General features: G+C 48.8%; 4 protein-coding genes across 8 annotated transcripts in view; 2 read left to right on the top strand and 2 right to left on the bottom strand.

Annotated features, from left to right (window-relative positions):
* The window catches only part of RTN3 (reticulon 3), a 40,544-nt gene extending 28,289 nt beyond the window's left edge, over window positions 1-12,255 (top strand). The window contains exons 3-8 of the mRNA XM_081967902.1: window positions 2,016-2,223; window positions 3,692-3,830; window positions 4,964-5,033; window positions 7,170-7,216; window positions 8,707-8,765; window positions 10,061-12,255. Coding sequence (XP_081824028.1) covers window positions 2,016-2,223; window positions 3,692-3,830; window positions 4,964-5,033; window positions 7,170-7,216; window positions 8,707-8,765; window positions 10,061-10,106 — 569 coding nt within the window. The 3' untranslated portion in view covers window positions 10,107-12,255. The remainder of the gene's footprint in view (window positions 1-2,015; window positions 2,224-3,691; window positions 3,831-4,963; window positions 5,034-7,169; window positions 7,217-8,706; window positions 8,766-10,060) is intronic.
* Window positions 12,256-18,164: 5,909 nt separating this feature from the next.
* On the bottom strand, window positions 18,165-26,994 carry ZFTA (zinc finger translocation associated). The gene is made up of 5 exons (XM_081968180.1): window positions 26,895-26,994; window positions 23,844-24,326; window positions 21,415-21,789; window positions 20,098-20,523; window positions 18,165-18,946 (listed from the first exon to the last, which is right to left on the bottom strand). Exons 1-5 carry the CDS (start codon window positions 26,938-26,940, stop codon window positions 18,420-18,422), a joined length of 1,857 nt encoding a protein of 618 aa, XP_081824306.1. The 5' UTR covers window positions 26,941-26,994; the 3' UTR covers window positions 18,165-18,419.
* Window positions 26,995-29,095: 2,101 nt separating this feature from the next.
* SPINDOC (spindlin interactor and repressor of chromatin binding) lies at window positions 29,096-47,656 on the top strand. Of its 4 annotated transcripts, none has more exons than XM_081968228.1 (9): window positions 29,096-29,369; window positions 30,691-30,757; window positions 35,027-35,212; window positions 36,977-37,246; window positions 37,371-37,472; window positions 40,717-40,812; window positions 42,886-43,005; window positions 44,226-44,276; window positions 46,385-47,656. In XM_081968228.1, the coding sequence occupies exons 1-9, from the start codon at window positions 29,307-29,309 to the stop codon at window positions 46,816-46,818; spliced, it is 1,389 nt and encodes a 462-aa protein (XP_081824354.1). In that variant the 5' UTR covers window positions 29,096-29,306; the 3' UTR covers window positions 46,819-47,656. The 4 variants fall into 4 exon arrangements, with proteins under 4 accessions (XP_081824354.1, XP_081824355.1, XP_081824357.1 ...); XM_081968231.1 differs by lacking the exon at window positions 29,096-29,369 and adding an exon at window positions 29,533-30,061; XM_081968229.1 differs by lacking the exon at window positions 37,371-37,472 and having other exon boundaries at window positions 29,098-29,369.
* Window positions 47,657-52,019: 4,363 nt separating this feature from the next.
* Window positions 52,020-62,470, bottom strand: LOC309399728 (dual specificity protein phosphatase 10-like). Of its 2 annotated transcripts, none has more exons than XM_081967801.1 (4): window positions 62,281-62,470; window positions 55,059-56,275; window positions 54,286-54,585; window positions 52,020-52,823 (listed from the first exon to the last, which is right to left on the bottom strand). In XM_081967801.1, the coding sequence occupies exons 2-4, from the start codon at window positions 56,260-56,262 to the stop codon at window positions 52,558-52,560; spliced, it is 1,770 nt and encodes a 589-aa protein (XP_081823927.1). In that variant the 5' UTR covers window positions 56,263-56,275; window positions 62,281-62,470; the 3' UTR covers window positions 52,020-52,557. The 2 variants fall into 2 exon arrangements, with proteins under 2 accessions (XP_081823927.1, XP_081823928.1); XM_081967802.1 differs by lacking the exon at window positions 62,281-62,470 and adding an exon at window positions 58,583-58,728.
* Between the last annotated feature and the right edge of the window lie 6,024 nt (window positions 62,471-68,494).

Genomic DNA, 68,494 nt, shown 5'->3' with positions numbered 1-68,494 from the left:
TCTGCTATTTCTTCCTTCCTTCCCTCCTTCCTTCCTTTCTTTCTTACCAGTGGAGCTTTTCAAGAAGAGACTGGATAGCAATTTGTCTCAAATGGGACAGGGTTTCCTGCTTGAGCAGAGGGTTGGACTAGAAGACCTCTAAAGTCCCTTCCAACTATTTTATTCTGCTATTCCTTCCTTCCTTCCTTCCTTCCCTCCCTCCTTCCTTTCTTCCTTATCAGTGGAGGTTTTCAAGAAGAGACCTGACAACTATTTGCCTGAAATGGTATAAAGACTCCTGCCTCAAGCAGGGGAGGGTTGGACTAGAAGACCTCCAAGGGCCCTTCCAGCCCTACAATTCTATGTGTTCTTTTTTTTTTTTGCGGGGTGTGTGGGTGTCCCACCAAGTATTCCGAAGATGCTGCTATACATTTGTGGTTTAGACCAGAATGTGATTTGGACGTGAAAGGCTATAAAAGATAAAAAGATTTGTTTTTTGATATCCAGAAGAAAACGTGGGGAAGGCTGCGGTCTCAATTTCGAGAGATGGACATAACAAGAGATAAAAGGGGCTGACACTCCCCCCCCCCTCCTCTCTTCCCTATTCCTTTTTAATTCAGGGAGCCCACCCACCCCTCCAAAAGATGGGCTTTTATAAACTTTTATTCTTGGCCAGCTGCCCGTGGCCTATGGAACCCCTCAAGGGGGTGTGGATTCCCCCACTACTCAAAACAGAGGAAGCCTTGTGTTGAGTTGTAAATGCTTTTTCTGTGCGGCTCAGACGAGTCTCGGTTCTTTTGGGCGGGGGGGGGGGCGCTTGTCTGGATCCAGCCCCCCCCCCCCCCCCCGCTTTTCAATTTTAGTCGGTCATAATTTTTTTTTTTACGCTTCTGTGTTGCTTTTCGAGAGTCTTAAATGAATTGGGATTTTCAATTCCCAATTGTTGTGACTAGAGGCTGATTTTATGCAACTACGACTACACATCTGTGTCAATCACCTTTTTTAAAAAAATTATAATAATAATGAGGTTTTTTTTTTATTCCGTTCCTGTATTTTGAAACCAATTCAGATGGGGGGGGGGGCTTCCCTTTAGTTAAGAATGAGAATCCTTGACTTACCGCAAATGAGGTCAAACTTTCTTAAGTCGCTAAGCGAGCTTTGCCCCATCTTATGGCCTTTCTTGCCACCGGTGGCTAAGCGGATCCTAGCAGTTGTCACGTTAATCACACTGCCGCTAAGTGAATCGGGCTTCCCCATTGATTTTGCTTGTCAGGAGGTCACCAAAGCAGATCACATGGCCACACAAACACACAGGGCCACTGCAACCGTCGTAAAGACAAACCAGTTGCTAAGCATATGAATTTTTAAATCACATGACCCTGGGGGGATGTTGCGACAGTCATAAGTGTGAAAAACAGTCCTGAGTCGGTTTTGTAACTTCGGACGGCCACTAAACGAACTCTTGTAAGTCGAGGACTACCTGTATTGTAAAATAGGAGTATTTTGAAATATAGGGGAAACTTTACTTTACTTTACTTTTATTTAGATTTTTATACCGCCCCCTCTCCCCAAAGGTAGGCTGGTGGCTAAATAAATATATTTAGTTCACCCAGTGGACGGTGGTATGTCGAGGACTCCCTGTAGTTGTTATTTATTTTTATTTATTTATTTTAGTTTCAAATTTAGACAGCGCCCATCCAGCTGAGCCAGTTTAGAGTTACAAGCTTCCCCTGCAGGGATCATGCGCTCAATTTTACAGTGGTTAGAAGAGCCCTTAGACTTATATACTGCTTCACAGTGCTTTACGGCCCTCTCTAAGCAGTTTACAGAGTCAGCCTTTTTCCCCTCAACAATCTGGGTCCTCATTTTACCCACCTCGGAAGGACGGAAGGCTGAGTCAACCTTGAGCCTGGTGAGATTCAAACTGCCAAATTGCAGGCAGTCAGCAGAAGTAGCCTGCAGTACTCCCATCTCACCACTGCGCCACCACCACGGCTCCCCTTCTCTGACGTCTCCTCTTCTCCCTTTCTGCACAGTGCGAGACCTGGTTTTCTGGAGGGATGTGAAGAAGTCCGGGGCCATCTTCAGCACCACCCTGATCCTGCTGCTCTCCCTGGCCGCCTTTAGCGTCATCAGCGTCGTCTCGTACCTCATCCTGGCCCTGCTGTCTGTCACCATCTGCTTCCGGGTCTACAAGTCCGTCATCCAAGCCGTGCAGAAATCCGAAGAAGGCCATCCCTTCAAGTGAGCGGGCTTCGAGCCCACCTTGGGTCTTCTCCCCTCGGTTGTCCCTTTTGTGAAATGGGCAGATCTCTCTAACTGAGTGGTTTGGGATCCCCATGGGCTTGAGTCTTGAGTCCCCGGCAAGAGCGTATTAAATGTATATTTACGGGTCGCGTTAAAAAATACCCCCTTGCTCACTGTTGTGCGGTGTTTCTCCTGTGCGCTGCTTGGAGAGTCCAAGCATGGGTTAACACAGTCTAACTGCCCTAGGACTGAGTGAGTTTTTTCTGTTGACCACGCCTCCCTTTGCCTCGCACAAGTCAGTTTAAAAACTCAGTCCGCCCGTTTGGACTACATCTGGGGGGCTCCTCAGTCCTAGAGCAGTTTGCTTGGGCTCCCCAACAAGCAACAGAAGAATTCACCTTGAATTACCGACACAAGGCTCTTAGAGCTAGACTAGTCAGCTCGGGCCGTTCCTTCCAGGCTGTTCCGAGTCACTGGCTGTCCAACCGACGGTACCCGCTCTCCAGCTGATTCCCAGCGGCGCGAGCGGGCTAATTGGCTCGTCCGGCGGCTGCCGGTGAGCGGAACAGCGGCGGGAGGCTTTCCGACCACCGCAATCCTTAAGGCGTGTGTCCCAAAGGTGCTTTTAGAAGGAAAGAAAGGAAAAAAGAAAGGCAAAAGCAATAGGACTTAGACTTATATACCACTTCACAGTGCTTTCCAGCCCGCCCCAAGCGGTTTACAAAGTCAGCCACTTGTCCCCAACAATCTGAATCCTCATTTTAGGTAGGTAGGTATGTAGGTGGGAGGGAGGGTGGAAGGAACGAGAAAATGGAGGGAGAGAAGGAAGGAAGGAAGGAAGGGCAATAGTACTTAGACTTATATACCACTTCACGATGCTTTCCAGCCCTCTCTAAGCGGTTTACAGAGTCAGCCTCTTGCCCCCAATAATATTGGTCCTCGTTTTATCCACCTCAGAAGGAAGGAAGGCTGAGTCAACCTTGAGCTGGTCAGGATCGAACTGCTGACAGTGGGCAGTGTTAGCATGCAATACAGCATTCTAACCACCAGGGAGGAAGGAAGGAGTACTGCATTCTAATCACTGCGCCACCACTGTTCTTCAACCACCAATCCGATTTTATGACATTTTTGGGGGGTGTTGAAGTGAGTCACACAGTTTATTCGGTGACTTTGTTTGCTGCAGGAAGTAAAAAACTGCTTTTCAGCCAAAAAAAGGTCAATTGTCCCAGGATCATGCCGCAAAACGCCGTAAATATAGGCTGGTTGCCGAGTGCCCAAAATGTGGTCAGATGACCACAGAGGGGGCCGCCATCGGAAGTTCAGATCTAGGTTGTAAGCACCTTTTGGGCGGTGTGTGTGTGTGTGTGTCTGTCGTAGCTTTGAACGGTCACTAAGGGATCGGTCGTAAGCCGAAGACCCGCTACGTGTTTCCTTCGCTGTGACACTCTGCCCTTTCCCTCCACAGAGCCTACCTAAACATGGACGTCAACCTCTCCTCTGAGACCTTCCATCACTACGTCAGCTCTGCCCTGGTCCACGTCAACCACATCCTGAAAGCCATCCTGCGCCTCTTCCTGGTGGAAGATTTAGTCGATTCACTGAAGGTCAGCACGAGGCCTGACCCAGGAATTTGGGCCCAGGGTCAGAGGTGGTAGTCAGCCAGATTCAGAACAGTTCGCCCGAACCAGTAGCGGAAAAGGCGGGTTGCCACCCACTTGTCCTGGCCCTATGGCAGTGATGGTGAACTTTTTTTTCCTCTGGTGCCAAAAGCGCCGACACCCATAATCCCATGCCCCCCGCAATCCCCACCCCCCACGCATACAGGCGCGACCCCCTCATGCCCCCTGCTTCCTGCGCATGCGACCCTTGTTTTGCTGCTAGAGGCCCCCCTGCACCCTCCTGGGACCAAAACAGTGGTGGGTTACAACCGGTATGCCCTGGTACCGGCGTACCGGTATCTACCAGGAGCACCAGATACCGGTATGTTGCTCCGGAGGGCCCGCTCGCCCACCCGCGCTCCTTACCGGTATTTGAAATTTTCGGGGCTTACATGCACAGAGCGTACGGCAGTTGGAGTCTCGCGGGTGGTAAGTACGCATGCGCGCAATTCCGTGTGAGCGCCCGGCCCGGTTGCAACAGGATCCGGAACCCACACTAGACCAAAAATGGGGGGGGGGCGCCACATCCCCTCACCCTAATCCCCCCCCCACGCATGTACATGTGACCCCATCCACGGGCATGTGCACGCATCTCCCAGCAGAGACCCGAAAACCATTTGGCTGGCACATGCGCAGTGAAGCTGACCTGGGTGACCCTAAACGAAAGCCCTAACGATTGCGGAGCCGACCGGTGACAGGGAGCTGCAGCAGAGGGATGAAAAGGCCACATGCGGCTCCGGAGCCGCAGGTTGCCAACCCCTGCCCTAGCAGTTCGAAAGCATACAAGTAGATAAACAGGTACCACTTTGGCGGGAAAGGTCACAGCGTTCGGTGCGCCTTTGGCATATAGTCATGCTGGCCACATGGACACGGGAGCGTCTTCGGACGACTCTGGCCCCCTCGGTTAAGAACGGAGGCGAGCAACCCTCCCTAGAGTCGGACAGCACAGCAGGCAGGGGAAAACATGACCTCTATCGTAAGGGATTTAGCTGCCCGCGTTTCACCGTTCGATGCCTCCGGGCGCACCTTCCTGCCCTCCCATTCTTGCTAACTTGTGCCCTCTCCTGTCTGGTCTGCAGCTCGCGGTCGTCATGTGGCTGATGACGTACGTCGGGGCTATTTTTAATGGGATCACCCTCCTCATCCTAGGTAAGTTGCAAACAGAGATAGAGATGAAAGCATGGATAGTTCCTCAGTGATCAGGTAGGCAGGTGGCCGAGATCTCCCCCCCCTCCCCCGGCTTCCTCCATTTGCTTCCTCCTCCGTTCTTTACTGTTCTTTACTCTTCGTTTAGGTATTCGATTTATATCCCATGCTTCATTGGGGATTTATATATTTGGTATTTGGGCATACCAGGGGTTGTAACACGAATACATAACCTATTTCCCTGGCTCAGCTGATAAGGAGGAGAGCCTGTGGCTTAGTGGCTAATACATCTGCCTAATATGTAATACAGCCCAGGTTCAAATCCCAGTAAGGGTATGGCTAGCTGATGAGAGCTAAATAGCTTGGAATAGATCTATACTAGTCTCCCTTTATTTATTTATCAGCACAAATACAACACAAATATAAAAAAGGCAACATTAAAAATAAAAATATGGTTTTCTGCCTGGATGGTCCTCTGTAATGAGCCGAAGGACAGAAAGGGGGAGTAGTGAGCTCCCTCCCATATTTGGGCATACCAGGGGTTGTAACACAAATACATAGATACATACACACACACACACACACACACACACACATATATATATATATATATATATTTCATATTTTATTTTATTATTTGCTTGCCACTTGTCTCTCTACCAAGTTTTATTTTTGTTTTATTTTAATTTTATTGTTTTATTTTTGTTTTATTTTAATTTTATTATTTTAATTTTATTTTATATTTCATTTCATTTCTTATTTTATTTTATTATTATTGGTATGCCACCTGTCTCTTTACCAAGCGACTCCAGGCGGCGTTGATTGATGCTTAAATTTGCTCTCAAAAGTACGAAGCCGGTAAGGAAGAGACATCAGGAAGGAGAAGGTTTAGAAAAAAAGGGGAAAAAAATCTAAGGCACCTATTTGAATAAAAATTGGCAGTTCTTATACCCGTGCAGAGTGAAAATGGTCCCGGTAGCATGATAAGAAAATTATTCCCATTGCATTTTAAATCTTATATTATTCCAATTCCATTTTAGATTTGCTTTTTTATCAGATTTTAGTAATAATTTCTTTCTGGAACTCTGCACTTCGATATAGCCAAAGAGCTAATCAAAAAATAAATATTGAAAGATAAGAAAAGGGACATCAGCAGTAGGGCATTTCTCTTTGCTGGACTGCCTGATAAAACAGCCCAAGAGAAGGTATAAATGTCCCTACACCAACACCTTCTTTCCTCCCACCCCTAAACCTTCCTCTTTCTGAGTGTCTATAGACAATGGTTCTTGCCTAATCTGTTCAAAAATCCCAGCTTCCTCCTCCTGAGACAACGAGCATCTACTGTAGAGAGGCCTCCTTTCAATCCTGAAACCTGTCCTCAATTTTTTTGAGTACCGTATTTTTCGGCATATAAGACGCACTTTTATCCCCCCTAAAAGAGGGTGAAAATTTGGGTGTGTCTTATACACCGAATGTAGTCTGTAGTCAGCTGTTTCACGCTACAGGGATTGCTATTGCCGCTGCCGCACACTTTGTTTTCGGCCTCTGCGCACCCCATTTTCCGCCCATTCCGTCGCCCGGAACAGGCAGAAAATAGGGTACTGAAAGTGGAGGGGAGGCAGCAATAGTCTATGGCAATCCCTGCAGCCTGAAACAGCTGATCATCGGGAGGCCAATTCAACCAACAATCAGCTGCTTATGCTAATCAGGCTGTGCTGAAATTTAAACTGAAACACTTTGTTTGCTGCAAGGAGGCAAATTGCTGGGAGGCAGAGGCGGATTTTTCCCTCCTTGTGCTAATCAGGCTAAATTGAAACGGAAGTTTGCTCCAAGGAGGCAAATTGCTGGGAGGCAGAGGCAGGTTTTTTCCCCCTTGTGCTAGTCAGGCTAAACTGAAACTGAAACAGGCTGTTTGCTGTTTGCTGCAAGGAGGCAAATTGCTGGGAGGCAGAGCAGATTTTGTTTTTCTTGTTTTCCGCCCAAAAAGCTAGGTGCGTATTATACTTCAGAGCGTCTTATACCCTGAAAAATATGGTAGCTTTGGGGTTTTGAAGATCTCTTGATTGGGCCCCAAAGCCTCTCCGGAATCCAGCTTCACCCTTTTTGACTTATCCTGCCTTTTTCTTCTTCTTTTTTTAGGGGAATTGCTGGTTTTCAGCATGCCGGTCGTTTATGAGAAATATAAGGTGGGTAGATTCGGTCTCAAGAATTCTGGGCAAGCCATTCGGAAATAATAATTATTATTGTGTGTCTCCCAGGATTGCTGAAATAATGGGATTTTAGAGAAAGTTGGTGGCTTTGACAATTTATAATATTATATATGCCTAGTATAAAATAGGCAACAGGTATTCTGACCCAGGCTTCTTTAAAAAGCAAAAAGCAGAGTCTTGGTCCCAGCAAAACCCCTTTTATTTACACACCTGTGAATTCCTTTCATTCGCAGCCCGCAAGGCTTAGCAAACAGTCTTTCCGAGGAATGTTTATCCACACGAACCTTATCTCGCTTGGAGAGCTGCCAGATAACTAGTTTTGAAATGCAGGACAAGGCAAAACTTGGCACCGAGTCTCTTATGGTCACAAACAGAACTTTCCACTCTTGAAACGACCGAAGGAACTAATTGTTTCCTGCAAAAGCCCCCTCCCCATTCGCTCCTCTTTTGTTTCCTGTGGGAGGGGCCAATCACCTGCAAGGTGTGGCTTTACTCCCAAGTCGACCCTGCTTTCTGAGTTGTTCTTGTCTTCTGGCAGCTCTGCGCGCAGGCGCACACTGGGAACAGGCTCCAGCTGTTCCTCTGCCTCACTGCTGCCTAGCTCCCTCTCTGCCTCCAACCCAGCGCCCCTATCTGAGCTTTCCTCAGCCCCCCAGGACTGGCCCATGTTCCTCCTCACTGTCCGAATCTGCTGCCAGTTCCAATGGCCGGCCACAACAACAAAGAATCGGAAAGTTTTTTCTCAAGCTTTGAAACACACAGAGAACAAGGCAGTATGTTAAATTATATATATATATCTTTTGGGGCACTTGGACAGCTTGTTAGAACTGGAAGAGTAAATAAGAACAGAAGTCAATGTGTTTCATTCCCTTCTTTATTTTTCAAACGTAGAATATCGCCTCGTTCTTTTTCGGCATTTTATTCCCTCTTTTTTTTTAAAAAAACAAATGAACAGAAAATTAAAGAGGATGGGGGGAACCTGCGTTGAAAGTCTCAAAATGGTGTTTTCCCCAACTTTTAAGGCGTGTGGATTTCAACTCTCCAAATTTCCCAGCCAGCAGGGCCCAAAACAGGACTGGCTGGGGAATTCTGGGAGTTGAAGTCCATACGTCTTCAAGTGCCCACGGTTGGGAAACACTGGTTTAAGAGCAGGGTGGGTGACAGACCAGAGTTATGAATGGGAGAGGGAAGGAGGGGTCAAACGCGTCATCAGTCTTGAGTCTCTTCATGCCCACAAGAGATGTCTTGAATTCCATTGACGTTCCGAAATTCCAATTTGCTTTGACAGCCGTTCATATTCTGGTAGAGAGAATAGGCTTCTAATATTCATTTTTATATTCTTATATTCATTTGAACAACTGCCGGGTTTCCTGACTTATCACCCTGGACAGAGACGTATAAATTTGACAATGCGCGGCCGTCTTTGCTCTCCCTGACTTATCTTCTCTCTCGCTTTCGGTTCTCAGACTCAGATCGACCATTATGTCGGGATCGTGCGGGATCAAGTCAAATCTGCAGCTACAAAGTGAGTTGCACAAAAAGATCCTGAGTTTGTCCCAGGACTCCCCTTTGGCGAGGGGAGAAGAAGAGGCCATAGGCCAAAACTGAAGGGCTTCACAGGGAGAGAGGGAGGGTGGAAGGAATATGATAGAAGGAAAGAAGATGATAGAAGGAAGGAAACTCATGGAAGGAAGGAAGATGAGGAAGGAAGGTGATAGAAGGAAGATAGATGGAAGGAAAGGAAGGAAGGAAAATAGAATATGACGGAAGGAAGGAAAGAAGGAAGATGATAAAGAGAAGGAAGGAAAAAATAGATGGAAGGAAAGAAAATCATGGAAGGAAGGAAGGAAGATGATAAGGAAGGAAGATGATAGAAGGAAGAGATGGAAGGAAAAAAATAGATGATGAAGGAAAGAAGGAAGATGATAGGAAGGAAGGAAGGAAGGAAGGAAGGAAGGAAGGAAGATGATAAGGAAGGTGATAGAAGGAAGATAGATGGAAGGAAAGGAAGGAAAAAATAGATGATGAAGGAAGGAAAGAAGGAAAATGATAAGGAAGGAAGGTGTAAAAGTAAGGAAGATGATAAGGAAGGAAGGTGATAGAAGGAAGATAGATGGAAGGAAAGGAAGGAAAAAATAGATGAAGGAAGGAAAGAAGGAAGATGATAAAGAGAAGGAAGGAAGGAAGATAGATGAAAGGAAGGGATAGAAGGAAGATCATGGAAAGAAGGAAGATGATAAGGACGGAAGGTGATAGAAGGTAGAAAGATGGAAGGAAAGGAAGGAAAGTAGATGATGAAGGAAGGAAGATCATGGAAGGAAAAGGAAGATGATAAAGAGAAGGAAGATAGATGGAAGGAAAGGAAGGAAAATATAGAAGGAAGGAAAAGAGAAAAGAAGGGAAAAGAAGAGGAGGGAAAGGAAGGGATAAGACAGGTGGGAGGGAAAGAAGAAAAGTATAGAGAAGGAGAGGAAAGAAGGAAGGAAATAAATTTCACTTTTGATTTCCATCAAAAACCATAGCCTCCACATTTGACCACCTTAAATATGGACCCTCTCAAAAAATAATTCAGGAATTACAGATATTTAAAAAAAATATGCTCAAAGGGCCATTCATTAACCTTCCTCCCCTTCTGTTTTACCTTTATCTTTTTTTTCCTCCCTCCCTCCCATGGGCTGGTGAGGGTCTCTCCCTTTGCAATGCGTTCAATCTCCATCCTTAAATAAATAATTGAGAATCATCAGCTGCAGCAAGGGAGCTTCCCATGCAGCCCCCCATGCTCCTTTCTCAGCGCCTTTCTTTCCCTCTTTCTTTCCCCAGGATCCAAGCAAAGCTTCCCGGCACCGTGAAGAAAAAGCCCGAATAACCTTCGCCGGGCATCGAAGACCCAGCCATTAACAAAACAACAAAACAACAACAACAACAACAAACGAAAACACTCCCTCTCTGTGTCATGGCTATAATCACTGTTACTCGTATCTTATGAAGGAACTTGCCACCAAGTTAGCTTGATGTCTGCGTCCCAAGCTTACTGATTGTGTTTTATTATTATTATTATATTGTTATTATTATTATTATAATTATTATTATCCTCATCCTTTCCCCTCCCCAAAAAAGCCGAAACACTGAGCTCTCAGTATCCACTGGAATAATCATGGTTATCGGGTCGTTTTAAAAACTTGAGAATAAAAGGGTTTGAAAAGAGTGGGGAGGGGGGGGAGGGATCCTTGGAGAAAAACACTCCACCCCCACCCTGCCTCAGTTTCCCCCAAGAGGTGAGGAACCCCCCTCGGATGAAAAGATTCCCAACCATCCTAAGTATTCCTTCCCCCCCTCCTCTTCGCTGCCCTCCTTCCCTAATAAAATGTGGGGTTTCCAAATTCGGAGGGGGGGCAAATCTGCAGGTTTGCAGCTTCCTTATCTCTCTCTCTGCCCCCCACCAGGGATAAGATGCTCCTAATTTAGGAAGCTCTGGGCAGCTTTTCTCTCCCCCCCTCCCCTTCTCTTCTCCCTGGAAATCAAAATATTCTACATCCCTATCACAATTTCGCTCCCTCTCCTTTCTTGTAGTGATGGCAAACCTTTTGCCCAAAAAGTGGGTGCGTGTGTGCGCCAGAGGGCGAGAAACCCCCAAAACAGCTGGCCGGTGCATGCATGCATGGTTTTTTGGGGGCTGTTTTCTGCCCATAGAATGGCCTGGTTTTGGGGCGTTTTCCGGTGTCCGTGAAGAACAGCTGGCGACGGTGCCCACAGAGAGGATTCCTCTGCCTGCCATCTCTAGCAAGCCATCCCGGTTACAGCTCCGTTTTTTTTCCTTCCTTCCCTCCTCCGCCCAAATTCTGTATTTTATTTTAATTCTTTTGCTGTGTGATTCCCGAACTGAGAAGAAAAAGAAGTCTGCAACTGCTGTTAACAAATGGCTGTCCTTAACAAAAAGAAAATAATCCCAACCCTCTTCCCTTCTTTTTCCTCCCCTTTCTCATCCCATGTTCGCCTCCAAAGATGGCAAGGAATCCCTTCCTTCTGAGCCCTTCCCTCATTTTCTCCCCCTTCCTTTCTCCTTGCTTCAGAAAGAGGGACAAGTTAGGAAAGAGGGGAGAGCAAAAGAGGCTAGTCCTCGTGGAGGTGCGAAAAGTTGTATTCCCAGGGAGGATTTCCATGGCTGTTTTCCCTTCCTTGCGAGGGCTTGAAGGGAGAGAAATAAAAGAGGCTGCGTCTCTTTATTGAGGCTGAGCAATTGAGGAGGGGGTGTGTGATTGTTATTGGGGGGGGTGTTAGGAGGACCCCAGAAAGAAATAGGAAACTTGAATAGGAAAGATTGCCTTTCCCCACTCCATCCAATTTCTTCCCCTTCCCACAACCCCAACCCTTCCCTTTGCAAACCGCTCCTGTTTAAAATTGAGGAGGGGGCCACAGGCTCAGGGAAGGGAGACCCTCAAGCACATCAGCCCCAAATCTTGGCGGGGGGGGGGGGGAGCATCTCACCTGCCACTGCAGGGCAGCTGTGCCATCATTTTCCCACAAAGGAGAAAAGCCCCTCAGGGTTAGAGGGCCAGGTTGGTTCTTGGAGGGGGGGCACTCAGGCGCTAAGGACCCCCCCCCTCTTTTTGAGAGCTGCATGCATTTCCCAAGAGACTCCCCTAAGCCTCTGGCTTTCCCCCCCCCCCTTTCAAATCCCTCCTTTCCCCCCAAAATACCCTTTTAAAAGCCTTTTCCTGCACCAGATGCTTCCAACATCTGTTCTGTCCCTGCTGTGTTTTGCCTACCATGAATTGAATCCTTTTGCGACCCCCCCCGACTCTTATTCTTTTTTTTTTACAAAAAAAATGTACGTAGATGGCAAAAAAAACAAGAATTACCCACAATCCCCTTCGCATCCGATGTGTTTTATAAGGTGGGTGCCAGGAAAACACGGGGCCTCAGGAGGGGGGCTTGAGGCTTAACAGTTGGGGGGGAGAGGGTCTTGAATGTCCTTTGATGTGGTGTTGAATAAAGGAGCACTTGGTGATCTCGAATCTTTTTGGTTCCAGAAATTAGATTGAGTTGGGAGGGACCTTGGGAGGTCATCCAGTCCAGCCCGCCCCAAGCGGGAGACCCTACACCGCTTGAGACAGATGGCAGTCCAGTCTCTTCTTGGAACGCTTCCTTTGATGAAGCTTCCACCATTTCTGAATAACAGAATGATAACACAGCTGGAAGGGACCTTGGAGGTCATCTAGTCCAACCCCTCCGCCCCAAGCAGGAGACCTTACACCATTTCTGACAGGTGGCAGTCCAGTCTCTTCTTGAAAGCTTCCAGGGATGAAGCTCCCACAACTTTTGTTCTGTAGGTTGATGGTTCTCCATCAGGAAATTCCTCCTTATTTCCAGGTTGAATCTCTCCATCAGTTTCCATCCATTATTCCTTCTCTGGCCTTCGGGTGCTTTGGAGAATAGCTTGACCCCCTTCCTCCTCTCTGTGGCAGCCTCTCAAATATTGGAAGATGCTCTCCTGTCTCCCCTGGTCCTTCTCTTCCCTAGACTAGCCTGGCCCAATTCCTGCAACCGTTCTTCATATGTTTTACTCTCTCGTCCCCTCATCATCCTGGTTGCTCTTCTCTGCCCTCTTTCTAGAGTTTCAACGTCTTTTTTATAGTGTGACCAAAACTCGATGCAATATTCTAGGTGTGGTCTTAACAGCAACACGAAACCCAGATGGTGGTATCTTCCTCAAGGCAACACTTCCACTCTGCTGATTTTGCAACACGTCAAAACTCTTAATTCTTGCAATTAAAAAGTTAAAGCAATTAATTAATCCCTCTTTGGGATGGGGGTCCTTCCACCATCGCCTCAAATCTGTTGTGCCTTTGAGGTTTGATTGTCTTGACTTTTAACTGCCTAGCAGCTAAAGAATAACCCCATTTATTTAAATGTCTTTATTTCTTAACCGCCCCTCTTGGAAAGCATGGTGGGGTGGTGAAGGCATCAAGCTAGAAGCTAGGCGATGGGGAGTTCTAGTACCATCTTGGGCAGAAAGGATATTCTCCAATAATCAGACACAGATGGAAGGAGGGGAGGGAGGGATCAGCCAACAGTTGAATGAGCCATACTGACTTCCTACTTAATTTGGGAGATCGCCAAAAAAAAACAACCCAAAACCCAACTAGTTCTGTCATTGGTGCTGAGCGAGAGCTAACTTGCTTGACTTCTTCCCTAGTATTGCATTTGTCTTAAGATGGGTCTCTCCCAAGCTTGGCAACCTTTTATAAGACTTGTGGACTTCAACTCCCAGAATTCCTCAGCCTGGGTTGCCTCGATGGCTGTGGGGGATTCTGGGAGTTGAAGTCCACAAGTCTTTAAAAAGTTGCCCATTGGTTTAAGATGAGGACTATGACCACTTGAGGCCTTTGAACTCTGGTGCTGGAGAAGACTCCTGCATTGAGTCCCTTGGACTGCAAGGCCATCCAACTGGTCAGTCCTAGAGGAGATCAACCCTGGCTGCTCTTTAGAAGGCCGGATCCTGAAGAGGAGACTCATTGGCCAACTAATGAGAAAGAAGAAGGACTCCCTGGAGAAGAGCCTCATGCTGGGAACAATGATGGAGGGCAAAAGAAGAACGGGGCTTCTATCTACCTACCTATCTACCTACCTACCTCCTGAGTCCCTTGGACTGCAAGGCCATCCAACCGGTCAGTCCTATAGGAGGTCAACCCCAACTGCTCTTTAAAAGGCCAGATCCTGAAGAGGAAACTCAAAGACGTTGGCCAACTAAGGAGAAGGAAGGACTCCCTGGAGAAGAGCCTCATGCTGGGAACAACGATGGAGGGCAGAAGAAGAAGGACGACAGAGAAGGAGGTGGCTGGATGGAGTCACCTAAGCAGTCGGCCTGAGCTTGAATGGACTCCAGAGGATGGGGGAGACCTGGAGGAACGTCCAAGGTGTGGATCGCGTTGGATCGGACACGACTTTGCAACTAACAACACGACGGCTTGCTGGGCTGCAGACGCCACAGTTGGCCCACGGTTCAGCCACGGGGCTCCACCGAAGGGCTTGAAACGGCAAAGCAGCTGGTCATCCACTCCGTCATGGGGGAAGCTGCCCTGGGGGGGGATGGACAACAGCTGGAACCCAAGAGAAGCTGCAAAGCAGCAAAATCCGTTATGTTCTGATCCAACAGGTTTGCCTTCCAGGACCGCAAACCGCGTACACTCCTCCCCAGAGATGGCTGAGATTCGAACGCGCTTCCTTGCCGGTTTTCCCCTTGAAAATAGCCATCTGGGGAATCTCCCAGTCTCGGCACTCGACCTCATACTGCCAAAATCAGATCCACAAAGTCTAGTTCCCCCCCCCCACACACACACACAGAAAAAAAAACCCACAGCAGCAAAAGGGGAAATCTTGTAGCCCCCACCCCAAAAACATTTTGTTTCTTTTCAAAGAAAATAACCTTCGGAGTTGCATTTTAAAATAGCAGAACTTTTAAAGGGGGGGTTGGGGGGGTGGGGTTTCTCCTCCTCCATAACCTGTTTTTTTACAAAACTTAGTGCTTATATATATAATATACATATATAATATAAAAACATTTCGTATCGATGCAAAACACATTTTTTTCCCCACCCCACAAGCGACGGAGACTAAAATTCCCACACAGTCACAAGGTTGTTGTCATCAGCAATATTTGTTGGGGTGGCAAAACTCGAAAAAGAGATGAACAGGGCCAAGCCATGAAAAGGGACGACGAAGGGAAGGAAGGAATGAGGCAACATGGTTTTGGGAGGAGAAAAAAAAAAAAGAGAGCAGGCAGCTCATGTTTGCCCAAAATATGGGTGTGCCTTGTTACAGATCGCTCCTTTTCCATGCTCAAAGCAAGCCTTCGGGGCTGTTTAAAAACCAGTTTAGCCCATTCAGCGGGAGCCCGCTAAATCGAGTGGAGAATTTTCTGCCCTTAAAAAATAAAAATCAAGGGCTCCTTCGGGGCAAAGCAGCTGCAATCCCCAGTTAAGGATGGCTTTTGCTGTCTCGAAGCAATGCGGAATAATATCAAAGCAATATTTGGCTTTTGGGTGCTTAACGTACAATTTGGTTTCACTCCAATTGCAGCCTGCAACTCTTGCAATTAGGTGTGGTGTTTTTTTGTTTGCTGATGGCCTCAGGAACCCCTAGGATGCAGGATCGGGGGTGGGGGTGGGGAGTTACAGAAGGTGTAATTCAGGAAAATCCAGAAGGTCTCTTCATGATTGATGATTCCTGGTTCAGCTTGTTTAGGCTCAGCAATCCAGTTAAACCAAAGAGGATTAGCCTGTCACTCTAACATACCAAATTTTGATCCCCCACCCCCCCATCTCGTACCAGTTTGATCCCTATAATGGAGAACGTTTGTAGCTCAGGGTTAAAATGAGGGGGCGTTTCATCACCCAACTAGATATCATCACCAGTGTTGGAAACACCGTTTGCAGCAAACCTGTTCTGACCGAGGCTTCCCGAGAGCATGAAGCCAACTCCTGGTCCCGACAAAAAACCACTTTTTGTTAATTGGCTGTGAATTCTGCTCCTTCACCTCCAGCTAAGTCTTTCAAGGGAGGATTTACAGTCACAGACCTTATCTGGCTTGGAGAGCTGCCAGGCTGATCTCTGCAAAGGAGAGCCAGGAGCCTCGGAGAGTCACGAACCAACGAAGCGAACTAATGGCCTCCTGCAAACTCCACTCCCCTTTCGCTCTTTTATTTCCTCTGGGAGGGGCCATTCATCGTCCACCTGTGGCCTTCTCCCAAGTCGACCCCTGTTCCTTAGCTGTTCCCGTCGTCTGGCAACTCTGCACATGCACACACACTGGGAACAGGCTCCAGCTGTTCTTCTGCCTCACTGATGTCTGACTCCGAAGGCAGCTGATAACTGGCATACGGCTCTGTCCCCCTCTCTGCCTCCGACACAGAGCCCTCCTCAGAGCCTTCCCCAGACTCCAGGACTGGCCCAGGTTCCTCCCCAACTTCCTCAGCGTCCGAATCTGCTGCCAGCTCCACTGGAAGGCCACAACAAAGCCCCACTCCTTTCTAACATAGATGAAGTTACCTAGTTAGGTCACGAAACGCCTGCGAGAAAACAACGTAGCTCAGAGAGCACCAAGGACCCTCTAGTTTGATCCCGGCTTCTTTCCGAAGCCCTCCTTGCTGTCTCATTAAGGGTCGAACAACTTGGGTGCAGCCTGGGGGGGGGGGGTAGTCCGAGAACCCCCCCCCGCCCTTCTCATTCCTTCTTGACCAGCAGACATCCATCTCTCTCCCCGTTGCTTTAACCCTGATTTATATCTACCGTTCCAAATTTGTGCCCTCTTCCTTGGGAGGTTCTACACCCACCTACTCACTGCAGAAGGAAAACCCAGTGCCAGGGTGAAAACTGCTCCCTGGCCTCCTAACCATTTACTACTGGAATCCAGGAGAATGGAAGTGCCAAAATTTGTAGCAGAAAAGCAAAACCATCTACCAGACTTGGGTGGGTTGGTTTTTTTGTTTGACTGCATTAGGAGGGATATTTAAAGGGGTTGGTTTTTTTTTTTTAAATTTTCTGTTGCTTTTGTGTACCCCCCCAAAAAACATCACAGCTTAAACTGTCCTTCTCTTTCCTTCTGTATTGAACTGCCGTGTTTCCCCGAAAATAAGACAGGGTCTTCTTTTGATCCCCCTGAAATAAGCGCTTGGCCTTATTTTCGGGGAGGTCTTATTATTTTTGGGGTGCAGGAGGCGGAGAGAGTGGTCACCTCGCGGCTGCTGCTGTGTTGCAATATTTTCAGAGAGGGCTTATTTTAGTGCATGCGCTCAAAAGCCCAATTGGGCTTATTATCCGGGGAGGTCTTATTTTCGGGGAAACTGGGTAACTAAACACGGAATCCATCGATTTATCTTGTGATAACGCGAGCTCCTTCTACACGTGCTTTTAAGTGCAACGCCAAGAGAAAATTGCAAACTCAGCTCAAATTTTTCTCCAGGTTTTTCCCTTAAGTGACGCCACCTAAGCTCAGTCTCTCCCTTCCTCCTCCCCGGTTCTGGGTGCAAGTCGCCATTATTCAGCTTCGGGGCGCAGGAGACACAGAATTGATCATGTCTCCGGAGAATTTCTCCGGTAAGCTTTGGAAAATAAAAGGCTTATTGTACGGCGCTGTTGCAAAACCCGAAATCGGGCCTTTCAGATTACGCACCGTCCACCCGCAATGCCTCGCACTAATCCCACCCATGTCGCAAGGCGGGTTTCACTTCCTGCCGCAGGCTGGGTAACGTTTTCCTCCAGGTCCTTTTCCCACCCATTCTCCCTCTTGTTTTCTAACGTTTGCACGAAGACGTTCCTGAGGCAGGAAGCACACGGGGGGAAAAAAAGGCATGATTCCAGAGGAAATTCCTTGTGGGTTTGTGGCATGCAACTCCCCAATTTTTTTTTTTTAAAGGAGAACCTAAAAGGACAAGGTCCATCTCCACCAAGGTTTCATGCCACCTGGCTTCCAGGTAAGGGTTCTTCTGCCTAGCCTTGCTTAAGAGAGCTGTTTTCTAACCCTGAGCGACAACTCTGGTAAGGCAAGGATGTTTTCCCCAAAACCGACCGACCACCGAAGCTGCCGCGGCCCGCGAAACTCCCGCGGGCCGGCGCGTACCTCCGAATACCGCAACGCGAGATTTTTCAAATAATAAAATAATAAAACCGCATCTACCAGCCTATTAAGTGCTTTCCTGAAACAAAGTCGCAGGAGAAGAAACGCCAGGCGTGGAAGTTTTAGCAATTTGCAAGCCTGATATTTCCCCCCTGCCCAGTTTTGAGATGAGTCTCCCTCTCGTTTTTTTCCATTTCTGACACTCTTGTTCGGAGGGAATAAGCCTTTTTCCTGTTTGGTTTGGTTTTTTCTTCCAGCTCTCAAAAGTACCATAAGCCCCCCGGGACCCCCAAGTTTTCTGAGCCAAAATCTCTGCAGCCCAGAGGTCCAGGGAGAATTTTAAAAAATAATAATGATAATAAAACAGTTGCTGCTGAAACACAACATGCAATGAAACAAATTTTCTGGACTAGAAGGAAAAGAATATGTTGAGGGCCTCCGCAAGCGTTGTTGGATCCAGTTGCAGCTCTCCAAAATGCATTTCAACCTCCTCCGCTGTCCGCAGAAGGAGAAGAGAAAACCGTCTCATTCGCCGTTTCTCCCGATTGTTCAGAGCCGGTGCGGCTAAACCGCGCAAACCGAGAGTTTGTAATCCAAGGCCATTTTCCCTGCCTCTTCCACGTTGGGCTTAACATCCCGAGTTTCGGAACCGAGCCCCGCATTGGGCGCCTTTTTGGGACCCAGCGCCCTGCCGCGCCTGGCAACTCGCTCGTTCTCGCCGTAAGCGTCCAGGATGGTCTGTTTCTCCAGCTCGGTGTATTCCAAGGAGAACCGATGGACCTGGAGGATGTGACGTTTGATGGTGCTGACTTTGAGGGTAGCCAGCGTGCCCCCACAGACCATGCAGATCAAACCGTGCTTCTGCTCGTCGTAGTCCATCAGGTACTGCACCCGCCAGCGGGGCTGGTAGTTTCGGCGCTGACTCCGCCGAGACAGGGTCCCTGTGGGCGTGGAGGAGGCAACCCCCAGAGACGGCTGGGGCGGGGCCAGCCTGTCAGCACCGGGGGCGTCTCCCTCCTTCTTAGAAGTTGCCCAGTCCTCCGGAGAATCCTCTGGGGATGCAGGTGGCTTGTAAACACGGCGTGATTCGGCTGGGAAGCGAGAACAAAAGAGAGTGGCAAGCTTGTTAGAGGTAATTGTGTTTTTATGCAAAGGGACAGCCGCTGGGATTCCTCACTGGGTATCCCCTTTTCAGCTTGGAGCAGTGATACTCAACTTTTGCCATTTTAAGGGGTCTAGACTTCAATTTCCAGAATTAAGATGGGTGGACTTCAACTCCCAGAATCCCCCATCCAGCATGCTTTATGAGGGGTGGATTTCAACTCCCAGAATCCCCCAGCCAGCATGCTTTAAGAGGGGTGGACTTCAACTCCCAGAATCCCCCAGCCAGCATGCTTTAAGATGGATGGACTTCAGCTCCCAGAATCCCCCATCCAGCATGCTTTAAGATGGATGGACTTCAGCTCCCAGAATCCCCCATCCAGCATGCTTTAAGAGGGGTGGACTTCAACTCCCAGAATCCCCCATCCAGCATGCTTTATGAGGGGTGGATTTCAACTCCCAGAATCCCCCATCCAGCATGCTTTATGAGGGGTGGATTTCAACTCCCAGAATCCCCCAGCCAGCATGCTTTAAGAGGGGTGGACTTCAACTCGCAGAATCCCCCAGCCAGCATGCTTTAAGATGGATGGACTTCAGCTCCCAGAATCCCCCATCCAGCATGCTTTAAGATGGATGGACTTCAGCTCCCAGAATCCCCCAGCCAGCATGCTTTAAGAGGGGTGGACTTCAACTCCCAGAATCCCCCAGCCAGCATGCTTTAAGAGGGGTGGACTCCCCCAGCCAGCATGCTTTAAGATGGGTGGACTTCAACTCCCAGAATCCCCCAGCCAGCCTGCTTTAAGATGGGTGGACTTCAACTCCCAGAATCCCCCAGCCAGCACGCTTTAAGATGGGTGGACTTCAACTCCCAGAATCCCCCAGCCAGCACGCTTTAAGATGGGTGGACTTCAACTCCCAGAATCCCCCAGCCAGCCCTAACCCTAACTAACCCATGCTCACTGGGGAATCCTGGGAAAGTCCACCAATTTTAAAAGTGACCAGAGTTGAGAAATACTAGCTTAGACAGTCACATGCCTCACTTTTCGAAACAATAATAATAATCTGTACACCATCCTGGTCAGTTCCAGCTTCCTGATGACACCTGTGAAGCCCACGTACACCTCCCTCCCGGCCCCCTCACCTTGGTCCACCTCTGCATCCGTTTCCGGCTGGGAGTCATCGGCATCCGTCAGGCCGGCCACTTTCTGGTTCCACTCCTGCACGATGAGAGCTTTGACCTGGTGACTAAGCTGCGTGGAGTCGGGGTGCTTCTGCTGGATGTGCCTCTTGATGGTGCTCATCTTGAGCGTGGCCAAGGTGCTCCCACAGACCATGCACACCAGCCCGTGGCGCACCCCGTTGTAGTCCATTAAGTACTCCACCCTCCAGTGTTCCTGGAAGTAGCGGCGGTGGTCCCGGCCGCGGGCCGGGACGCGAGGGCTGCTCCCTTCCGAGTCCCACGGACCGGCCTCATCCGTCCCCTCCTCTGTCGCCGTGGGGTGATCTGGGGATGCCGAGGAGTCCAGCTCTTTCGTGCTCAGATCCTGCCGGGCAGCCACGCCGGTTTCTGGATGGGCAACGAGAAACAAGGGGGGGGAAAATGAATTTAATTCCTGATCATTGCCAAGGGTTGCCATCCCTGATTGGAAGCATCCTGTAGTTGCCCGCCAGCAAAGCTGGCAGCAGATTCGGACAGTGAGGAGGGTTGGGGAGGAACCTGGGCCAGTCCTGGAGTCTGGAGAAGACTCGGACGAGGGCTCTGTGTTGGAGGCAGAGAGGGGGCCAGGGCCGTCTGACAGTTATCAGCTGCCTTCAGTGAGGCAGAAGAACAGCTGGAGCCTGTTCCCAGTGTGCGCATGCGCAGAGTTGCCAGGCGAAGAGGACAGCTAAAGAACAGGGGTCAACTTGGGAGTAAGGCCACAGGGGGACGGTGAATGGCCCCTCCCAGAGGGAATAAAAGAGGAGCTCAGCTCCACCATGCATGCATACAGGCCTCCCACCGGCCAGCAAGTTTTCAGGTCTCTGCCGAGTATGCATGGGGGGGGGAGCGCACGGGGGAGATGCGTGCACATGGGCAGGGGCAGGAGAGCACATGCACAGGGGGGTACATTTTTTGGCACGCGGCGACAAAAAAGTTAGCCATCTGTGCCCTTTAGCATCCCAATCAAATGCTCTTTTAATCTCTTCTGGAAAACCTCCAATGATGGAGTTTCTAGTGGCCAGCCGTTCCACTGTCCTCACTGTCAATAAATGTCTCCTTAATCCCAGCTTGCTTCTCTCTTTGATTGGTTTCCATCTCTTGCTTCTCGTCCTGCCTTCAGGCGCTTTGGGGAGTAGCTTGACCCTCCCCTCTTCTTTGGGGCAGCCCCCCCCCCCGCTCCCCAACTATTGAAACCCTGCTATCATGTTCTCCCCACGTCCAGCGTGGATTCTTTCCCTCTCCCCGCTCCTGCCTCACCTGCGTTTCGGCCCTCGGCTCCCAGCACCAACTCCCGGGAGTTCCACGCCTGCAGGATGGCCCCCTTCTCGGCAGGGCTGAAGCCGAGAGAAGCGGGGTGTTCCTCCATCACGTGACGCTTAATGTCGTCCAGGTTCAAACTGGGCAGGGAGGAGCCGCACATCATGCAGAAGAGACGGTTGCCCAGGGGGTCGTAGTCCATCAGGAATTCGGACTGAAACCAGCTCTGCAACGACTGCTTCAAATATTGCTCCAGGCTCTGGGACTCGCCCTCCGAGGACGATTTCAGGGTGAGGAGGCCAGAGGGACGGCGACCCCCACGAGAGGGGAGAGGAGACGGTCCACGGCATCTCCGGCGGCCTCCGTCCAGCTCGGCTGCGTGGAACAAGACAGTTAAATCTTTTCTCCCCCCCCCCCAATCAAATTTTAATTTTTTGCATGCTTTATACATATCAGCGCATGAACGGTGTGGTATCTGGGTATCATACATTTCAGGACACATAAACATAATCTTATTACTCCTAAATATTACGTTTCACTTCCATTATTTCATATTATTTCTACATGCCTTTTACTCCCCCCACCCCCTCCATTTCTAAACCTTTTTTCTGTCCTTTTGTATATCTTAACGTAAGATAAAGGTTCCCCTCGCACAGACGAGTTAGTCATTCCCGATTAGGGGGCGCTGCTCATCTCCGTTTCAAAGCCGAAGAGCCAGCGCTGTCCAAAGACGTCTCCGTGGTCATGTGGCCGGCATGACTCTAGGCAATGCCAGCGGGCGGCGCCGAGGAGTAGAGCCTTCTCTGTGATGGGCCCAACCCTCTGGAATGACCTCCCCCCCGACATTAGAACCACCTCGGACTTCCGCTCCTTCCGTCAAAAATTGAAGACTCACCTGTTCCGACTAGCTGGCCTGGCATGATTATAAATGTTACATCTATGAACTCCTGGTAGTATATTCTCATCTGGTTATTTTAAGGGTAATGTTTTAGTTTTAATTGTTTTTAGGGCTTTTAGCCTCATATTTATTTATTCGTCTGTACAGGACTCTTAATTTTAACCTCCTCCACATACATACATACATATATTTATAGCCCTATTTATATTTGTATTTTATCTGTGATTTATTGTGGACTGTACACCGCCCCAAGTCCCTTTTTGGGAGAGGGGGCGGTTTAGAAATGTGAATAAATGAATGAATGAATGAATGAATGACTCAACGCCGAAGGCGCAAGGAACGCTGTTCCCTTCCCACCAAAGGTGGTTCGTTTTTCCACTTGCATTTTTTACCTGCTTTCAAACTAATAGGTTGCAAGAAGTTGGGACAAGGAACGGGAGCTCACTCCATTACGCGTCGCTGGGGATTCGAACTGCCGACCTATCAACCTTTCTGATCGACAAGCTCAGCATCTTAGCCACTGAGCCACTGTGTCCCTTTATATCTTAACATATTCATATATAATTGCTATTATTTCCCTCTATTTTCTATCCCTATTTTAACTTTTTTTCCCCTTTCATATCGCTATAATATTCAAAGACGTGTTTTTCACTTATTTTGTTATTCGTATTTCCTTCATTAAATCAAAATTTCATCATTTCATTCTTCCATTATTCAATATCTCTGTATACAGTTTTAGTACCAATCACAATCATTTATGTTATGTTCTTTTCTGTTCTTCAATCCATAATTCTATTATTAATACGTGTGTGTGTGTGTGTGTGTGTGTGTTATATGCTGCTCTTGTTGTATTCGGGCCTTTTCCCATGTAAGATTGAGAGTAACTTGGCGACGTTTCGACGAGCTCACACTCGTCATCTTCAGGCTGGGTTTTGGGCTTGGTGCTTGTGCAAGCAAAGCGTGATCGGAGCGAAGCCGAAAGCACCAGCCTGAAGATGGCGAGTGGGACTTCTTCGAAACGTCGCCAAGATAAAGATAATTCGAAATTAAAGATCAGAAATTTGCTAGAAATTAGATAGATTAGAAATTTGATAAAGATTAGAAATTAGATAAAGATTAGAAATTAGATAAAGATTAGAAATTAGATAAAGATAATTCAAAATTAAAGATCAGAAATTTGCTAGAAATTAGTTAAAGACTAGAAATAAGATAAAAAATTAGAAATTAGATAAAGATTAGAAATTAGATAAAGATAATTTGAAATTAAAGATCAGAAATTTGCTAGAAATTAGATTAGAAATTAGATAAAGATTAGAAATTAGATAAAGATAATTTGAAATTAAAGATCAGAAATTTGCTAGAAATTAGAAATCAGATCGATAAGATATTTTGATAAGATATCCAGCACGACTTCTTCACTAACCTACATGCCTTTTCTGCATTAAACTCCCCAATGAATGGACTTTGGGGTGTCCCGTCCAGGTCCAAGCAGATACCCCACCCGCCCAGCCCTGAAAGATGGCCAGCCTACCATGATCCCCAGGGGGCGCAATGGATCCTTTGGCGGACTCATGGCCCCCCTCCGTCTCCATCTCCAGGCCCAGGTGCGCATCCCAACTGTTCATGATGACCTCCTTCTCTTGGGCGCTCCAGGTGAGGGAGTAGGCGTGTTTTTGCCGAATGTGCCTCTTAATGGTGCTCAGTTTGAGTGTGGCCAGCGAACTGCCACACACCATGCAAATCATGCCATGTCGGGCCACGTTGAAGTCCATCAGGTATTCGGCCCGCCAGTGCTCGTGGTAATACCGCCGGTGGTCCCGCCCGGGAATCCGGCTTTTGCCAGGCCTGGAAGCACGCGCTTCGCAATGGTCCAAGTATTTGCGTCCTCCAGCCAAGAGAGACGACATGGGGTCTCGCTTGGTCATCCCTCGTAGCAAACCGTTCCCGGCGGGACGCAAGAGACGTCCAGAGCTCGACTCGCCACTGTGTTGGGAATCTGGACACGTGGAATCTCCTGGCAAGATAAGATACAAAGAGTCAGTTTTACTCACTCCATTAACAGGTAGTCTGGTCCAGGGGTCCCCAACTTTTCGGACCTCAGGGACAGCTAAATTCATAATTTTAAATCCCGCGGACCACTAATACGATCTGGTGCTTTGGACAATAGCTTGACCCTCTTCCTCCTGTCTGTGGCAGCCCCTCAAATATTGGAAGATGCTCTCCTGTCTCCCCTGGTCCTTCTCTTCCCTAGACTAGCCATGTTGATCCCAGGACGTTCGGTCATAAAGACATACTGGTTGCCAGTTGCCCAAACTTTGATCACCTGGTTCACTGGGATTTGGTTTATCGTGGGAATGCTGCAACAGTAGTAAAAGGGGAGAACTGGTCATAAGTCACAGTTTCCACTGCCATTGTGACTTCCGTCACTAAATGAAGGGATAGGTTTTGATTTGCCTGTACGGGAGGCAACCACAGGAGGAGAAGGTGGCCACCCACAATTTTGATTTGGTGGAAGTGCCAAAGATCCAGGGCTATCAGTCTTGACTGAAAAGTCATTTGCTGAGTGACCAGTGGGCTTCCTGGGGCAGTTGGTGGGCCACTAGGAGACCCGTTTGCTGGAGGGGACAGGCCCAGGGTGGACATGAGGGATGGAGGAGGAGAAATAGTAGTAGTAGTAATAGTAATTCCTCTTCCTTACTGGGAAGGAGGAGGAGGAGGAGGAGGAGGAGGAGGAGGAGGAGGAGGAGGAGGAGGAGGAGGAGGAATAGTAGTAGTAGTAGTAGTAATAGTAATTCCTCTTCCTTACTGGGAAGGAGGAGGAGGAGGAGGAGGAGGAGGAGGAGGAGGAGGAGGAGGAGGAGAAGAAGAAGAAGAAGAAGAAGAAGAAGAAGAAGAAGAAATAGTAGTAGTATTAGTAGTATTAGTAGTATTAGTAGTAGTAGCTCTTCCTTGCTGGGAAGAAGGAGGAGGAGGAAGAAGAAGAAAAAATACAGATAGTTCTCGACTTGCAACTAATTTGTTGAGTGTCCGTTTGAAGTTACAACAGCTCTGAAAACAGTGACTTACGGCCGTTTCCCACACTTACGACTGTTGCAGCAGCAGCCCCACGTGATCAAAATGCTGGCAGTTGACAAGTGACTCATAGTTACGACCGCTGCAGCGCCCCGAGGATCGAGCGATCCCCCTTTGGCGACCTTCTGACGATGAGCAGTCATTGCGGAAGCCGGATCCGCTGAACGGCCGGCGGCGATTCCCTTGACAAGGGGGGCAAGAAAGGATGTAAAACGGGGCAAAGCTCACTTCACAGCCGTCTCGCTTAGCAACAAAAATGTCCACTGGGTCGTCAGCGGGGGGGACTACCTGTAACCATCCCTTCTTTACAGGGAAAGCTCTCAGAGGCCCTCAGGGGAAGGGGCTCTTTTGAGGAGGGGGATTTTGCCAGGATAACTACCCCCTCCTCCTCCTTCCCAAATCTATTTCCAAGGCCAAGAAGGAGTGAGTTTGTGATGTGTGTATGTGTGTATATGTCCCCCACTGGCCACTCCCAGCGGACATCTTCAGAGTTGATGTGTGTGTTTGTTTGTGTTGTGTTGTGTGAGTGGACATCTCTCCCAGTATTTGTTTGTGTGAGTGGGGGGGGGGTGTTTCTCCCAATGGACATCTTCAAAATGAAAGTGTGTTTGTTGTGGAGGGGGATATATCTCTCCCAGTGTTTGTGTGTGTGTGTGTGTGTGTCTCCCCCAGTGGACATGAGATTGTGTGTCTGTGTGTCCCAGTGCACACCTCCCTCCAAAAACCAGCAACCAGCCAGCGAAGGAACCTTTTACAAGACAACAGTCGAAACACACACCACAATCCCATGGGCAGAATTGATGCTGTCAACCCCAAAGGCAAGAGGGGTGTTTTGGGGGGGAGGGGGGAGATCCTCTTGCCCCTCTCCCCCAAAACATCCCACCCCCTGATTGGCCAAACCTTGCAATTTGACAGCGAGGAGAAACACAACTGAAAGGGAGGATGGCACAACTCCGAAAGTTTGTGCAAAATCCAGAGTTGGGGCACAAAAGCAGAGAAGGGGGGGGGGGGGCTTCCCTCCTTCCAGAGGTCCGAGGAGGAGAAAGGGGTCCATGCACCAGAATACACCCCCTCCCCACCTCTACAGCTGGCCAGGTGAAGCAGCTTTGAGGGGGGGGGGAAAGGGAGATGCAACTTAAGTTGTTGTTGTGTCTTCCTGCCCTCCTTTCTCTCCCCCTTCTTGGGAAGCCCCCTCCCCATCCTTGGGCTGCTGTCCCCCTTCCTTCCCCTCCCCTTTCTCCATCCTCCCCCCCCCAAAGCTTTTAAGGCCCACCCACTGCTCCTCTCCTCCTCCTCTTTGCAGTGTATTTGCATCCAAGGGGGGGGGGGATGGAAGAAGATGGGGAGGGGTGGGGGAGAATATGGGGCAAGGGTGGGGGGGCAATTTCCACGCAAGCAGCAGGTGACGTGGATGGAGAAACTGGGGCGGTGGGGGAGTGGAGGATGGGTTGGTGGAAAGGAGAAATTGGGCGGGGGGGGGAGATTTTCAAGCTTCCCCTTTTGTTCTCACCTGAATCCAGGGGTTCTTCTTTGATGGAAAGTTGGGGGGGCTCCATGCCTGCCCCTTCGCTCGCTCCCCCCCTTTTTTAGACATCCATCCCTCCCCCCTCACTTCCTTTCGCAACGATCGGTTCCCCCCCTCCTCTCTTTTTTTTGCATGCAATATTGCATGCAATCCCCCAATTCGTTTTGCAAATAATCACAACAATAAACGTAAATGCAATAATTCTGCAAATCGATCCGGGCCGGTAAATTGCAACCGCGCTTTGCAAAAGCGGGGGGGGTCCCTTTCCCTCTCTCCTCCCCCCCCCCTCCACGCCTGCGGCCGAGCAAGGCAACGCGAGCAAGGCTCCGGCTTAGTCAGGGTGGGGAAACCTTTCCCCCCGGGGCCCCTGGGGCTCCTTCCAGGGCTCCTGGGTAAATTTAAAGGGGACGCAGCCTATTTCTGCAGCGGGGGGTGGGGGGGAGGAGGAAAAGAAGGGGAAGCAGGAAAAAAAAGGGGGGGCAGAAATCAAATTCATAGTAATATTAAATCACCTCCCCCCCCGCCGGCTCAACCGTGCAATCAAGGATGCACGCGTTTATGTATTTTGCAATATATATTTTGCATTATATGTATTTTGCATCAAATATATTTTGCATTATATGTATTTTGCATTGTATGTATTTTGCGTTCTATATTTTGCACGCTGTAGCTGTGCTAATGTTGCGCGCTCTCTCTCGCTCTTTCTCTATTGTGCGCATCCAAACGGTAACAAGAGTTGGAAGGGATCCTGAAGGTCATCCAGCCCAACCCCCTGCTCACGCAGGAGACCCGTACTAGGGATTCGAACCGCCGATCTCTCTCAGGTGCCTTAGCCACGGAGCCCACCTAGTCGGGCGGGTTTTCCCAGCGGAGGGGGAAGTGGGAGGGAAGATGAAGGGTGCGTGGCCCCTGCTTTCCCCTCTTCCATGGGTAGCAGTTGTTCGCTCCGTCGCTTTGCAAAGGAGAGGGGATGGGTTTAGACACGTGCGCACGTTTCAGACGTGCCCAAACCCGGCTGTTAAAAGCAGGTCTCTGGAGAGCCAACGATGGGACTTACAAGGCCCATCCTCCCCATTGCAGCACAGTTATTGGGGAAGCGGGCACCAAGTTGCAAGTCTAGGAAAGGGGGGTGGAGGGAGGTTGCTGGGGACCCCCCCTCCTGCCACCAGCAGCCCAGCCCCTGGAAAGTGGGGTGGGGGTTGCAGGGGACCCTGGGTGTGTCTCTACTGCAATGAGGGTGGGGGGCATTTGCAAATCTTTTGATAGCTGGAATGAGTAAAGGGGAGTGGGGAATCACCCTGATGGACACCCATTTGTCTGAAATGGTATTGGGTTCCCTGCCTGAGCAGGGGGTTAGACTAGAAGACCTCTAAGGTCTCTCCCAGCTATTTTTTTCCTGTTCTGCTTTCCTTCCTTCCTTCCTTATCAAGAAGAGACTGGGCAACCATTTGTCTGAAATGGTATAAGGACTCCTGCCTCCAGCAGGGGGGTTGGACTAGAAGGTCTCTAAGGTCCCTCCCAATTCTGTTATTCTGTTAAGGGGCCGAAGTTCCACCCGTGAAGTGCTGGAGAAAAACACCCACTTTGCAGTTGTCCAAAAAGCAGAGGAGCCCAGGCTGGGAAACGAGGCACCGGCGACCCCTTTGGAGCCCACGCCTCATTTTCCACAATTAACTTTTGCCCAGTTGAAACAGCTGGGGGGGGGAGCTGGCTTCGGGGGGGGGGCGGTCAAGGCTTATGGTGCATTTAAATCAAATGCAGAATTTAAATCAAATGCATTTAAATAAATCAATAAATCAAATGCATTTAAATCAAATGCATTTAAAGCAATAAAATAAAATGCACAGTCGAGGCAGAACTTCCCTGTTCAGGAGCAGTCTACCTGCAACTAGGAAGCAGGTAGAAACTGAGAAGTTTGCTTCTCAAATGCAACCCCCACCATCAAATTCGCCTTGGTTTCTTTTTTGCCGTTTCCCCCTGCAGTTCCGCTGCTTTCCTGACAGGTGGCAGCCGTCCCTGCTTCTCCAGCCTCTCTCGTCCACACCCCCACCACCCGGTCGCCGATTGGCCTTCCGCCAGGAAAAGGGGCGGAGAAAGAAGCCGCGATTGGCTGGACGGCACCAGGCACCAAACATTGGAGCCGAGAGCAAAAGAAATAGAGCCGCCCCCTCCTTAGCCCCCGTGACGTCAATCAGAAATGGCCTACCTCTCCTCCGGACCCGCGTAACCATAGAGGCGCGGGAGGGCTAGACGGGCCCGCTCTCTCCGGAAGTTCCGGCTACCTCTCCGGGGAGGGGGAAAAGGCCCTTCGGACAATGGGACCATAGAGCAGCCAGGGAGCGGGAGTGGTCCGGCCGAAGGGGGGCCGCTCTATGGGGCTGGGAGCCGCCATGCTCTATGATGCGCGGCGGGGGCCGCAGCCGCAGAAGCGCCGAGGAGGCCCAGCAGCTGCGCGGCCAGGTGGGAGCTCTCGGGGTGGGGGGGTGGGGGTCTCCAGCCCCCCCTCTGCCTCCCCCTTAACGCCTGGGGGGGCAGGGGAAACCTGGGAAGCCCCTCAGTGTGGGGGGAGGCTGCTATTCTCCCCCTGGGGTGGTGGTGGGGTGGTATTAACCCCTCCCATGACTAGCAGGGGGGGGCTGAAGTAGCCCCCCCACCCAAAAACATGAGTGGGTTCAAAAAGAAAAGGCCCTTGGGGAAGAGGGGGGCTTTTTATCCCCTCCCCCCTTTAAAGCAACCCCCCTCAATATATGAGGAAGGGGCAGGGGGGTCTCTTCTCCCCCTCCCCATTTACAGTTGGGGGGGGTAAAAACCTCCTACATCCCCCTCCCCAGCTCCCAAATGCTGACCTATTACAAGCCCCTTTCCCCCACCTCCAAAACGTCCCCCCCCTCCCCAATTTGCTTTTTTAGTGGAAAGAAAGGAGGGGAGGGGGCAAGGTGCCAAATCCCCTGGTTTGGGGGGAGAAGGGCAGGTGGGGCATCTCCCAGGTTCCTTGAGGAGGTGGTCTCCCCCCCCCCCCCATTCAAATGCAACCAGGGAGGAAAACTGGGGGAAGGGCATTCAAATAAAGCAGCTTCCCTGGATTTGTCGTGGGTGGGGGCTGCTCATTCCCACGTGAGGAAGGGGAGGCATGTGTGAGAAAGCCTCCTCAGGTGAGTCTGGGAGAGGCGGGCAAAGGGAGATGCAGGAGAAGGACTTTGAAGAGATGGAGGGGAAGGTTGGGGACCAATTTGGGGGGTAAATGGGGAAAAACCTGAAGAGTATTTGTGGGTGGGGGGTCAAAGAGGGGAGGGGGTGTCCCATGTTTAGGAGTCTTGAGTGAGAATCTAAGCTAAGAATGTAAGTCCTTGGCCCGGCTGCTTAAAAGAATGGAATCTGAATGGAAAAATGAAAGATAATTGATGTAAATAATAATAATAAAACACTATCTGGTGGTGAGTGGGTGGGGTTTTTTTGTGGGTGGGGGGCAGCAGTGAATTTAGTGATTAACTCATTTGAAATGCAAGGGAGAGTAGAAAACAGGAGCCAAAGGGGGGCTCTGTGTGTGTAAACAGGTTCTGTCTACTGAGATTGGGAGGGAAAAATGAATTTAAACAACGTGGGAGATGAGGCTGTATTTGGTGCAAAGAGCTTTGCAAACAGAAAGTGAAAGCCGCCTGTCTTTATTGACAAAACAAACATCCCTTTGGGAATGTTTGTCTTCAAGGGGTGGGCAACTGTTTAAATTATCTTCCCCCCCCCTTCCCTCTCTCTGATTTTGCTTAAATGTCCTTTCTTTTAGTCTGTGCTGAGTGGTTTCTGGAGCAGAGTCTTTCTCATCACTCAGTCCAGGGAAGCCTGCCTTGTAGGTAAGAAAATCTGAAATTCTCCTGTTTTTGCTAAAGTCTGGGAAAGTGGTGACACCTGGCTGACCAGGTCTCAGTTCAGAAGCTAATTAGCAACTACTGTGTTTTTTGGATTATAAGGCACACCTAAATTTAGAAGAGGAAAACAACAAAAAAAGGCTTTTGGCCTTCACACACACCATTTTGGGCCCTTTGGGGACCTTTTTTCTACACATTTTCTAGGCTTTTTCAACCTGGTTTTGAGCCTGTTTTTTTGGCCCACTTGGGGGGCTTTTTGGCCCATTTGTTCGGCTCTGTTCAGCCTGGGTTTTTTTGGCTTTTTTGACCCATTTTCAAGGCTTTTTTACCCCATTTTTCCAAAACAAAATGGGCCCAAAAATCTTTGAAAATGGGCCTCAAAAAGCCTCAAAAACGGGCTGAAAAAGCCTCAAAATGGACTGAAAAAAAGCCCTGAAAAAGGCCAAAAATAGGGGCCGAAATCGGGATGTGCGGAGGCCAAAAAAATGGCCGGCAGGTGGGCGGGGCTTCTGCAATATTCAATCTATAAAATGCACAGACATTTTCATCCCCTTTTGGGAGACAAAAAAGTGTGTCTTAATAGTCCGAAAAATACACTAGCTTGTTATATCAAGTTAGTTAGTCTTCTTGGTAATCCAAAGATTGTTGGTTAGACTTAATGCTCCTTGTACGAAAACCCAGGTCAGGCTATTTCCAAATTCCATAAGATTTCCTTTTATTACATATTGTTCCAACTTAAAGACTTTTAATTTAAGCCACCTAACTGGGATCCATACCATAGACACAATATGTTTGCATTCTGTTATTTTTAACTTTGCATGGTTAGCCTTTGAGGGGAGGATATGCTGCTTTTATTTATGCTAAAAAAAAAATCCTGCAGGCGAGAAAAAAAAAAGAATGATTAAAAATGAAGCTTTTTAATTATTATTTTTATACTTTTTTTAAAACAAAAATGGATTGTTGGATTTCCCCAACAAGAAGAACAGGAATATAATTGGCTTTAGACAGAATATCAGCAAATAGCCGGAACCTGCAAAGATGAAGCGAGGAAAGCTAAGACTGAAAATGAACTAGGCATTGTGACGAAAAGTCCAAAATAACAACAACAACAAAAAGCTTATTTCAACATGTAAAAAACAAGAAAAAAGTCAAGGAAACGATAGAATGAGGGAAAGGGGCATGAAGGAGACAAGCAACAGTGAGAAAGCAGAATTTGCGTAATTCTTTTTTTCCCCCCATCCATCTTTACACAGAAGGGGAAAAAAGCACCTTAAAAAGTAGATTAGGAATACCTTAAAGGAAGCTAAAAGGAGGGGTGCAGATGGTTTGTGAGTTGGGTTAAACTAGTTAGGGTCTTCCCAGGTTGGGTAGATGAGAGATCCTACTTTCAGATCATCATCTTTCTCTTAACCACCCCATAATCCCTGGTGCGGTGGAGTCTGGGCAACTGAATGGGAGCTAGAACAGTTTTTACTGGCCGGATGCCCTTCGTGTCGCAAGTGCAGAGTTTTGTTCAGCAGATATATTCTCATTGTGCCCAGAAAGAGAAATATGCGCTCTACCTAGGATTGAACTCACAAGCCAGCCATGTGCAGCAGCTGCCAAAAAAGCCAACACAGTTCTAGGCTGCACAAACAGAGGGATAGAATCAAGATCCCGTGAAGGGTTAATGCCACTTTATAAGGTCTTGGTAAGGCCACACTTGGAATATTTGCATCCAGGTTTGGTCCCCACGATGTTGAAAAGATGTGGAGACTCTGGAAAGAGTGCAGAGAAGAGCAACAAAGATGATTAGGGGACTGGAGGCTAAAACATAAGAACGGTTGCAGGAACTGGGTATGTCTAGTTTAATAGAAAGAAGGACTAGGGGAGACATGATAGCAGTCTTCCAATATCTCAGGGTCTGCCACAAAGAAGAGGGAGTCAAGCTATTCTCCAAAGCACCTGAAGAAGCAGGACAAGAAGCAATGGGTGGAAACTAATCAAGGAGAGAAGCAACTTAGAACTAAGGAGAAATTTCCTGACAGTGAGAACAATTAATCAATGGAACAGAAATTGCCTCCAGAAGTTATGAATGCCCCAACACTGGAAGTTTTTAAGAAGAAGTTGGATAACCATTTGTCTGAAGTGGTGTAGGGTTTCCTGCCTGAGCAGGGGGTTGGACTAGAAGACCTCCTAGGTCCCTCCCAACTCTGTTATTCTATTCTAATAACTACATAAATACACACCTGGGATTTCTCCCTCACCGCCTCCCATTTTGCATAGCACAGGTTCCGTTTCACTCGATTTGCCCCTAAGATTTTTGTCCATTTTCATTTCCATGCTCAAAACACAAAGCCGCCTTTGTCTCTTCAAAGTGAAACACCAACCTTTGAAGATGAGGAATGCAAAAGGGGGGAGGGGGGGGAGAGAAGCAGAAATCGGTAGCTTCTTTCAAAAACATACTGCAAGGTGGTTGTTGGTTGTTTGTAGGCCCCATGATCAAAAGGCATGGCAACTGGCATGTACTTATGACAGTTGCAGTATCCCGAGATCATGTGAGACATGATAGCAACCTTCCGATATCTCGGGCTGCCCCAACGAAGAGGGAGTCAAACTATTCTCTAAAGCACCTGAGGGCAGGACAAGAAGCAATGGGTGGAAACTAATCAAGGAGAGAAGCAACCTAGAACTAAGGAGAAATTTCCTGACAGTGAGAACAATTAATCAGTGGAACAGAAGTTGCCTCCAGAAGTTGTGAATGCCCCAACACTGGAAGTCTTTAAGAAGAGATTGGACAGCCATTTGTCTGAAGTGGTGTAGGGTCTCCTGCCTAAGCAGGGCAGGGGGTTGGACTAGAAGACCTCCAAGGTCCCTTCCAACTCTGTTATTCTATTCTAAATGGCAGTTATGGTTGCAAAAGTCCAACTTCTATGACAAACCCCTAAATGGGAAAAAGCAGAGGTATTTAATGTCTGGAAGCTTTCTTGGATACTTGCTAATTGATACCAAGATGTTAATGGTTTTTGGGGAATGACCAACAGGAATTAGATTTTAAAAGATGCTGCGTAGGGAACGGTCAGATAAGAGGCCTCGGCCGGATAATGGGAAGAGCAAGACGCTCGAGAGTGACCCTCCCCTCTCCCTAAATTCCCAAAGTCTTGCTAATGAAGATTTACAGCAAACTGGAATGGGATTATCTGGTCCAGCTGCTTGCATGGTCAGATGTGGGGGAGACAAACGCTGTTATCTAAAAACCAAATGCACAGATGTTATCCTAAGAGGCCCCCGCAGGTCCTTGGCCACTATCAACAAACCTTGATTCAGCCCGAAATCTGCTTTGTCTATTGCGAAAAGTCCCTTCTCGCGCGCCCCCCACGCGCGTGTGGGGGTTAAAATGCTTCAAATCTTGGGACCTTGGCAGCAAGCTGGGATATATGAGTGCGTTAAACCTCTGAATGTTTGCTGCGGAGAGTATCGGTTGTTGGCTAACGCTCGATTGTGGTTTGTTAATCGGACGCTGAAGTTTAAGAACAGCCCGGATCAGGCTGGGAAGGACCAGCCACCTGCTTCTCTTTCATAGTTAAGCAGCTGGTTTGTTTGCAGTAAAACCTGCGAGGGGAATCAGACCATGGTCTGTTTCTCTGCCTAAGCCTCTCCTCTATATAGGCGGTCCTCGTTTAGTGACCATTCAGCGAGGTTACAACAGCACTGAAAAAAGTGATGTGCGACTCCCTTTATCAGACTTACACAACCGTTGCAGCTTTCCCCCGGCCCCGTGATCAAAATCCAGACACTAGGCAACTGATTCGTGTTTATGACGGTGCTGCAACGGACGTAAGTTTGAAAAAGTCACTTTTTTCAACTTCGAGTGGTTATTAAACAAACTGTTGCAAGTTGAGGACTGCCTGTAGAAAGGTGCCTAAGCAGGACAGTTGAGTGAGTTTCGCCCCCCTTTTTACGGCCTTTCTTGCCACGGTCGTTCAGCGAGTCGCCGCCGTTGTCGAGTGAGGCCCACAGATGCTAAGCGAATCGGGCTTCCCCATTGACGTTGCTGGTCAGAAGGTCGCAAAAGGGGATCGCGTCATAAATATGAGCCAGTTGCCCAGCCTCCGAATTTTGATCGGGCAACCATGGGGACAGCTGCAACAGTCATAAGTGTGCAAAATGGTCGTAAGTCCCTTTTACCAGTGCTGTGGTAAACAAATTGCCCTGAGTCCACTACCTGTGTTTCCTTTCTCTTGACGAGTGATGTCATTTCTGTCTCTTCTACAGTTGGGATTTGGAGTGCCAACTCTGCCGCCTCCCGATCTCCCATGGCGCTGAAGGCAGAGGCCCCCTTGACGGACTTCGCCGAGGTCTCGCGCTTCAGGGAGAAGGAGAAGATGGCTGCTGATTATCGACTCCTGCGCCGCCCCTCAGGGAGGCAGGAGGCAGCCCTTGTAAACCCCACGGACAAAGGTGGGGAATTTTCCTCACAAGCAGGGTGCGTTGGGCGGCACTGGGCAAACAGTGGGAACTCAACTCAGCAGAGGTGTCCAGAGACAAGGCTCAGGGTTAAAATGAGGGGGTGTTCTCTGAGCTTAGGTGTTTTCTTGGAGGCGTTTCATGACCCAACTAGGTATTATCATCAGTGCCAGAAGCACCATTTGCAGCAAACCTGTTCTGATGGAGGCTTCCCGAGAGCATGAAGCCAACTCCTGGTCCTGACAAAAAAAAACACCTTTTATTAATTCCCTGTGGATTCTGTTCATTCACCTCCAGCAAAGTCTTTCGAGGGAGGATTTACGGTCACAGACCTTATCTGGCTTGGAGAGCTGCCAGGCCGATCTCTGCAAAACTTGGTCAGGGGTCTCGGAGAGTCACGAAGCAATTAAGCGAACTGATCGTCTCCTGCAAACTCCACTCCCCTGTCGCTCCTCTTTTATTTCCTCTGGGAGGGGCCATTCATCATCCACCTGTGGCCTTCCTCCCAAGTCGACCCCTGTTCTTTAGCTCTTCCCTTCGTCTGGCAACTCCTCGTATGCACACACACTGGGAACAGGCTCCAGCTGTTCCTCTGCCTCACTGATGTCTGACTCTGAAGGCAGCTGATAACTGGCATACGGCCCTGGCCCCCTCTCTGCCTCCGACACAGAGCCCTCATCCGAGCCTTCCCCAGCCTCCAGGACTGGCCCATGTTCCTCCCCAACCCTCCTCACTCTCCGAATCTTCTGCCAGCTCCACTGGCCACTGGCTGGCCACAACAAAGTTATCAGACGACAATTTTAGAAGCACTGAAAATTTTAAGAAGGGAAGCGAGTTGCCTGATCCAAAGTGAGAGACAAGTGTAGGATTAGGGCAAGCTTGTGGGCGTGTGTCATAACTCTTTAGCAAGAAGGAACATTACAGGGGTTGGATCAAATGTTCTTGGTAACCCTGCTATTTTGGCTTATTTATGTATGTTCCACCTTTATTACTTAATTAAAGTATGTAATTCAACGTGGCAAACATACATGATACGCCTTCCTCCTTGTCTTCCTCCTCTTTGGCCCACAACAACCCTGTGAAGCGGGTTGTCGTAGGCAAACAACAACTGAAAGAGGGACTGGCCCAAAGTCACCCAGCCAACTTTCATGGCTAAGGTGGAACTAGAACTCACCGTCTCCCGGTAATTGGCCCAAAGTCACCCAGCCGGCTTTCATGCCTATGGTAGAAATAGAACTCGCCGTCTCCTGGGGATTGGCCCAAAGTCACCTAGCTGGCTTTCATGCCTAAGACAGGACTAGAACTCCCAGTCTCCTGGGGATTGGCCCACAGTCACCCAGACAGCTTTCATGCCTAAAACAGGACTAGAACTCCCAGTCTCCTGGGGATTGGCCCAAAGTCACCCAGCTGGCTTTCATGCCTAAGACAGGACTAGAACTCCCAGTCTCCTGGGGATTGGCCCAAAGTCACCCAGCTGGCTTTCATGCCTAACACAGGACTAGAACTCCCAGTCTCCTGGGCATTGGCCCAAAGTCACCCAGCTGGCTTTCATGGCAAAGATGGAACTAGAACTCATAGTCTCCTGGTTTCCACCATAGACCAGGCCTTTTTCCTCGCTTTCATGCTGGCTGCGGCATTCCGGAAACATCAGAGCATCTTCTCACGCTTAAGAGACACAATCTTGAGTTCTAGAACTTTCCCTTGGCGTGAGTTTTGCGGTTCCTTTTCAACGAAAGCCCCATTTTTCCCCCCCTGCAGGACAATACCCATTTTCAGAGTCTGCTGGCCAGGATGAGCTCGGGATCTCCTGGAAGCAGGAATACCTGGTAGCCGAGAACCCGGACGACGGCCGGCTGGTGTGCATGGTATGCGGGGGCATCTTGGCCACCTCCGGCCCCGCGGCGGCCCGTCAGCACATCCTGCAGCAGCACGCCCACTCGCTGGACTTCACCCTGGAGGAGAAACGCAACATCCTGGAGGGCTGGAGTGAAGGAGCCGTGCTGCCCGCCGTAGATTCGCCACCGGCAGGTAAAACATCTCCCTGCTCTCTTTGTTGTCGTTGCGTGACCCTCGCGCATCAGAACGGCCAAACCAGGCGCCTGGCGCTGCACCCCGCAGCTTCTGATTCCCTTTCTGGCCCTTCCCACCCCAGGCGGTCCCGGCGAGAACAAGCAGCCTGCCGAGATCGAAGTCCTCCTTGATACGGAGGAGCAGCCCGTGAGCCGGAAACGCGGGCCCGTCCAGGCACGCCGCGGTGAGTGCTAGGTCACGGACACGGCTAGAGCAGGGGTGTCAAACTCGATCTCATTGAGGGCTGCATCAGGGTCGTGCTTGGCCTCGGGTGGGGGAACGTGGCCCGTTTCACGTCTCGGGGGCGCCTGTGGTGGCCCGAGTCCCCTGCTGGCGACAATGGATCTTGGGTGGGCCACGCGTTCCCCCACATCTCCGGGCCCCGTTTTCAGCCATGGCGGCCTCCTGCATTCCTTTGCCAATGACAACGGAGCTCCGTTTTCGCTGCCTGAAGCACCGCACACCGGCCCTTCGCTGCTTCCAGGGCGGCCCCGCGGGCCAGGTGTAAGCACCCTGCGGGCAGGATCCGCCCCCCCTGAGGCTTGAGTTTGACACCCTTAGCCTAGTGCGTCCTTTCCAGACCCCCGGGCCTTGCTGGACCACAGTGGTCCTTGACTTACGACCACAGTTGGGACTAAGATTTCCGCTGCTTAAACAAAGGGGGTCATTTAGTCGGGCAAACGGAAGCCGTGCCCAGGTTTTTTTTGGGGGGGGGGTGCCAGAGTTGTTAAGCAAAATCACTGCATTCGTTAATGCAGTCATTAAGCGAATCTCGTCCGTCCGTCCCCCCGCATCAAATTTGCTGGTCGAAAGCTGGCTGGGGAGGTCGCCAACAGCAAGCCCTTGATGCTGTGAGGGTTGCGGGTGTTTGAGGGCCCGTTGTGAGTTCCCTTTTTCCCAACGCCGTTGTATCTTCCAACAAACGGTCGTAAGTCCAGGACTGCTGGGGTTCTTGGGTCCCGTCTCCCAAGGCTGCCACCTGGGAAGAGAGTGTTTTCAAAGCAGCTGCACCCAGTCTTGTCGTGAGCAATCACACTGTGCCGGAAATGTGTGATGATTGTGTGTGTGTGTGAGAGAGAGACATTAGGCGGTCAAAATTCCTCCCTGCCTAACGACTGCAAGAGCTGATCTCAGAAGGCAGATAAGATATCCCACTTTCCGAGTCTGTCAAAGACCTACCTAAGGCTCCTCGGGAGATATATCCCAGCGTCCTTTGCTGCAGGCTAAGCTCTCAGGGGGGGCGGGGGGGAACCCCCGCCCCGAGAGCTTCTGGGAGGTGTAGTTCACCCGCTGGAAAAACCCAAGTTCCCTCCTGCTTTTCTTTATTGTTATTGTACGTACACAGTTTACACATACAACGGAATTCACATAACACCCACAGACTAGGCTCAACACACATTTATTTTATTTTATTTTTTTCAGTATTTCTAGACCGCCCCCTCTCCCCGAAGGGACTCGGGGCGGTGTACAGGTGTGTCGTTAAAACGAATACAAAAAAGCGAATATCCCATTCCCTTAAAAACGAATTAAACCTCATACAACTGTACAAAAAGTAAAAATTAAAAATTAAATTAAAAACAACTAAAAGTATACCCCTAGAAAATTTAAAAAATGCAGGCTTGAGGAACTAAAATTGGGAATTAGGAATTAGGCCAGGCCGGCTAGATTGAACAGGTGGGTCTTTAGTTTCTTACGGAAGGAGCGGAGGTCGGTGATAGTTCTGATATCTGGGGGGAGGTCATTCCAAAGGGTCGGGCCCATCACAGAGAAGGCCCTACTCCTGGGCGTCGCCCGCTGGCATTGCCTAGTGGATGGCACCCGGAGGAGTCCCTCTCTGTGAGAGCGAATCGGCCGAAGGGATGTATGGGGCAGGATACGATCCCGCAAATAACTAGGTCCTGTGGCATGGAGCGCTTTGAAGATGATAACCAACACCTTGAAACATAACAATCCCCAAACACCACCCACCCACCCAAAAAACAAAACAGACCAAGTAGTGCTGTCCAATAACTCACTGATGTTGGCCCTTTAGTTCGTTGTTGAGTGCAATGATAGCTCTGGGATAAAAGCTATTCAGAAGACGCGTGGTTCTAGTTTTAATTGTTCCGTATAATTCTGCCAGAAGGCAGAAAGTCCAAAAAGATTATAAGCGGGATGGGTAAGAGTCTTTGAGAATGTTACGCAACTTCCCTCTTAACAGCGAGAAGCGAAGTTGTCGTCCAGGGCCGGTAGCTGGAGCCCGGTGATATTCTGGGCAGTTTTAATGATGTTCTGTAGAGCTTTTTTGTCCGCTGGAGAGCTGCTCCCGTACCATGCAAGAATGCCGTACGTCAGGACACTCTCAATGGTGCTGCGATAGGAGGACAGAAGTGGATGCTGAGATAGATTTATCTTCCTGAGCATTCTCCGGAAGTACAGCATCTTCTGTGCCTTCTTCACAAGCATGTTAGCATTCGTGGTTCACGAGAGGTCCTCCGAGATATAAATGCCCAGAAATTTAAAACTACCAGCCCTCTCCATCTCCTCGCCATTCTTCCCTAGGCGGGTTGCTGCAGGACATCAGCAGATAATCCTCGACTTACAACCCAAAGTTGAGCCCTTTTGCTAAGCGAGACAATGATTATGGGAGTTTCTCCCCATGTTTACGACCTTTCTTAGCACAGTTGTTAAGTGAAGCGCCGCTAAGTTAGTAACACCGTTAGTCAGAAGACTACAGATGTATGAAGGAAGCCCCCAACCTACTAGGCAAATCCTGCCCTTTTCCCAAGGGCCTCCATCCTGCTTCCTTTTGGCTACTTACACGTAGTCCTTGACTTACGACCACAGTTAAGCCCAAAGTTTCTGTTGCTCAGCGAGGCAGTTGTTAAGTTGAACTTTGCCCCCTTACAAGAACTTTCTTGCCACCGTTGTTTAAGTGAAACACTGCAGTTGTTCAGTGAATCGAGCTTCCCCATTGACTTTGCCTGTCGGAAGGTCGCAAAAGGGGATCACGGGACCTCCCCCCCCAGGAACCCTCATAAATACGAGTCCATTGCCAAGCGTCTGAATTTTGATCACGGGACTGCGGGGATGCCCCAACGGTCGTAGGTGTGGGGAAACGGTCACAAATGGCTTTTGCCAGTGGCGTCGTAACTTCATCACTAAACAAACCGTTGTAAGTCGAGGGCTACCTGTTGTCATCTTTACCCAAGGTAACAAAGCGGCACCGAACAAGTCACGAAAAACTCTGAAACGCCTTGATATGAAGTGCATTTTGTGTCCGTGCTAACGCAGCTGCTTCCTAACCTTGTCTTTTGAGTCTCTGTTTTCGTTTTGTCGTGATAAAAAAAAAAAAAAACAGGTTTTGTCCTCACAAAGCTGCACGACACCATTCAAGACCCGCAATTGAACTTGAATTGTGCTTTTTCTCGTCTTTTCTCCCTTCGCAGCAGAGGGGTTGCACTTGGAAGCTGAGCGGCGACTTTCGGTTCGACAGAGGCCGCCTGCCAAGGATCCGAGGGGTCAGGAGCCCATGGAGGCTGCAGGTAACACGGGGTTGGCTTGGAACTGGTTGTTGAGTGTAGCTTTCTGATTTTCCATTCCTCTCTGTCCCTCTCCTTTTGTGTGCTGAGAACCTGTTTTCATGCCAAAGCAATGAATTTGTTCAATGAATTCAGGATGTTTGAGCAGAAATCTTGGAAACCAGGCAGTGGAAGAGGGTAGAGGGGGGAAAAACACCTAGATTGAACAGCCAAGAAGGAGTAACAGATAAAGATTCAAGAGAGGAATCTGGTCAAAAAAAGTTTTTACAAAAAGCATAGCAATTAAAATATTAAAGCGGGCAAGAGACAATGGATAGATGATTTCTCTTTGTAAATATGGAAGCGGGCAAGAGACAATGGATAGATGATTTCTCTTTGTTGTTATTCTGATTTTCTTTTGCTTTTCCCTCTCCTTTAAAGCATAGCAATTAAAGTATTGAAGCAGGCAAGAGATTCCCTTTTTTATTGTTCTGATTTGCTTTTCCCTTTCTTTTAAGTAGGTGACATGATTAGAAGTTAGCTAGGATAGAAAGGAAAAGTCACCTAAAGGGTGACATGATTAAAGCTAGAATAAGGGATAGAAATAAGAGAAAAGGGAATATTAGTGCATGCAATTTTTATATAATAAAATAAAAGTAATAACGAGAAAACGTGGAATAATTGAACAACGACAGATTGCAACCTAATATATGTGTATCATTGTTAGAAATACATAAGTTAATTGAATGTAATAATTAAGATTAACTTTATTAGTTTTATTTGCATTCGAATGTATGACCCCCCCAGGTGCCACGTCGTTCACGCATTGATTTGATATATTTGTAAAAAATCAAAAACTTGGTGGGGGGGGGGAAACAAATTCAGGATGTCAAAACTCAAGGTTCTAGCCCTTATGAAAAGCAAAGGGAAGCTTGAAAGCTGGCAAAAGTTTTGAGGGATTTTGATTCTATAGAGATGGCAGTTTTAGACTTGATCAAAAATGGAAGTTTGCTTGTTTGCTTTTAGCGAAAGATGTTTTGTAAAATAAGCAAGTACAAAATAAAGGCTTGGGTATTTTTTTGCAACATGTATGTCAGCCTTCCATTCCCCATTATCCTGTCAGAGCTGAAGAAGCTTCTTGGATGAGAAGCGAAACATCTTCAAAAGAAAAGAAAAAACAAGAAAGTCCACTTGCCTCCTGAAAAAGCACCTTTGAGATTCCCGGTCTGTGGGTGTTTCTAGTCCTCAAGATTCTGGAGGAAGCCATGAAAACGTCCTTCGATGATTTTTATGCGGTTAATCAGGGCTTGAATAAAATTGTAACTGTAATTGGATTAGAGCAGCGGGAGAGGTCATTAGACTTATTATTTTAACAGATAACAGATTAGCAGAATTGGAAGGGACCTTGGAGGTCATCTAGTCCAACCCCCTCCCGCCCAAGCAGGAGGCCCTATTTAATTAAAAGACCAGTACAATGAGAAATACACAAAGTGTATCTAGTTAAAAGTTCCAGAATAAAAGAACTAACAAATAAAATCTGTGCCGATTAGATTTACATCCTGCCATTTTCAGATTAAATGCAGGTAATCCTCGACTTACGACCACAATTGAGCCCAACATTTCTGTTTGCTAAGTGAAACATTTGTTAAGTTAAGTTTTTCCCCATTTTACGACCTTTCTTGCCACAGTTGTTAAGCGAATCACGACAGCTGTGAAATTAGTAACAGAGCCGTTAAATGAATCTGGCTTTCCCCCTTGACTTGTTAGAAGGTCGCAAAAGGGGATCACATGACCCCAGGACGCTGCAGCCGTTGTAAATATGAGTCAATTGCTGAGCCTCTGAATTTGGGGGATGATGCAATGGTCGTAAGTGTGAAAAACTTTCGTAAGTGCGAAAAATGGTCGTAATTCATTTTTTCCAGCTCCGTAACTTCTAACAGTCTCTAAACGAACCGTCGTAAGTCTAACCTGACGTCTCCCATCCGTAGACTGGGCTACCAGCATTACCACCCTTCCACTCTTAGGACTCCGTTGGCTTTAGATGTGCGAGAATGAAAGCGCGTGTCATTTTTTTTCACACTCGTTTTTGCTCTCTAGGAAAGGAGTGGCTGTCAGAATGCGGACTTCCCAGTTCGGCTCCGGCTGAAATCCGCATTTTCACCGACGGTTCCTTTCCAGCTGGATTCACCCTAAAGCTGTACTGCCGTTCTCAGCCAGGTAGGTGGAAACTCAAAAGCCCTTGGTGCAAATCTTGTTTTTGAAGACTCTGGAAACGTTTGGCACCCCTCCAGCCTTGGCACAAGATGACAGAAAGTTTTTATCTACAACTGCTGTACCAGACCAAGGTCACACTCAACCATATCCAGTTTTTTGCCCTGGTATCTCGGCAGTCCTGGCATGGAAAACCTCTTCTAATTTGTTTTTTTTTTGGGGGGGGGGGTGTTACTTTAAAAAGAGATTGTTTAGTCGGATGTTTTGTCCCTTTTCCCCCCCCTCCTGCCATCCTTCTGCTGAACCTCTAACGTCTCTTTAATCCATCTGGTGTGGCTGCAACATTATTATTTATCCTTCTTATTCTCTTCTTTATTCTCCCTTTTATTGGTGGTATTATTATTATTTACTTGATTCATTAAACATGAAACTCGGTCAAGTGAACATTTAAAAATGTATCATAAATATTATTAACTGGTGCTGCCAGCATCCTAGGTATCAACCAAGTACTTTCTTAAGATTGCGATTATGATTTCTTTTATTCATTAAACATGCAACTCAAGTCAACTGAACATTCAAAAATACAATACAATACAATAGCAGAGTTGGAAGGGACCTTGGAGGTCTTCTAGTCCAACCCCCTGCCTAGGCAGGAAACCCTATACCGTTTCAGACAAATGGCTATCCAACCTCTTCTTAAAGACTTCCAGTGTTGGGGCATTCACAACTTCTGGAGGCAATTTCTGTTCCACTGATTAATTGTTCTAACTGTCAGGAAATTTCTCCTCAGTTCTAAGTTGCTTCTCTCCTTGATTAGTTTCCACCCATTGCTTCTTGTCCTGCCCTCAGGTGCCTTGGAGAACAGTTTGACTCCCTTCCAACTCTACTATTGTATTATTGTATTGTATTAAATAAAATAGATAGTCCTTGTGTGTTTAATCATACTTGGCCAAATAAAATAGATAGTCCTCGACGTATGACTGCAACTGAACCCGAAATTTATGTCGCTAAGCGAGACACTTGTTAAGTGAGTTTTGGCCCATTTCACGACCTTTCTTGCCACAGTGGTTAAGTGGCTGCATTCTTTTGGCGTTTGGCTTTATATTTGGTCCCCAAAACTGCAGAGAACTACTTGCCAAGAGAGAAGGGGGGGAAGGACAGGAAGCTTGAGAATTTGGATTGTGTGCGTATCCTACAATGACAACTGCGATGTGTTTCGGTTGCAGAACCATCGCAAGGCACGGGAGCGAAGGCAAACCCGAGGAAAAAAACAGTGGGTGAGCATTGATATTTTTGTTTCTTTGAAATAGCTGGTCTTTGTTTTACGTCAGGCTGCGTTTCATTGGGCGGGAAGGGCTCAGCAGTGGATTCCCCCTGCCAGAGGTCACTAATATTGTCCAATAAGAAGATTTCTCTTGGTTCCAAGGAGAGAAAATCCTTCTGTTGTCCTGAAACCAATTAACAAGTTGGGGGTTCTTTCTTTTTCCCCTCTCTTCCCCCCACTTAAATACAGGAAGCTGTCTTGCTTCTCCCCTTGCTTTTCGGGTTGGTCTTGAGATCCTTTAAGAAGCAACATGGTTATCCTACCACATCTGTATATTAATCAGCAGTGAAGTTCTGGGAAGCTCACAAATTGCAGGCCCTTCCTTTTTTAAACTCCTCTCGTGTCAGCCATGCAGGAACTAGAAAGGGGGGGGGGGGAATGATTAGTTTCAATGATGCCAGGTTAAAACGGTAATAAAACGAAAAATGTGCGCAGTTCGAACCCCATACCTGGCGCACGTAGATAGCAAGGGATATTTCCGACTGGCAAATCATTCTGTGGCTGTGCGTAACAGGTACTTTAATTCAGTTTTAAGTCTTTGTGCGTGTATATCAGGTACTTTAATTCAGTTTAAGTCTTTGTGTGTGTATATCAGGTACTTTAATTCATTTTTAAGTCTGTGCATGTATATCAGGTACTTAAATTCAGTTTTAAGTCTGTGCATGTATATCAGGTACTTAAATTCAGTTTTAAGTCTGTGCATGTATATCAGGTACTTAAATTCAGTTTAAGTCTTTGTGTGTGCATATCAGGTACTTTAATTCAGTTTTAAGTCTGTGCATGTATATCAGGTATTTTAATTCAGTTTAAGTCTTTGTGTGTGTATATCAGGTACTTTAATTCATTTTTAAGTCTGTGCATGTATATCAGGTACTTAAATTCAGTTTTAAGTCTGTGCATGTATATCAGGTACTTAAATTCAGTTTAAGTCTTTGTGTGTGCATATCAGGTACTTTAATTCAGTTTTAAGTCTGTGCATGTATATCAGGTACTTTAATTCAGTTTAAGTCTTTGTGTGTGTATATCAGGTACTTAAATTCAGTTTTAAGTCTGTGCATGTATATCAGGTACTTTAATTCAGTTTAAGTCTTTGTGTGTGTATATCAGGTACTTAAATTCAGTTTTAAGTCTGTGCATGTATATCAGGTACTTTAATTCAGTTTAAGTCTTTGTGTGTGCATATCAGGTACTTAAATTCAGTTTTAAGTCTATGCATGTATATCAGGTACTTTAATTCAGTTTAAGTCTTTGTGTGTGTATATCAGGTACTTAAATTCATTTTTAAGTCTGTGCATGTATATCAGGTACTTAAATTCATTTTTAAGTCTGTGCATGTATATCAGGTACTTTAATTCAGTTTAAGTCTTTGTTTGTGCATATCAGGTACTTTAATTCAGTTTTAAGTCTGTGCATGTATATCAGGTACTTTAATTCAGTTTTAAGTCTGTGCATGTATATCAGGTACTTTAATTCAGTTTAAGTCTTTGTGTGTATATCAGGTACTTTAATTCAGTTTTAAGTCGTGTTCAGAAGAGGCTTCGCTTGGTTGTGATGTGGCTTGGCCAGTTAGATTGGCAAAGACAGAATTAATAGAGTTGGAAGGGACCTTGGAGGTCTTCTAGTCCAACCCCCCTGCTCAAGACAAAAAGGCTTAGTTGTTTGTGGGCCCACAAACTTCTGTCACTAGATGAGACATTTGCAAAGTGAGTTCTGCCCCCATTTTACGACCTTTCTTGCCACAGTTGTTAAGCGAGTCACTGCCGTGGATAAGTGAGTAACCCGGTTATTAAGCGAATTCCCCATTGACTTTGCTCATCAAAAGGTCGCAAAAGGGAGATCGCGTGACTCCGGGACGCCGCAACCGTCGTAAGTATGAATCAGTTGTCAAGCGTCCGAATTCTGTTCATGTGACCATGGGGAGGCTGCAGTGGTCGTAAGTGCAAAAAATGGTTTCGAGTCCCTTTTTCCAAGGCTGTTGCAACCTCGAACAGTCACTAAACGGACGGTTATAAGTCGAGGACTACCTGACCAATGACGTGCGGCATTGCCTCTCTTCCCCAGATCGTGACTGCTCTGTCTCCCTGCTGCGGCTCCACTCCAGGGACACTGGCGGTCACCTCCACCCAAGCCAGGACACCCTCTCTCCCCATTGCCCGCTGGGCAGCTCCGCCGACAGCCGCCCCAAAGACTGTGGGGCAGTTCGGGGAGCGGCCAAACGGGGAGCCCCTGCTGGCAAGGAGGCCTCCACTGCCCTCGGGAAAGGATTCAACCCCTCGTGGCGCGCTCGGTTCCTGGTGGACTTTGACGACGCCACCGGCCACCTGGTGTGCATGGTTTGCGAGTACCCGTTGCGGCGCGTCTGCCTGGCCACCGTCAAGCAACACATCCTCCAGTGCCACGCCGAGACGCTGCAGATGCCCCGCGAAGTCCGGCGTACCATCCGCGAAGTCTGGGAGAACCGGTGCCAGCCCTCCGCCCAGGCCCCGCGGAAGTGACAGGCTCCTCCATCCCACTTGACTTTCTCGGGAAGCCGCAAGAGAAAGGGTTAAAAGGAGACCAAATTCTGTGGACCAAGCAGGCGCCACGGGGGAGGGGGAGCTTGTGGGAAGGAGGCTCCACCCCCTCCTTGGAAGCCCCACCCCCAACGCTGTCACTCACATCCCCCTCGCTGGAGAACTGAACAGATTCTAACTCTGCCGCCATTTTTCCAACTCTTAATTCTGCTTTTTTTTTAAACGCACACATATATATACATATATATTATTTGTTCCAGTTTTCAACTTTGTTTTTTCCATCCTAAGCAGAAGTGGCTCTGATTTCTCTTTCAGTCCGCAGCCTTATTTTTAATTTTTCACACCGCAGCAGAGAAACGGAGTCAACGCTAAAGTCAGCGAAGTCTGGGAGATGGGAGATTGTTGCCACTACCTTCCCCTTATTACAGGGTCTGTTTATTAAAAGGAAAAGATAAAAGAGAAAGAAACTCAGGGGGAAAATCCTTTTTTGAGTTGCAGTCTGACCCTTTGCCTTTTTTTTTTTTTCATTTTTTTTTTCATTTTTCATTTTTATTTTTTTTACGTCTGTCCCCATTAAAAAAACTGTAAGACATCTACTCTTGGCTGGGACTGCCTTTTGCAGCCACAGGAGGTCATTTTCATCGCCAATGCATTGTGTCTCTGCAATTGAAGGGACACACACACACACACACACAAACACATCCCACTGTGCTTTTGGCTTTCCTGATTTAACCAGAGGATTTACAATATATCAACCTGGGCCTTTAAAAACAGATTCATTGAACCACAGGGAGCAGTAAAGTTATATTTTACGTTCTAACAGCGGCCTCCTATCTATGTGCGTTTCGGGTTCTGCGTTCTAATCACCCCTTCTCTTGTCCTTCTGCAGGGGGGATGGGGGGAAATGGGGCGGGCATTTCTCTTTTCTTGAGCAAAGAAAAAGGTGGCCCGATCCATAAATTGTGCTGAGCAATCCCCCTCAGTTGCTTTATGGTTTTGCATCTGGCCCACAAACCCTGGTGTGTGTGTATGTATGTTCAGCTAAGCCAGGGGTCGGCCATCTTAAACAATCAAAAGAGCCATAAAGGTCCTAACCGGAAGCCCCCCCCCCCCGTTCAATCCTGGAGCCGACTGGAAGTCCAGTTCCCTCACCATAGAGTCTCTTCCTAGTGCAGCATCCTTTTTCCTCTACCTGTCCTAACTGAAAGCCCTATCGATTGTGGAGCCGACTGGCGACAGGGAGCTGCAGCAGAGGAAAGAAAGACCCACATGCAGCTCCGGAGCCGCAGCTTGCTCTCCCCTGCGCTAAGCAAAGCCTGGCTTTGAAAACCAGCGTGGGACGAAGCAGCAATCTCTCTCTGTGTGCCTTTATTATCCAGGTGTCAGGCGGCAGTTCAACAGGTAAATAATAATAGTTTTTTCCCCTTTATTCAAAGGTGGACGGACATTCGTCCTGCAGTAGACGAAAGCAGGTTTATATAACTCAGTTGAATCTTAAAAAGCTAGAGGAAGGACAATTCGTGTCCTCTCTTAATTCCAGGGAAAGGATCGTTAGTGCCGCTGCTTAATTACAATAAAACCACTGGGGGGAGGGGGGAACCTTTTTTATTGCTTGCAGTTTCGGAATCCACCACTTGAGGACGGTTTTTTTATTGCTTGCAGTTTCGGAATCCACCACTTGAGGGCGTCTTTTTTATTGCTTGCAGTTTTGGAACCCACCACTTGAGGGCGCCTTTTTATTGCTTGCAGTTTCGGAATCCACCACTTGAGGGCGCCTTTTTTATTGCTTGCAGTTTCGGAATCCACCACTTGAGGGCGCCTTTTTTATTGCTTGCAGTTTCGGAATCCACCACTTGAGGGCGGCCTTTTATATTGCTTGCAGTTTCGGAATCCACCACTTGAGGGCCGCCTTTTTTATTGCTTGCAGTTTCGGAATCCACCACTTGAGGGCCGCCTTTTTTATTGCTTTCAGTTTCGGAATCCACCCCTTGTCAAAGGGGCCAGTTGACAGAGGAGGAGGAGGACCAAAATCCTAGAGAAGACTCCCCTGCCTAATTTGAAATCTTAGTATATTTGCTTCTGTGGTCTGATGATCCCGAAAACCCATACGTTGCAAGGTGCATGTTTTTTTTTTCCCCCTGTCTGCATTGCCATGCATCCTACATGAAAGCAATTTTAGGGCAAATTAAATCTCTCACATGCAAGCCAAACCAGGGGTAGCAAAAAAAAAAAATATGCTACCAGTTTGGGCAATTGGATAATTCTGACGATCAGCTGTGCCGGGCGATTTATATTCACTAGAAAAGAGAAAATCCTGCTTTCTGGCGAATCTAAATAGCGCGGCACAACTGTTCCCCCCCCCCGCTGTTCTACCTACTTTTGCAAACTCAGAAAAGGCTTTTTCATCCTCCTTTTTCAGCGCTGTGCAAAGCAAAAAGCGAACCTGTAGCATACTTCAGAGCGTTTCACCCCTGCCCCAAACCCATGTCAAATATTGGACTTTGCCAATGGACGGAACCGAATTCAGAATAGCATTTGTCGTCCTGCGAATGTTGTTCAATCAGCTCTTGTCGATGGAGGCAATTTGAGTTAAATTGGGACCATTTTGCAGAGAGGCTGGGAGCCCTCCTGCCTTCCCCCCCCCCCCACACCTTCAAAAGAGACTCTTATTACAAAAGCAAAAATCACATTTAATAAATTAAGGAGAGGCCCTTTACAGTCGGGCCCAATAAATAACAAGCAAGGTACAGAGAGAGAGAGAGAGAGAGAAAAACAGCAGGCAGAAGGAGGAACCGAACGGTGAGAGGCAGTATTTTTTTTTTTAAAGTACAAAATAGTCTTAAAAAGAGAGAGGAGACATTGAACTCGCTACCCACCACTGTCACAACTACGTGGAAGAGGGTGTTGCTCGGAACCGGGGGTGGCGCGGGGAGTCACTTAAGCAAAGCCAGGAGGATCTCAGGTTTTACATAGGCTGGTTGTGTGTACACACACATGCAGGTTCAAAATCGGCCATTAAGCTTTTGCGTTGGGACGCCGTGTGCATTTAAAAGTGGTTGGTTGGTTGGTTTTTCTGAGTGTTCAGAAACCAGAGTCCCGTGTTTCTCAAATCTAGCCGCCCGTTTCCCGCGTCGCACCTTTTTAATAAAACCCCGATCGGGCTTTTAAAAATAATTTGTGCCGAGACTTTTAAATCACAGCTTCTGCTCAGCTGGGGGCAGCAATGCTGAAATTCGTATCTCTCAACCCGCGAAATCTGTTTAATTTCTCCCCCTTTTTTCCCCCCACCAAACCCTTCCCAATTTTTCATAACAACCATCCGGTGTGCTGAAAAAAATACATTTTGCACCCCGACCTTCATGGAAGTATTTGCGGCAAGATAAGCTTCTCCCCTTCCCCCGTCTCATCCTAATCAACATTTCCCCCCCCATTACAAGTAAATCCTTGACTTACGACCCCAAACGAGACCGTTGTTAACTGGCTTGACTTTTTTTTTTTTTGCTTGCTACAGCCGTTAAACAAATCTCTGCCGTTGTTAAGTGAATGCTAACGGTCACAAAAGCAAACCTGACTTCCCCAGCGACTTGGGCCAAGCGCCCCAATTTTGATCACACGTGCCCCCCCCCTTCCCGGGGGCGCCGCAACGGTTGTAAAACGTGAAAACTTGTTCCTCAACGTCACTTTTTCTCCCCCCCCCCAGTGCTGTTGTTAAATTTGAGCGGTCGGTAAACGGACAGTTGTAAGTCGAGGACTACCCGTACCCCCATCCTGGGAATTTCAGAGGGGTCTGTAAAATCTTGCCGCTGGCAGGATTCGGAATAAAAACCAGACATTTCCAACAAGAAAAGGAACAGTGCAAAAAAAAACCAAAAACAACCCAGACACTTTTTCAAAGAGAGACAAAACATGGAAACGACAAAAGATTTTGCTTTTTATCACAGTTGTGTGGCATCTCCCCCAACCCCCTTTTGGCATGGTGAGTGAGCGGGAGGTAATGGAGGGCCTGCCTGCTGCCCACTCCTTGTTGCATTGCCCCCTCCCCAATTTTCTAAAACCACATTCACACACACACACATATTTATGGTCGCTTGGCAGGTTGCAGCTGGCAGATTGGAGAGAAATGAGACTCGGAAGACTTAGTAGTTTTTGCGCTCTCCACTTTTGGGGGTGGGTGGGTGGGGCGCAGGGGGCTTTAATAAGACGAGCCCCGCCCTCCGATAAAAAAATAATATGTGTGTTATGTATTGCATGTGAAGTCAGAAGTGGAACGTTTAACCCTCCCCAAATGAATTCAAATGGAATTCTCACCTTTTTCTTAATTAAATTAAACCGGCAGCTAACTTTATAACCTATGGACTTCAACTCCCAGAATGCCTCAGCACAGCCCGCTCAGGAATTCTGGGAGTTGAAGTCGGCAGGTCGTAAAATTGTCCACCCTCTGCTTTATTAAGGTAGCGGCCTCTATGGACACTGGCTGTGGAGGAGGATGGGAAGGGTAGTCTTCCCCCACCCTCCCACCCCTTGCAGGCAGCTGCAGCGTCTTTTCCATCCCATTGAGTTTTTCTAAGTTAAACATCCCTCTGTCCTTTTAACAGTGCTTCGTTTTAGGGAGGTAGGCTGTTTTAACTGCTCAGAGGGGGAGGGCCCTCCTGTTTCTCATCCCTTCCCCCCCTCCTTTAAATCCTCCGTCCACGTAATCGGAAGCCATGCAAGGTTTTTGGATCTCTTCCTGGGAGGGTGTGCTTGTGTGTGTGAGAAAGTAAGTGCCATTAAAGCAGCTGCCTCTTTATTTTTAAAGCGGAAAAAGCCGCTTTTAAAAAGCCCACAGCGATGGGCCAATTCCGGCCGGTTGCAAATCCTCATTTTGCAATCGCTTCTGAAATACTCCAACGAGCAGAAATTGAGGGGGGGGGGGGAAAAGAAACCTGGTTCCCCCCCCTTTTTTTTAAGTGGGGGAGAAAAGGATGACCCCTAATTTTCAATTTGCAGCTTTTTTTTTTTTCTTTTGCCAGCCCAGAAGGAAAATCCCCAGTTTGGGGAATGCGTTCCACCCTCACCCCCCTCCCCTCACCCCATTTAACCCCCCCCATCAAACCCTCCCTGTTCCTTATAGATGCATAAACACAGAGACAGTTGGCAAATGCAGAAGGAATCAGGATATATATATATACTGCTGTCCACAGCATATAAAGGAAGTAAACTGGAGCTTTCAATTTTTTTTAAAAAAAAGGCAGTGGTAAGGAATAGCTCCCTCTAATTTACACACACACACACACTCTCACACGCCCAATAAATTAATCTGGCACACAACAGCCCCCCCCCAATCGCTCCCCATTCCCTTCCCACCCTGATGCCAAGGGAGACCAGCTTGGAAGAAGCTAAGATCGGGCCGTTGAAACCACCACCGCTTCCATTTGTGCCCCCCAGACCCACAACACCAAGGGACAGCAGCCTCGTGGGTGGAGACACAACCCCAAGGATTTGCCGTGCGGAGGCAGACCGTGATTGGAACTGTCCTCTGGGGTGAGGGGTGGGTGGGTTGATTTCTTTGAGGTTCTGGATTTGGCGCAGTCCACTTGCTGCTTTGACCGTCTCGGAGGGGGGGGAGCGGACACCCTCCTGCTGCCTCCCTCCCCCTTATTGCACGCCCTCCCCCCCTTTCCCTCCCCCCCCTAGCCCTGAGTATTGATGGAGATCACCCGGTGGTGCTCCATCCCCAGTTCACACTTCCGTCTCCACGCCGGCCAGCTTGGGGGTGAGGATGCGTGGCGTGACGCCGGCGTTGAGGTCCGTTTCGAACTGCAAAAGTTGCCCCATGAAGTTCAGGTTGGGCGAGATGACGGGCCGGCGGCCCTTGACGTACTTGTAGGCGTCGCCCATGGTCATCAAGGTGTGCTTCATCAGGTAGGCGATGACGATGGTGGCCGAGCGCGAGACGCCGGCCTGGCAGTGGACAAGGACTCCCTTGCCACTCTGGTGGGCCTCCTCTGGAGTTGGGAGGGGGAGAGAAACGGCAGCGTTAAGAGGCAGGGCATGCCAAGGTCCAACAAACAACATGGCCCCTTTTAAGACTTGCGGACTTCAACTCCCAGAATCCCCCAGCCAACATTTTTAATGCTTTAAAATCTATGACTGCTTAGTGACCGTCTCAGTTGCAGTTGGTAAGCGACCACTAGGAGGCAGTATGGGATTGGTTTTGTCCTTTTGGCTCAGTGGCTAAGACGCTGAGCTTGTCGATCAGAAAGATCGGCAGTTCGGCGGTTCGAATCCCGAGCGCCGCGTAACGGCGGGTGAGCTCCCGTGACTCGTCCCAGCTTCTGCCAACCTAGCAGTTCGAAAGCAGGTAAAAAATGCAAGTAGAAAAATAGGAACCTCCTTTGGTGGGAAGAGAACAGCTAGCTCTTCGGCTTTGACACGGAGGTGAGCACCGCCCCATAGAGTCAGGAACGGCTAGCACATATCTGCAAGGGGAACCTTTTACCTTTTTAATCCCACACTGCCTCCCAGTGGTCATTCTAAGTAAGGACACACACAAGAAAGAGCCAGAAGAGCTGGGGAATTCTGGGAATTGAAGTCTAGTCTTAAAGGGGCCAAGTTTGGAGACCCCTACTCTAAGCTAAAACAAGAGTTTACCCTGTCCAGTTTTGTCCAGATCTAAGGTTGTATTAGTCTCATTTTCCTAGCCGAGGGACCCAGCATCGTCTGAAGATGCTTCCGTGGTCATGTGGCTGGCATGACGACATAAATTTTGGGCTCAGTTCTGGTCGTAAGTTGAGGACGGCCTGTATACATTGAGCCGCACAGAGGTGCATCACTTAACAATGGAACGTCCGAGTCCCTGTTGCCGTAAATCGAGGACTATCGGCATGACCCACACCCAATGCTGCCTTGAAAAAGAAGGATTCCAGGAGACACCTCGGCTTACCACCACAACTGAGCCCAAAACCTCCGTTGCTAAGCGAGGCATTTGTTAACTGAATTTCGCCTGATTCAACAACCTTTCTTCACCCATCCGTTAAGCGAATCGCTGCCATTTGTTGAAGTTAGTCACGCGTTCGCCAATTGAATCTGAATTCAACATTGAGTTTGCTTGAGTCACACAGGGCTCACACGACAACCCCGGGTTACGGCAACCGTCATAAATGTGAGTCGTACATTGTGAAGCATCCCAACGTAAAACCACATGTAATGGTCATAAGGGTGAAAACTGACGGTCGGTCACTTTTTTCAGTGCCGTTAGAACTGCGAACGGTCGCTAAACGAACTGCATTTCGGGGACTAACTGAACTCCCTCCGTGCACAAATTTTAGTTCCTCCGCCCCACTGAAATGTTTTCCGCAAAGAATATTAGGGGAGGGGGGTGTCGCGAGGATTTCCTGCCAGCGTTTTCCCACTTAATGCCCCCCCCCCCCCCGGTCCCTTCAACCTGGGTCAAGATTTGTCTCGTACCGATGAACTCAAACGCCTCCTCGAAATATTGCCGCAGGTCCTGTCGGTTGTTATCGGTGGCGGGCAGCCGCTTGTACCGGAGGCGCCCGCTGTCGGTGTGGTAGAGAGGCAGATGCGTTGTGACGTTGAGAACATGGCCTATGTTGAGGTGGAGCAAAACCTCCAAGTTCTGGGCGTCTCTCTCGTTGCCCAGGTAGAGGAAGGGGAGGATGGGGCTGAGCTCGGCGTTCTCCAAGTCGGGGGTCAGCGGGGAGCCCACCTCGTCCGAGATCTCCGGGGCGTCCGACCCAATCGGACTGCCTGCGGCCAAAATACAAAACTTGAAGATGGCTTTCTTCCTTCTTTCCTCCCTCCTTCCCCTTCCTCCCTCCCTCCCTCCTTCACTTCCTTCCTTCCTTCTTTCCTCCCTTCTTCCCTCCTCCCTTCTTTCCTCCCTCCCTTCTTCCTTTCCTTCCTCCCTCCATCCCTCCCTCCTTCACTTCCTTCTTCCTCCCTCCTTTACTTCCTCCCTCCCTCCCTTCCTCCTTCACTTCCTCCCTCCCTTCCTCCTCTCCCTCCTTCCTTTCCTTCCTCCCTCCATCTCTCCCTCCTTCCCTTCCTTCCTCCCTCCCTCTCTTCCTCTTTCACTTCCTTCCTCCCCTTCTTTCCTCCCTCCTTCCCTTCCTCACTCCATCCCTTCCTCCGTCCTCCAAGCTAACAGCTACCATCCAATCCTATCTCGGACCCCTTTGCTTAAACCCTTTGGGGTTCCGCTGTCCAACATTTCTCCTTACCTCTCTTCCCAAGCCCTTGCTCATCTCTGTGTACCAAATCCAGGACCAGGTGCAGGTTCTGCATAGGCTGGATTTTGGGCGGCTTGGGGGGGCTAGCCGGTGGGGATTCCAGGACCCCCCCGCAGCCAGATCCTTCCTTGGACCACAGGCATTGCCGCGAGGAGTCCCGGCCGTCGCCGGTGCCCCTCGAAGAGAGGAAGTCCAGCACAGCCAGTTTCCCTTGCTGGAACCGCCGCCGTCCCGGCGCGTCGGCGACTCCGAAGCGCATGGCCCCCTGCAGCTGAGTCTTGGTGAACTCCACCAGGTTGCGGCAGTCCAGGATCAAGGGGGAGGATTGCGGCTGGCCCCATGGGGCCTGCGACAGCGGCAGGGACGACTTCTTGTTCATCTTCTTGGCCAGCTCGTCGGGCCAGACGGAGCGGGCGTTATAACCCTCCTCTTCCTCGTCCTCTTCTTCATCCCCGCCGTAGCAGCTGGGCGCTGGGGAGGACCCCACCCGGGGGTCGTAAGCCACGATGGGATCGCTGCTGCAGAAGCTGCAGGAGGAGCTGGCCGACTTGACCGAGAGGTTGCACGCCAGGCAGGCCAGGGAGCGCAGGGCCACGGGGGCGCAGGAGAAGCACCCCAGTTTCTTCACGGACTGCGGGCTGCAGCCGGGGCAGCCCAAGGAGCGCAGGCTGGATCGGCTGGAGAAGCAGCCCAAGGCGCGCAGGCCGGACTTGGCCCCGGCCTCCTCGCAACGCAGCAGCCGCCAGCAGCCCCAGCAGCCGCATTTTAAGGGGTGCATGGTGGTGGCGGGGCTGGAGAGTGTCGAGCTGGGGGACGCCTCCCCCAAAGGGTCGGCATTCTCCTTGAAACCCCGCTTCTTGAGCCTGGCCTGGGGCAGGAGCGCCTTCAGCTGCGGGGTCAGTGCTCCTTTCTTCTCGGCCTGCTTAGGATCCGGCGGCCAGGCCAAGCCACGCTCGGAGCCTCGTCCCTGAGGCTTGAGGTCGAGGGTGTGAGAATGGCCGGGGAGAAGGACGCTGCTTCGGCGGATGGCTTCGCAGGGATCCTGGCTGCCCGCTCGGCCAGCGGCGGGGTCGGACGGGGACAGCGGCTTCTCCCCGCCACTGCCTTGGGTGACGAAGCTGTGGGTGAGGCGCAGGGCTAAAGTCTTGGGCCTCTGCAGCACCCCGATCCGCTCTTCGAGGGGCGAGGGTGGCATTGGGAAAGCTGAGCTGTGGGGAAGGGAAAAGGCCAAAGTGAGATTATTACGATGGTCTCCATTCCTAGCAATAGCAATAGCCCTTAGACTTATATACCGCTTCTCAGTGCTTTTACAGCCCTCTCTAAGCGGCTTACAGTCAGCCTCTTGCCCCCAACAATCTAGGTTCTTCTTTGACCCACCTCGGAAGGACGGAAGGCTGAGTCAACTTTGAGTCGGTCAGGATCGAACTGCTGGCAGTGGGCAGTTAGCCTGTAGTACTGCATTGTATTCATGGGAAGGAGGGAGGGAGGGAGGAAAGGAAGGAAGGAAGGAAGGAAGAGAGGAAGGAAAGAAGGGAAAGAAGGAAAAGGGAGAGAGGAAGCAAGGAAAGAAAGAAGATGAGAAGGAAGGAAGGAAGGAAGGAAGGAAGGAAGGAAGGAAGGAAGGAAGGAAGGAAAAGGGAGTGAGGAAGGAAGGAAAGATCATGGAAGCAAGGAAAGAAGGAAAATGAGAAGGAATGAAGATGAGAAGCAAAATGAGAAGGAAGGAAGGAAGGAAAAGAGTAGGAGGGAGGGAGGAAAATCATGGAAAGATTACAAGGAAGGAAAAAAGGAAGGAAAAAGGAAGCTGATAGGAAGGAAGGAAAATGGAGGGAGGGAGGAAAATCATGGAAGGAAGGAAAGAAGAAAGATGATAGGAAGGAAGGAAAACAGGGAAGGAGGGAGGGAGGAAAATCATGGAAGGAAGGAAAGAAAGATGATAGGAAGGAAGGAAAAGGGAGGGACGGAGGAAAATCATGGAAGGAAGGAAAAGAAAAATGATAGGAAGGAAGGAAAACATAGGGAAGGAGGAAAGGAGGCAGGGAGGGAGGAAGGGAGTTTATCTACATCATTCACATTCCCAGTTCCATATGTCCTGCTATTATTTCAAACCCTGAAGCCTCCGAGACCCTGTTTTATGTGCCGATGCCTCCCGCATGGCTGCCGCCCTCCATGCCCTCACCCCAAAGCCATGCAGTCGTAATCCAGTAACACTTCGATGCCTTTAGGCGAATGTCTTTTTATGGACCAGACCAGCTTTTGGGCAAGGCCTCCTTGTCAGCTTTCCAGCTTCCTGAGCCGGATTGCATTCTCTCTCCCAGATGCTCCCAGTTGTGCAGCAACATCCTCGCCACACGGGCAGAGGGGTACATGTTTGCAATATAACTCAGGGAGCCTTATGCCCATTTTAGGGACCCGGAGACTGAGGCCAGGATAGAGGTTTTTGTTTTTTTTCCACAACTGCAGGGACTGAGTTGTTGAAGTTGCATTTTTTTTGCAAGTCCTTTTCTAAATTCCTTGTCTGTCCCTAGCAACAAATTTCCAAGAAATCCTGAAAACTTCCACTTGCCATCCAGATTTTTGGTTAGCTAGTCCTTGAGTTACAGCCACAACGGACCCCCAAATTTCCGTCGTAAAGCGAAACATTTGCTGAGGGAGTTTTGGCCCCATTCCCCCTAATTTCTCGCCACGCTTATTAAGTACACCACTGCAGGTGTTAAGTTAGTCACACGGTCAGTAAGTGAGTCTGGCTTTGACTCTGCTGGTTAGACGGTCGCAAGTGGGGATCGTGTGACCCTGGGACGCCGCAACCATCATAAATGTGAGTCAATTGCCAAGCATTTTAATTTCGATCAGGCGACCGCAGGGATGCTGCAATGGTCGTAAGTGTGGGGAAACGGTCATAGGTCCAGGGTAACTAAACGAACTGTTCTCAGTTGAGAATTGCCTGTATTTTGCTTATAACGTCTCCTTGACTAATCACAATTAATCAAAGTTAAACCAGTCTCTGGAACAGCTGCACACTCCAATCTACCATAAAATTCCTCGGCACGCCGCTTTTCTGCGCCAATCCCACTGATTTGGCACCAGTGCCCACCGAGTGTGTTTTTCACGCACACACAACCAGCACGAGGCAGCTCTTGGCTACGAGTAGATCCACAGGTGTGCAAATCCTCCTGGGAGGGAATCCCTGCCGGGAGGTGCACACAGGCAAATTTGGCTTCCGTACAAGCCACGTTCAAGTCCATTGGTGGTGGTCCCATCCCATTCCCCCCCCTCCAGCTCATCCCTGAATCTCTGCGGCCTACCTCGCAGGGGTGTGGAGAGGAGGGGAATTTGAAGAACAGATCCTATGGCCTCCCGGATCTGATCGCGGCTCCTACCTCGTGAATCTGTGCAGAACTGGGCAGCTTCTTTGCACGCATGTTATGGCACACTTCAGCACAGACTAGTCGAATAGCAGACTTTTGCTCACACAAAACGCACGCCTGCGGGCACCTTCCCTCTCCAGAGCTTACCTTATTCACCTCTCCACAGCCTGCTAGGTCCCCTTAAGGTACTTTCCCCTTCCCTTCCTACCAGCCAGAGAAAGTTGGACGGTGCCTCTAAAAATACCAGCCTGAGCTCACAGCCTGGCATGACGATGAGGGCATTGGGCTTCTTGGGTTTCACACCAGATATGAGCTCATCGTTTTGGCCGTGGGCACGCTGGGCAACTTTCTTGAGGGAAGCAGGGTGGGCGAGGAGGAAGAGGCGGGCAGTGAGACCAGCCAGGGTGAAGAAAGAGCTCGAGATTTTCCCGGATGGGATGGGAAACTGGCCGGGGTTTCCCCAACTTGGCTATTTTAAGATGGGTGGACTTCAACTCCCAGAATTCCCCAGCCAGCATATTTTGAGATGGGTGGACTTCAACTCCCAGAATTCCCCAGCCAGCATATTTTGAGATGGGTAGACTTCAATTCCCAGAATTCTCCAGTCAACATGCTTTAAGATGGGTGGACTTCAACTCCCAGAATTCTCCAGCCCGCATGTTTTGAGATGGGTAGACTTCAATTCCCAGAATTCTCCAGTCAACATGCTTTAAGATGGGTGGACTTCAACTCCCAGAATTCCCCAGCCAGCATGCTTTAAGATGGGTAGACTTCAATTCCCAGAATTCTCCAGTCAACATGCTTTAAGATGGGTGGACTTCAACTCCCAGAATTCCCCAGCCAACATGATTTAAGATGGGTGGACTTCAACTCCCAGAATTCTCCAGTCAACATGCTTTAAGATGGGTAGACTTCAATTCCCAGAATTCTCCAGTCAACATGCTTTAAGATGGGTGGACTTCAACTCCCAGAATTCTCCAGTCAACATGATTTAAGATGGGTGGACTTCAACTCCCAGAATTCTCCAGTCAACATGATTTAAGATGGGTGGACTTCAACTCCCAGAATTCTCCAGTTAACATGCTTTAAGATGGGTAGACTTCAATTCCCAGAATTCTCCAGTCAATATGCTTTAAGATGGGTGGACTTCAACTCCCAGAATCCCCCAGCCAGCATGTTTTAAGATAGGTGTTGGGAGTTAAGGTCCTCCCATCTTAAAAGTTGACGAGTTTGAGGAAAAACCGGCTTTAAGATACCCAACTGAAATATCGGTGGGAATTTCTCCATCCTGACCTGGTGCCTGATAGGAAGGGTAAGCTTCACGGACCCAAATGCCTCTTTGGGCAGTTCCTAGTCCTTTGGCTTTGCCAACGATGGGCATCCAGCTATGGCAGCTTCCTGGAGTGTGCCCCGGTGTCCGCCCATCAGAGCGGAGTCTCTGGAGTTGGCTTGTTAAAAAATCAGCACGCTTATTTGTGCCCAGAGGAAGAACTCTGAACGAGTAAAACGCCTTCCACCTACGAGGGACTCCTTAAGTTAGATGAAAGAGGTAAGGAGGTTGGAGATCTTAATAAGCCAGTTTGCCTCCAACAAACCACGATGATGCAAAAATGAGGGCCTTCCTGCAATGGCAATCGCACGTGCCCGCCAAGATTGCAAACTCGATTCCGGAAATTGTGTACGCTAAGGTCATTGGGCACAGGTCGTTCCAAACCGCCATGCAAAGGTAAGGGATTAATGCATCTTGGCTGGGGGATTCTGGGAGTTGACGTCCACCCATCTTAAAGCAGCTGGATGGGGGATTCTGGGAGTTGAAGTCCACCCATCTTAAAGCAGCTGGATGGGGGATTCTGGGAGTTGAAGTCCACCCATCTTAAAGCAGCTGGATGGGGGATTCTGGGAGTTGAAGTCCACCCCTCTTAAAGCAAGCTGGCTGGGGGATTCTGGGAGTTGAAGTCCACCCATCTTAAAGCACACTGGCTGGGGGATTCTGGGAGTTGAAGTCCACCCCTCTTAAAGCACACTGGCTGGGGGATTCTGGGAGTTGAAGTCCACCCCTCTTAAAGCACACTGGCTGGGGGATTCTGGGAGTTGAAGTCCCCCCATCTTAAACCTGTCAAGATTGGGAATGACTGCTCTAGATTGAGCAGACTACAATCTAACCTAGGTGAGATGCAAAGCCACACATCTAATTGTGAAAAAGACACAACCCAGCAGCTTAATTAAATAAACCAGCTTAGCATAAGAGAAAATAGTTCCTGCTTTGCATCAGCAAAGCCTCAAGTTCAACTCCCAGAGTCCCCCAGGCAGAGTTTTGAAAACCTCTGATCTAAATCCCCCAGGAGATTTTGTTGCCAAGTCAGCATCAACGATGCGATGTCCATTACGCAGGTGGAAAAACTGAGGCCGAGAGAACCCTGCTTGCCAGTGGATGGCACAACCATGTCACTTTAAAACAAAACAAACTTGGTTCATCAGCTTCGATCCAAGTTTGAGCTTTTTCTCTGCAAAAGCGACCCATCAATCTAAAAAAAACCAAATAAATTGCCTACCGTCTACAGCTTTACTCACTGCAAATGTGTCTGCACACACCCGAGCCACACACACACACACACACACACACACACACCTCTCTCTTGCGTAGCCTCATCTACAAATGTTGTGCAACGGTGGAATTGTTCAAACAAACAAAAACACCCCCCCCCCAAAAAAAACCCAGAGAATCGTCTCTCTTTCATTGCGATGCTGATCCTCAACTTATTTCATTTCTATCTCGCCTTTTTGCACCCAAAACCTTACGCTTTTGAAGGAAGGGGGGGTGAGGGGGTGTCTTTAAACAGACATCTCCCCCCCCTTCACACACACCTCTAATTAAAATCTCTGCACCGAATTAAAATTTAATTAAAATAATAATAAGGTTGAGCCCAGCCACCCGGGGGTCCCTTTGTTTTAGCCAACCTATTTCTTGATGCCCACCCCCCCTGCATGTGGATTGGCACACACAGGCATAACTCCCCCCCCAACACACACACACACACACACACACACACACACAGAGATCACCCACCTTGGCAAACCCACCCTGGGTGGCATCACAGGCTTAAAAATAACTCTGGGTGTCATGGAGTGGCGGTCACGATGCCCCCTTTTAACAAAAAGGATGCAAAACAGATCCCTTCCCTTACCCCCCCTCCCCAAATCCCTAGGAACCTTCCCCCCCCCCCAATCCTTCGTCTCCCACGCACCCAGGAAGACGGATCTGTCACAACACCCCAAGGCAGTCACCACAATTCACCCACTCGCCCTCCTGGGGGAAGGAAAGCTTTCTTCCTTTCTGTGCCCATCTCCTTAAGCAACCCTGCAGCCCCCTCCTCACCTTTCTCTGCCCGGGTACCTTTGTGGCTGCGGGGGGGGGGGGGGAGAGCAGCCCTTGAGGACTTCCTCAAAACGGGGCAGAGGGGGGAGAAAAAAATCCCTTTGATTCTCTTCCCACAATTTCCCCCTTCGTGCCAAAAGAAAAAGGATGCAATTTGCCTTTGGCTCCCTTGTGGGTATAGAGGCTTTTTTTGGGGGGGGGGCATTTTGGGGGATCGGGGGGGGGCACTTTGCACCGTTAGAGGCTGCGCTTCCTTTCCCCCTTCCCGCCGCCAATCCAGTTTGTCTCCTGCACACAAACAACACAAAATTGTGTGAGCGCAATTGGGGGTCTCCTTCCCAAATCGCCCCCTCCTCTCCCTCTTTGCAAGAGGGGGGGGGGGAGAAAGGGGAGGCAAGCATCTTCGTCCCCCCCCCACCCCTCCTCTCCCATGCAGCCCCTCCTCCTTCCCCAGGTGTTTTGCACTCACCTGCATCACATCCTCCAGCCGAAAATTGGGGGTCAAAAAACAAACACACACAAAAAAGAAAGCGAGTGGATCCCACGTCCTGCCCGGATCCCTTTTGCAGGCTTTGCAAGGCGAGGATCTCTTCTCCCCCCCACCCCTCCGCCCTCCCCGTTTCCGACCTGCGCCCCGTCTGGTTGCGAGGTTGTGTTGTGTTGTGGTTTTTTCTTCTTCTTCTTCTTTCCCTTCTCTCTGCTCGGGGCGGGCGCTGGGGAAAGCAGGGCGGGAGGGGAGGGGGCTAGGAGAGGAGAGGCAGCTGGCAGGATGACCTCATCGCCCGCCAATCCGAAGGCGGCGCGGCTCTCCCGGGGAAAGGTGACGTCACGGGGCGGCACGTGAGCCGGCAGGTGGTTCCATTCACAGGGAGGCGGGGCGGCGCGGGGAGACCCCCTTGGCAAAGGAGGGTGGAAGGGGGGACCCCCCCTCTCCCTCCCTCCCTCCGTGCATTTTTCCAGGGTGCCCCCAGAGAAGGTGGAGGGCGATGCACTCTCCTTATTACGGCTTCTTCCTTCTTTTGGCCAATTAATATTGTTATTGTGTTGTTGTTGTTTTTGGGAAAACCCTGTTGTTGTTATACTTTATTCATGAAACATGAAACTCAAGTCAGCTGAACGTTCAAAAGCGCATCACAAAAGACCACTGACCGGGGCTGATGGTTGATACGGGTGGCTGCCAGCCTTCTTAAGGTGTATGATGAAGATGGTTGTGGTTGTGGTTGTTGTTTATTCGATCAATGGAACAGAGGTTGCCATCAGAAGTCGCGGGAGCTTCATCCCCGGAAGCTTTCAAGAAGAGACTGGGCTGCCCTCTGTCAGAAACGGTGTAAGGTCTCCTGCTTGGGCGGGGTGGGGGTTGGACTAGATGACATCTAAGGTCCCTTCCAACTATTCCATTCCATTCTATTCCATTCCATTCTGTATATTTCCCATTCTATTCTATTCCTCCTTTTCTATTCTATTATTCCATTCTATTCTATTCCTCTTATCCTATTCTATTCTATTCCTCCTTTTCTATTCTATTCTATTATTCCATTCTATTCTATTCCTCTTATCCTATTCTATTCTATTCCTCCTTTTCTATTCTATTCCATTCTATTCCTCTTATCCTATTCTATTCCATTCCGTATATTTCCTGTTCTATTCTATTCCATTCCATTACATTCTGTTCCTCTTATTCTATTCTATTCCATATTCCATTCCATTTTGTATATTTCCTATTCTATTCTATTTCTCTTATTCCATTCCGTTCCGTTCTATTTTGTATATTTCCTATTCTGTTCTGTTATAATCTACTCTATTCATTTTTTTAGATGGTATCATATTTTATTAAACGCCATGTAAATTGGGTTGATCTTTAACTCAAGACAGTGATGGTCATTGATCCCAGGTAATATTTAATTGATTTAATTTGATATTTCATTCAATATTGATATTTAATACTGTTAATTTGATATTTCATTCTGTGGTAAAATAGCAACAGCACTTATAGCCCACTTCACAGTGTTTTACATTGTTGTGGGAGCTTCATCACTGGAAGCTTTCAAGAAGAGACTGGGGTGCCCTCTGTCAGAGACGGTGTAGGGTCTCTTGCTTGGGCGAGGGGGTTGGACTAGATGACCTCCAACGTCCCTTCCAACTATTCTATTCCACTCTATTCTATTCCTCTTATTCTATTCTATTCCATATATTTTCCTATTCCATTCCATTCTATTCGTCTTATTCTATTCCATTCTATTCTATTCCTCTTATTCTATTCTATTCTATTCTATTCCATTCTGTATATTTCCTATTCTATTCTACTCCATTCTATTCTATTCTATTCCTCTTATTCTATTCTATTCCATTCCATTCCGTATATTTCCTATTCTATTCCATTCCATTCTCTTCTATTTCTCTTATTCTATTCTATTTCATTCCGTATATTCCATTCTATTCTATTCCTCTTATTCTATTCTATTCTATTCCGTATATTTCCTATTCTCTTCTATTCCATTCCATTCTATTCTATTCTTATTCTATTCTATTTCATTCCGTATATTCCATTCTATTCTATTCTATTCTATTCTATTCTATTCTGTATATTTCCTATTCTCTTCTATTCCATTCCATTCCATTTTACAGCCCACTCTAAGCCGTTTGCAAAATCAGTATATTGTCCTCGTTAATCTGGGTCCAATAATGGGTGGCCAATACATTTTATACATGAATAAAGTTGATATTTATCTAAATATTAATGATAACCCTCAAAGGTAATCATTACAAATGGTATAACTGCACTGAAAAAAGTGGTTTAGGGCCGCTTAAAGAAGAATATCTGTAACTCGGGGTTGAACCATTTTTTCACACTTACGACCACAAAATTCAGATAGTTGGCAACTGACATATTTATAACAGTTGCAGTGTCTCGGACGTATGTGAATGAAGTAGCAGATACGGTACCAGGGGTCGCCAAATGTAAACGCTCAAAGAGTCCTTTGGACCCGTTTCCCACTGAAAAGAAAACACCGGGAGTCACAAAGGTCCTAACCGGAAGCCCCCCATTCAATTCTGGAGCTGACCGGAAGTTCAGTTCCCGCCACCATAGAGTCTCCTCCTAGCGCGGCGTCCTTTTCCTCTACCCGTCATAACCGAAAGCCCTATCGATTGTGGAGACAAGTGGAAAACCCTCCCCTCACCATAGAGTCTTCTGGCGCACTCTGCTTCTTTCCCCCACCCTCCCCACCGGAAGCTCCTCTCAAAATTGTGGCGCCGACCGGTGACGGAGCCGCAGCAGAGGGAGGAAAGAGCCACAAGCGGCTCCAGAGCTGCAGTTTGCTGACCCCAGAGCCAAACCAATCCGAACCGTCTGAATACCACATCTGGCTTTTAACTCTTTTGCAGGACAATTGGGCTGAAATATTTAGATGCCACCAGAGAGGGGAGGGAGAAATAGGGGAAATGTACAATTACACACACACACACACACATTGTGTGTTGTTGTTCTGAAAAGCCCCATCCACCTGCCCTCTCTGTTTTTCCTTTGTCTGGGGCTGGGGAGGAGGGAAGTTTGCCTTCGCTCAACCTCAGCCCCAGATTTGCAGGGTGACTCAACTCCAGCCGCCCACAAGAAGGGTGAGCCTATACCTTGGTCATTGCGATGGTGTGTGCGTGTGTCATCTTGGGCGTGTGTCATGCACTTGTCACACACACTGCACTCTGCCCGTCCCTGTGTGTGCTCACTCTTGGCACCCTCGGTTCAGGGAGGGAGGCCCAGCAGCTAACGCTGGCCGGACTCTGGCGCACATGCCAAGCCGCCACTGAGCGAGAATTCGCGAGAGGCGGGGGGGGGGGGAGAAGAAGGGCTGCCCTCAGATAGACTGCTCCTGCCCTTGGAAGCTTCACCTAGCCTCAGTGGAACCGGCTCTGGTGGTTCCAGGGCAAAGTCTTTGCGCTGCATGAAGGGCTTGGCGATCCTGTTTTCTGAAACCATCAACCGCTCGCCCTCCCACATCCGGTGACTACAAATTCCATCGTTTAATTACATGTCGCAGGAGGAAGCTGCTTCTCTGGTCTGATCAGGGAGTTGATTTGTCACTTTGGCTCTCGTGGGGGAAAAAAACACAAGTCTTTCTTCCTTCCTTCCTTCCTTCCTTCCTTCCTTCCTTCCTTCCTTCCTTCCTTCCTTCCTCTCTGCATCTGTCCCTCCCTCCTTTCCCCTATCTCTCCCTCCCTCTCCTCTTTTCCTTCTATCTTTCCCTTCCTTTATCTCTCTTTCCTTCCACTTCTTTCTTTTTTTCTTCCCCCTCCCTCTTCTCTTTTCCTTCTTTCCTTCTTTCTTTCCTTCCCTTCCTTTATCCCTCTCTTCCTTTTTCTTTCCTCCTCTGTTTTTTCCTTCTTTCCTTCCAACCCGTCCCTTTCTTTCTTTCTTTTCCTTCCTTCCTGTTGCTTCCTTCCTCTGTCCCGCCCTCCTTCCCTCTATCTCTCCCTTCCTCTCCTTTTCCTTCTTTCTTTTCCTTCCTTCATCCCTCTCTCCCTCTTTCCTTCCTCCTCTTTCCCTTCCTTCTTTCTCTCTTTCCCTCCCTCCCTCTTTCCTTCCAGTCCTTTCTTTCCTTTTTCTTTCTTTCCCTTCCTTCCTCCGTCCCTCCGTCTTCTCTTTGCCTTCCTTCCTTCATTCTTTCCCTTCCTTTATATCTTTTCCTTTTCCCTTCCTCTCTCCCTCCCTCCCTCCCTCCCTCCCTTCCTCCCTCCCTCTTTCCTTTCTCTTCCTTCCTTTCTTTCTTTTCCTTCCTTCCTCCCTCCCTCCAAACTCTTCTGCATTTTTCCAGTCCTTCCTGGTCCCATTGGAGCTGGGCAAACCATTCCGGAGCTCAGCATCCTATATATATCCACCCTACACCATTCTAACCATGGAAATGGCTGTTTTCTTCTCCCAGATTTCGGCTCAAACGTGAACTGTCAGATGTCCGCTCCCCAAAAGTTGTCATCCCTCCCCAATTATCTAAACCCCCCTTTTTTTAAACAAGTAGCCATCATGGCTTGATTAAGCAAAACACAACCTGCCTAACTTCCTCATTTGTCAGCCCCCCCCCCCCCCCACCAAAAGAAAGGGACACCCCTTCTCTCCCATGGTGGAAACTCCCTGATATTTTCTGCTCCCTTCCTCAATTTCTGGCCCTGTCAATTTCCATCATCTCCATTCCTGTCACCTTTCTGTTGCAGAAGATAGATAAAGGAAGGAAGGAAGATAAATGGCTAAGATGCTGTGCTTGTCAATCAGAAAGTTCAGCAGTTTGGCGGTTCGAATCCCGAGCGCCGCGTAACGGAGTGAGCTCCCGTGACTTGTCCCAGCTTCTGCCAACCTAGCAGTTCGAAAGCACGTAAAAAATGCAAGTGGAAAAATAGGAACCACCTTTGGTGGGAAGGGAACAGCGTTCCGTGCGCCTTCGGGGTTGAGTCATGCCGGCCACATGACCACGGAGACGTCTTCAGACAGCGCTGGCTCTTCGGCTTTGAAACAGAGATGAGCATCGCCCCCTAGAGTCGGGAACGACTAGCTCATATGTGCGAGAGGAACCTTTACCTTAAGCAATCTTCTTCTGCTTTCTGTTGCAGATACCTGAAGGAAGATATTGACACCTGCCTATCTATTTGCCTCGTTTTGTAGAAGCGCTCCAAAATTGGCCGCTATGTCTTCCCCGAAGAAGCAGATGAGCGAACTCACCCATGGGGATCAATCGATCCCCAACCAACTGTAATCTTGTCCTTTTTCACACACTCACAATTACGCCCGCGGGAAGGAGGCGCTGGGAGCCTCCGGGCGGTTGCGGGATTTGTCTATAATCATCCCCTTACTGCACGCGAAAACCCGTCGGATGACAACCAGAGGCGTTGTTTACCTTGCCACACTACGCAAACAGGTTTTGGGAGCGGATGCTGAATGCAGAGTTTAAAATGTGAAATCTCCTTCAGGTGCCAGGCTTCTCTCGGGCTTTTTTGTTTTGCTTTTGGGAATTGTGTTGCTTCCCTGGGGGATTTCGAACGCTTCGTATTCTTTGCCACGCGTGGTGAAAAGTGCGTTTGAAATCCATCTCGCCCCCGTTGGGTTTCCCGACTCGCTTTTTAAGAACCGCGGCTTTGAATGTTGCGCCTTTTGCTTTGATCTGGGTTTGTATTTGTGGACTGGATAAGAACATAGCTAATTGGCCCTAAAAAGTGAAGGTTCCCCTCGCACAGGTGTGCCAGCCGTTCCTGACTCCAGGGGGCGGTGCTCATCTCCGTTTCAAAGCCGAAGAGCCAGCGCTGTCCGAAGACGTCTCCGTGGTCATGTGGCCGGCATGACTCAACGCCAAAGGCGCACGGAACGCTCTTCCCTTCCCACCAAAGGTGGTTCCTATTTTTCCACTTTCATTTTTTCGTGCTTTAGCATAGCATTTCAGACAAAGGGTTGTCCGTTCCCTTCTTAAAAACATTCTTTTAAGGAAGGAAGGAAGGAAGGAAGGAAGGAAGGAAGGAAGGAAGGAAGGAAGGAAGGAAGGAAGGAAGGAGTTGGACAGGACCTTGGAGGTCTTCTAGTCCATCCCCTTGCTAGAGCAGGAGACCCTATAGCATTTGAGACAAATAGTTCTCTGATCTCTTCTTTCAAACCTTCAATGTTGAAGCACCCACAACTCCTGGTGGCCAGCTGTTCCACCGGTGAATCG

This window comes from Natrix helvetica (genome assembly GCF_964273705.1).
Source record: "Natrix helvetica genome assembly, chromosome: 16".
Taxonomy (NCBI): Eukaryota; Metazoa; Chordata; class Lepidosauria; order Squamata; family Natricidae; genus Natrix; species Natrix helvetica.
The sequence above is the reverse complement of the archived record's forward strand: the minus strand, read 5'-3'. Positions and strand labels throughout refer to the sequence as shown.

Excerpts from the sequence above, each read along its gene's own strand:
- ZFTA (XM_081968180.1), bottom strand. The coding sequence starts at position 26,940 with ATGGAGCCCCCCCAACTTTCCATCAAAGAAGAACCCCTGGATTCAG. Across the intron at positions 24,327-26,894 it reads AGAAGAACCCCTGGATTCAG|GAGATTCCACGTGTCCAGAT; the intron begins GTGAGAACAAAA and ends TTATCTTGCCAG. Across the intron at positions 21,790-23,843 it reads TGCGCCCCCTGGGGATCATG|CCGAGCTGGACGGAGGCCGC; the intron begins GTAGGCTGGCCA and ends TGTTCCACGCAG.
- SPINDOC (XM_081968228.1), top strand. The coding sequence starts at position 29,307 with ATGATGCGCGGCGGGGGCCGCAGCCGCAGAAGCGCCGAGGAGGCCCAG. Across the intron at positions 30,758-35,026 it reads CAGGGAAGCCTGCCTTGTAG|TTGGGATTTGGAGTGCCAAC; the intron begins GTAAGAAAATCT and ends TCTCTTCTACAG. Across the intron at positions 43,006-44,225 it reads GTACTGCCGTTCTCAGCCAG|AACCATCGCAAGGCACGGGA; the intron begins GTAGGTGGAAAC and ends TTTCGGTTGCAG.
- LOC309399728 (XM_081967801.1), bottom strand. The coding sequence starts at position 56,262 with ATGCCACCCTCGCCCCTCGAAGAGCGGATCGGGGTGCTGCAGAGGCCC. Across the intron at positions 54,586-55,058 it reads GCAAGGGCTTGGGAAGAGAG|GCAGTCCGATTGGGTCGGAC; the intron begins GTAAGGAGAAAT and ends TTTTGGCCGCAG. Across the intron at positions 52,824-54,285 it reads GGAGGCGTTTGAGTTCATCG|AGGAGGCCCACCAGAGTGGC; the intron begins GTACGAGACAAA and ends TCCCAACTCCAG.